Consider the following 63,882-nt stretch of genomic DNA (forward strand, 5'->3'; position numbering starts at 1 on the left):
GGGCGGCATACAAATAATACAATATAATACAATACTATCAAAATGTTTATGCCACCTAATTGTTAGATTCTTCTAAATCTGTATTTGAAAGAGAGTCCTTATTCGTATCTATTCCAATTGTTTATAGTTTTTAGTCCCATCCTGAGAGGCAATGCAAAGTTAATCCTTACATTTTTTTCATTCTTTCACAAAAAACGAAACTGCCGAGTTTTGAAAAGTCCTGATTTGTGATCATTTGCAAGCTGCAGCATTCAGGATGCTGGAAATTGTCAGTCGATTTCAACACCTGGATGTTCCATATGAGTGATTCATGACAAGTAGTTGGGATTGTCCTGTAGGAAACAGAGCTATAGGTGGTGCTCTTCCATCAAAAAATCAAATGAATAGCTTAACTTGCAGGGAGAAGGATTGCTCATTTCTATGAAGGATTCTCAATAACGTGGAGTTGAAAAGGAAAAATAGACAAATTGCAAATTTGGAATTGTGTAAAAGAGATTGAGAATAAACCATTGTGCCTATACCAGGAGTATGAGACTGGCGGCCTGCGGGCCAGATGTTCACATGCAGATCACACCCAACCCAGCTCCGGGGAGGTGGGAAACATCACGATATGTCACGTGATGGCAACATGACGCTATGAGTTTGACACCTATGTGCCACATGGATTAGGGTCTGATGCCATATTTGAAACGTACTGTTATCTTAAAGAGGCTATATAGAAAAGACAGTTGAGATTATTGGAAAGGGGTACATAGGAAGGATCATATCGTATAAATAAAACCTGCATTAAGGGAATATTGGTTTAAGGGGAATAATGGATTAATAAAATAAAAGGTAGTAAAATCATACTAAGTGGAGTACTGGGAGAGTGAAGTGTTTTCCTTTTAGGAGAATTTGATCATCCTTCAATAAAGGTTATTGGCAGTAGATTCAGGGCAAACTAAAGGGTTTTTTAGGTATGTATGCACACACACATGTAAATGTATAAAATATACTTTCAACTGGGTCTGCCATCTTCAGGGGCACACTGCAGTTTAGTGTTACATGGACATCTTTTTTAAAAAAAATTAAAAATAGCTGAAATGATCATCAGATATCAGGGATAGACACAAATCATGCTGACCTTGGCTGCCAAGATATTTTGGTAATCATTACATTTAAAAAAAATAATTTTGGAGAGGTGAATGATATGCATCCAGCCCATATCTGAATTATTAATGGGTGTACAGGGTAGTGTGCACAGGTAGTCCTCAACTGATAACCACAATTGAGCCCAAAATTTCTGTTAAGTGAGACATTTGTTAACTGAATTTTGCCCCATCTTACGACTGCCACGGTGGTTAAGTGAATCACTGCAGTTGATAAGTTAGTAACCAGGTTATTAAGTGAATCTGGCTTCCCCATTGACTTTGCTGGTCAAAAGGTTGCAAAAAGTGATCACATGATCTTGGGACACAGCAATGGTCATAAGTATGAACCAATTGCCAAGCATTGGTTACATGATCACGGAGATGCTACAAAGGTGGTAACTGAACATGGTCATAAGTCACTTTTTTTTAGCACCTTTGTAACTGGTCACTAAATGAACTGTAAGTTGAAGACCACCTGTACTGACTCTTGGTGACTGGCTGGATAAGCCCCTTAAGTTTTCTTGGCAAGATTTCAGGAGCGACTTGTCATTGCCGTCTTTTTAGGGCTAAGAGTGTGTGTCTGGCCCAAGGTCACGCAGCTGACTTTATGCTTGAGGGAGAACTAGAACTCCCAGTCTTCTGGTTTCTAGCCTTAACCATTACACTAAATTAACTCTCATTGATCGTGTAAAATGGAGTTTCCATATTCAAAGATTATCTCTGAATGTCAGCTTTTAGGTTGGTTGTTTGGCACTGAAGAAATGATAATTATTTTTATGTTATTTGGCCTCTGTGAAAAGAGAAAACTATTTTAAATGGCTCCTTGATCCATGATCACTGACAATCACAGGAAAGGATAGAAAATGACACGAAATTGATGCTTCACAGAAATTTGTCTCAAACCTAACTGGACTACGTGCTTTCCTTGAAGACATTCCACTTCTCATCCAAGTTCATGGACTTCTCGGATAAGAAGGGTCTTCTCCCTCAAGGAAAACAACAGTGCAGTTGCCTTTTGGAAAGGCACTTTCGAGACAACCATGACCTGGATGACTGAGAAGCTCCATAGGCATTCACAGAAGTTGCGTCTGAAAGCAGGACAAAAAGCAATGGATAGAAATTAATCAAGAAGAGACCTCGCCTAAAACTAAGGAGAAATTTCCTGGCAGAATAAGCAGTCGAATGACTTGCCTCCAGAAGTTGTGAATGCTCCTATGGCATGTGGGCCGCAGTTGATACACAGAGCCCTCTCTGCGTGCACACCAGCAGTCGCCCCAGCCCAGCTCCACCACGCATGCACATGCACGCCTCCCGCCAGCCAGCTGGTCTTTGGGTCTGCACGGGGGGCAGGATACATGCAGGGGATGTACGTGCATATGCACGAGGGCATTGCAGCAACAGGGGTTCACCTTTGTTGGTGCAACTGGGCATGACTCCGCTCCGAGACACTGGCCTGCCACCTCTGCCTCTTTGCCAGCGTGAACAGCCTGCCGCCGCAACCTCTTTGCCAGCATGAGTCCCCCCCCCACCCCATTTTGGCTTTCAGGTTGTTGCAGAAGGGTTTCCAGGCCCAAAACGGGGTGCGGGAAGGCACCGCACCAGCAATGGGATGCGGACAAATGCGCGAGGATGGGGTGCATGCATGGGGTGGGGGGCAGGGGCAGGGGCAGGGCGCATGTACAAGGTGCTCTCATTGCAATTTGGAGGTTCGGGCATGTGTGCATGCATTTGCACACACATGCACTTTGGGCACTCGGCACCAAAAAGTTTAACCATCCTTGGTATAGAGTCTCCTGCTGGAGCAGGGGGTTAGACAAGAAGACCTCCCAGTCCTTTTCCAACTTTGTTATTCTGTTTTAAAAGTTGCTTTTTCAGGGCTGTGGCTGCATTGCAGGTACAGTGGTCTAACCATTTTACCAAATGCATGTACAGACAATGATTGATGTGTCGTCTCCTGAACAGATTGGTTCCCTCAGAGTGTAAGTTTGGCCACTGAAGGCTGCCTTGTCTAGACAGTGGACAAGATCATGATCAGGAAAATAGCATGTCTCCTAATTGGAGTGATGGTCCATCCTTTTAAAAGCTTCATGGTGCCTTGTCAAATGTGATTCATGCCTCTGGCTTGCTGAGCATGGAGCTTTCATCTAGCTCCAGACAGTATTATCAGCTGCTGTTGGGTGCTATTCAGTTGCCACTCCTCATTCTTTAAATAACTGGTGCCAGAAACTGCATTCCTTGTATTTTTATGACCAGGAAGATTTTTTTCTCCTTTTCTCATTAATTTAAAATTTTTACCAAATGAAATTGATAGATAGTTGAAAAGGCTACATCAGTAACTACTCTCACTGATGCCTTGCCTCAGTTGCTGCTTAATAACATAGACCATCCAGATGCTAAAAAAAAAAACCTATGTATTGTGATGTGCCAATCGCAAGGACATCCAGTATACTTCAAAAGCTAATTTAAAGTGGACTTAATCTTTAAAAGTCCTGAACAGTTTGGGACCTGCATAACTAAAAGTCACTGTATTCCTTTACAGGCAATGTGGTATAATATTTAAGGTGCTGGATATGTTCCTAGCCTCAGGCACTTAAGCCAACTAGATGACTTTTGGCCTGTCACTTCCTCTTAACCCCTAAAACAACAACAAGCTGTGTAACAAACCAGTTCAAGAGTGAGAGCAAGCGCTTTGCCCCACTGCATCAATGGCTTTGATGTGGGAATGCAGTGAAAACTAGAGGATCTTGCAACAAGCAAGATAAAACACTCGGAAGAATTACATACTGAGAGAGGAGCTGACGTCGTAACAGTACGACGTGCGATCTTGGAGCTCTGAGATCGCAGTCGATACTTTTGCCGCTGGATGGTCCTTTTGGACCTAAACTGTCCCAAAGAGATGGTGATAGAGAAGAGTACGTCTTGCTGATCTCAGGGACATCACAAAGTCCCTGATTGATCCAAGAGAATCTCTTCTTGCCGGCGACAGAAGCGCAGCCAAAAGCTGCTGAAATTGGGACAGCTCCACAACGGGAGGAAAGCGGAAAGAGAAAGTGTGTCCATCTGGTGAGGAAATTTTATTGTTATAAAAGAGACTGCCCCCAAAAAATCAAAACTAAATTAAACTTGCAAAGAAAAGAAAATAAGCAGCGAAATTAAGCTATATTGGACAGTGTGTTATCCTTTTTTTTCATTTTCTTATATGGGTGGAAGTTTTGCAAATATTTCCTATTTTTTAAAGTGAAAGTATTGGTTTTTCTTCTTCTATTTCTTTTTTTACCTATGGATTAAATCTTTTTCTTTATTTTTATAATATTGGTTTGGATGGGTTTTTTCTCTTTATTTTGCTCTATTTAAGAATTTTGTTTCTTTTAAGCCTGGAATATAAAGAAGATATAAAAGGAATATAAAGAGAGTAGTAACATCAGAGGGAAAAGAAGTTACACTGCCACTTGGAGGTTGGAGGTTGAGTCCTGGAAATATTGCTTTCTCTTTTTTCTCTTTGATCATTTTGACTTTGCACTTCAAAGGCTTCAGCTTGTTTACAAAAGAGATAAGGAGAGGAGCATGGGTTGTTTATACAGGTGCTCTTTGGATGCTTCTTTGGCAGCTGGAGAGAAGTGAAAACAAAACCTTGTTTTGAAACTACAGTGGCAGTGTTTACTAGTTGGAAGAATGGCACAACACCAAAAAGAAACCATAACATTACAACAGATAATGTTTGAAATTCAAAAATTATTAGAAACAACAGAGAGAATTGAGAAGAGATTGGAAAATATAGATTATAATGCAGTAAAATTCGATGGAAAAATTGAAGATATCCAGCAAATGGAAAAAGTGGAGGTTAGAGTCCTAAAAACCCAAGAGAAAAATGAATAGAGGCAAGATAATTGTGGATACTGACAGTGAACTGAGTGTGGTCGGAGATGGAAAGAGTCGAACATGGAAAGGGAAGATAGATGGAAAGGAGATTACCCCAGATTTCAAGGTATAGAAGAAGAAGAAAAAGAAGAATTGATGGAGAGAAACTTTGACAAAAGCACTACCGATAACCAAAGATAAGCTGATTAAAGAAGCTGGTGGAGGGTCTCGAGATTTTACAAAATATGTAAAAAGCAACAAGTTGCGAAGTTAATTAAATTTAGTTAAACTAAGACCCCAAAAAAATGAAATGATGATGGATATTGTTAAATAAATGATTGATAATGATAATAATGTAATATTTGTATTGACAAGATAAAAGGGAAATTGGATATAAATTGTAAACAGTGATTAAGAAAGAAGGTCTAGAAACTTTGTTATTAAACGTAATTAATTTTTATTTAGAAAGTGCTATAAAGATGTAATGTTGCTGGATGATATTGAAAATAGATAACGGAATGCCACCATGTGGTTTTGCTTTAAATTTTGGAATATTTTATATAAAGGGACATAAAAACAATTACAGTCATATGAAGATTAAGGTATGATGATAGTAATATATATAAATATATTTGATTTAAAATATATACTTGATATAAATTGTAGATAATGACGGTGGAAGGGATGCATGAAAGGTCTTTGTAATCAATTGACACACTCTTTCCAATTTGTAATGGAAGATATTTTTGTGGTGTTTGTTGTGTTTTGTCTGTGTTTATTAAAAAATTATATATATATATATAATATCCCTATTATATATATATAATTTATTAGATTTTTACAACCCCTGGTAAGCCCCAATTATGGGAGGAAGCCGACTGCTTCCATCATCTGTCAATCGGCTCATCACAAGAGTCCATCACGACAGAAACCCAATATTTTTACTGTTGCCTTTGTTAAAAAAAGGCAACATATATATGTTGTATATGTTGTATTATATATATATAAAAAAAACCACACACACATATATATATATATATATATGTATGTATGTATGTGTGTGTGTGTATATATGTATGTATGTATGTATGTATGTATGTATGTATGTATGTATAGTCACAACCCCTGGTAAGCCCCAATTATGGGAGGAAGCTAACTGCTTCCATCATCTGTCAATCGGCTTGTCACAAGAGTCCATCACGACAGAAACCCAATATTTTTACTGTTGCCTTTGTTAAAATAAAACACACACACACACACACATACACACACACACATATATAAAGAATTACATACTTTGATTTCTGCATATTAGAAGCCCCAAAGTTATGTAATGCCTTAAAATCACAACCTTTAAACATACAGGTAGTCCTCCACTTGCAGCAGTTCACTCAGTGACTGTTTGAAGTTACAACAGTCGCAGTGCCCTGGGATCATGTGATCCTCTTTTGTGACCTTCCGACAAGCAAAGTCACTGGGGAAACCAGATTCACTTAACAACCGTGTTACTAATTTAACAACTATGGTGATTCACTGAACAAATGTGGCAAGAAAAGTTGTAAAATGGGACAAGCTCACTTAGCAAATGTTTCATTTAGCAACATAAATTTTGGGCTCAATTGTGGTCATAACCCGAGGACTACCCGTATTGCAAGAAGTGCAAATGCATCGCAGCAACCCAGAACACCAGAAAAAAGAAACAAAATGTAAATACAACACCCAACAAAATGGATACCCATGAAACTTCATCAAAAAGTGCCTGACCACTCAGCCCACTATACAGCACAGCCAACAAGTTCTATGAAAAGGAGGACACTGCCCTACATCAAAAACATCTCAGAAACAACCAGTAGACTATTACAGCTGCATGACATCAGTACAGCAAACCATCTAAAACAGAGGTATCAAACTCAATTTAATTTGAGGGTTAAACACATCAGGGTTGTGTTTAACTAGGGGTGGGCGTGGCCAGCTTGACATCACTCATCGAGGCTCTGTTTTCAGCTATGACAGCCTCCTGCAGACATCTGCCAGTGAAAATGGAGTCCCCAAGCTGCCGAGCTCTTTTCGATGGCTGAGGCAGTCCTTCATTGTTTCTAGGGCGACCCCGCGGGCCACATCTAAGCACCCCGTGGGCCAAATCCGGCCCACAAGCCTTGAGTTGGACACACCTGACTTAATACAACTTAAATAAACCCAAGACACAGTAACCCAAAAAGCAGAAAACAGAGATCATCAATCTACAGTGTAAGGATTGTAATAGCCATTGTAAGACAGACAAGGAGAAGACTAGCAAAGCACATCCCTGTATGTCAACTAGCAATTGAGACAAAAATTTCTCTGTCTCAGAAATCTCACAACACGTGGACAGACTCTACCATAGTTTTTAACTGGAAACTGTGCATCCTAGACAAAGCTAAATTTAAAAAGGCTAGGGAATTCCTGGAAACTTGACATTCAGACAATTCAGCCATCAATACCCTATAGAATTAAACCATATTCACACACCCTTCAAAAGTGACAATAAAGAAAGCTAAAAAGGAAACAAAATTCAGAACACATCCTCTCTAGAGCCAACACCCAGATAATTAGGGATTAACATTAAGTAAACAATCAAACAGAAAACAATGCCCTAATTAAATCACAGCCCCACCAAAATGTGCAGTGCAACTTACAGAAAATAAAAGTGAGCAAACCCCATCCTCCCTTGCATTAATGATGTTACCTACAGTTTGGTGGTTTGAATACCTACCGCCGTGTAATGGAGTGAGCACCTGTTACTTGTCCCAGCTTCTGCCAACCAAGCAGTTTGAAAGCATGTAAAAATGAAAGTAGAAAAATAGGGACCACCTTTGGTGGGAAGGTAACAGCGTTCCGTGCACCTTCGGCGTTTAATCATGCCGACCACATGAGCACGGAGACATCTTTGGACAGCGCTGGCTCTTCGGCTTTGAAACGGAGATGAGCACTGTCCCCTAGAGTTGGGACTGACTAGCACATATGTGCGAGGAGAACCTTTATCTTTACCTTATAGGCAAGGCTTCCTATGACCAGGTCTGCTCCAGGGTTAGAATTAGAATTAGAATAAGTTTATTTATAGGCCGCCCTTTTCCCTGAGGGGACTCAGGGCGGCTAACAACTTATATGGGAGGGGATACATACAATAACATATAACATAACACGTAATTAAAAGAATAAACAACATTCATTCAGCATTCGGGTGGGGGCGAATTATAATCTTTACCCCCAGGCCTGACGGGATAGCCAGCTCTTGAGGGCTGCGCGGAAGGTCTGAAGGGTGGTGAGGGTACGAATCTCCATGGGAGATCGTTCCAAAGGGTCGGAGCTGCTACTGAAAAGGCTCTCCTCCGCGTAGTGGCCAGCCGGCACTGACTGGCGGATGGCACTCGGAAGAGGCCTAATCTGTTGTCAAACTCCAGCCCGCGGGCAGACTGTGTCACACACTGGCCAAGCCCACACCCGATTTAGCAAAGTGGGAAAAAGTCCCAATACATCACATAACACCGCCGTGACAACGTACGTTTGACATCCCTGCTCTATACCCACTTTCCCTAACTACTTTTTTTTATCATTCCAGCTTAAACTGACTTTGCCCTGGGCAGGTATACATACTTTCAAACAAAGAACTGGGCTGCAACAATGCATCATTATCAGAGGGGGGTTCCTATTGGTTCGGACCGGTTCAGCCGAGTAGGTAGTAACTCGGCTTGCCACACCCCCAAAACGATTCTATGGCGCCACCATCTTGTTTTTTGCTCCTGCGCATGCGCAGAAGCATTTTTAGAAGTACTGTGCATGCTCATGTAGCACACATCAAGCATGCATGTTCACAGCGCACGCACATACACAGCGCATCCCTGAGCGAACCAGCAGTAGCAGCAGCCGGAACCCACCCCTGATCATTGTTATATTTCACAAATCCTAAGGGACTTATTGATGCAGATTACTGCTCACCTGGGCTTCGATCAATCAAGGTTTTTACATACTACAGGTAGCCCTTGACTTACAACAGTTTGTTTAGTGACTCTTTTAAACTTACAATGGCACTGAAAAACGAGGCTTATGACTGTTTTTCACATTTATGACAGTTGCAGCATCCCCCGTTGTCATCTGATCAAAATCCAGACCCTTGGCAACTGACTTATATTTATGACGGTTGCGGTGCCCCGGGGTCATATATTCATCTTTTACTACCTGACAAGCAAAGTCAATGGGGAAGCCAGAGTCACTAAACAACCATATTGTTAACTTAACAACTGCAGTGATTCCCTTAACAACGGTGGCAAAGAAGGTCGTAAAATGGGATAAAATTCACTTAGCAAATGTCTCACTTGGCAATAGAAATTTGGGGCTCAACTGTGGCCATAAGTTGAAGACTACCTGTACTCTTTGATAAGAAAGGGTTTAAACTAGGTCAATGTTTCTCAACCTTGGCAACTTGAAGATGTCTGGACTTCAAGTCCCAGAATTCCCCAGCCAGCGAATGCTGGCTGGGGAATTCTGGGACTTGAAGTCCAGACATCTTCAAGTTGCCAAGGTTGAGAAACACTGAACTAGGTTACCAGCCTGTATCACAACTTTGCTATGTGCAGGATTTTCTCCTGACAGGACAGTTCTTGGTCACTATGGGCATATTTTGGCTAGTGCAGCCAAAGTCCAAATCAATTTCAAACAGGGTCACACTGTTGTGTGTGCACTTAAGGTTTCTCATCTGGCGGTCACTTTGCAAGCCAACCTCCTGCTGTACACATCCTCTCCCACTCTAGCTAGCTGCGGGTCCAGGGGTGGGTTCTTGCCAGTTCTAACCTCTTCTATAGAAGAGGTTCCACAAATCTACAGTGCTGTTTAGAACCGGTTCCAGCTCCCTCCCCCCGCCCTTCTGTAAATCATCAAGATGAAAAGCGAGAGGAGGAATTCTGGGAGTTGAAGTCCACAAGTCTAAAAGCTGTTAAGTTTGAACACCCCTGTTTTTTTCCTAAAGGGTTATGGGTGCAAGGGTCTTGTAACTTGACAGCTTTAAGACTTGTGTGCTTCAAATGCCAGAGTTTCTGAGCCAACATTTTGGTTGCTAAGCAAGAACACTGTTAAGTGAGTTTCACCACATTTTACAAGTTGACCACTCCCACCCAGTCACATGGCCGGCAAGCCACTCCCACAAAGCAGGCCACACCTACAGAAGAGGTTCTAATAAAATTTGAAACCCACCACTGTGTGGGTCACAAAAGTGCCAAAAAACCCCAAAGAAACCATAAAATTGACTTTTTTCTTCTGGAGTATATAAAAAACAACAACAATCAGGAATGATAGGTACCAGTCAGAGGTGGGTTGCTCCTGGTTCGGCCCAGTTCGGCCGAACCGGTAGTGAAATTCAGGCCTGAGTCACAGAAACGGCAGCGACCCAGGCTTGCCATGCCCCCGAACCGGTTCCCTCACTGCTGCAGGGCTGCTGCCATTTTGGTTTTTAGTGACTGCACATGCGCAGTTCACTGTAAATTGTTCTGTGCATGCTCAAAGAACATTTTACATTGAACAGTGCATGCATGTGCAACATGCATTTGGCGCATGGGCATTGCACGTGGGTTGCCAAATGGTAGTAAAACCAGCAGCAACCCACCCCTGGTGCCAGTCCTGGCCTGATTATTTACTTAGATAGACCGAATAACCAAAGACTGGGGTTTGGCCATAATCGTACCATTTTCAGGAAGGGAAAGGAAAATTTCCCTGAAAATTTTCACCTACAATAACTAATTTACTTAGTACAATAATGAAGATGCACACAAAATATTTATGCTAGAAATTCCCAGACTGGATGGAGACAGAAAATATTCTTTCTTTGGAACAGAAAGTTTTCACAAGAAAAAAAAAAGTCTACATCAGTGTTTCCCAAACTTAACAACATTAAGTTATGTGGACTTCAACTTTCAGTATACCCCACCCATGAATTCCCCAGCCAGTATTCCTCAGCCAGCCATGAATTCCCCAGCGAGTCATTCTGGAAGCCATCCCGGGAGTTGACATTCATATATTTTAAAGTTGTCATGGTTGACAAAGTATATCTGTCTGAACTTCTTTATGGAGTGGAATTTGGGCTCCATCATTCCTGCCGGGTGAGTCTATCCCCGTGATGGCTAAACTTTTTTTTTCTCATGTGCCGAATGCACATGTGTGCACCCATAATGCAATGTGTGTGTCCCCTGCGTGCCCCACCCCCATGCATGTACATGCGACTGCCCATGTGCCGTGCATGCATGCCAACCTCCGTGGTGCCTTACCCCCTGCACATGCATGCATACTCACCCGCATGCGCCCCTCCCCCATGCATGAGTGGCAGAGACCTAAAAACCAGCTGGCTGGTGGGAGGCAGGGTGGACCTAAGCTGGGGCGATAGCTCAAGTACCCACAGAGAGGGCTCTGTGTGCCACCTGCGGCACGTATGCCATTGGTTTGCCATCACGGTTCAATCCGATCCAGGTTTGTAAGGAAAATCAAGTGGGAGGTTGTACTTAATACAATCTTATCTCCAAGTCTGTTTGTTACCAGTCTGGGTGAGAATATGTAATGTCTGGCTAAGTAGAATTCCTGACCTGGCCCCTAGTGATATTGATGGGATCCTTCCATGCAGCCTGGAAAGATAGGTTGGGGCAGAAGATAATGTGCAATGGGGCTTTCCCCAGGATTTAAGAACGGGGTAGGGCCATGCCAAATACATCCTGGAATGGAGACTAAGAAATGGGCAGGTAGAAAGATTAAGCAAAACTTCCACAAATGTGTAGTTAGTCACTTTGTACATATTTCATAAGCAACGTAATATCTTAGTTCATTTTCTGAAAATATTGGAGAGTTTTCAACTTCACTTGTTTTGATATTCTCCCATCAGCAAATCTTGAAGGGAGATATAAGAGTGAAATTTCTTAGAATGTTGAATGTATTTTAAAGATTCGTATTATTCCCTTAAAATTAAGAGAGAGGTTTTTGTAATGTTATTATCTCTATGCTAAAACAAATGAGAGCCTAATGCTGGGAAAGTTTGAGGGCAAAAGAAAAAAGGGAGGACAGAGAATGAGGTGGCTGGATGGAGTCACCGAAGCAGTCCATGTGAGCTTAAATGGACTCCAGGGGATGGTAGAGGACAGGAAGGCCTGGAAGAACGTTATCCATGGGGCCGCGATGAGTCGGACACAACTTCACAACTAACAACAACAACAACATAGCAAACTGCCCAAAATGTGTCAAAGCTAACTTTGCTGAGACTTTCTTTATCTTGCCAAAACCACTATTGAGAAAGTCTCAGCTAACCAAAGCCATGAGAAGTAACAGAAGTGCATTTTCAGGGGGGTTAAGGACCAGTGTGATTAAAGATTGAACACATGCCTGTTCTACTTCCTTTGGCTTAGCATGTGTATTCTGGAGATGGGTAGCTGTGCACGTTCTGAAATCCACAGGGAGCACTAGCTAAAAATCTCCCTGGGATTTTGTTCCAACGATGTCATTGGCCAGCTTGTGCGGGGAATCGATGGCTCTGGTTTTTGCTGTGGCAAGTGAACGGGGCAACACCCAGGTTTACTTTTCTGACTGCTGTTTGCAACACATTCATTTACCGGATGCAACCAACCAACTGATCTAGATAGTCAAACTGTTCTCCAAAGCACCCAAGGATAGAACAAAAAGCAATGGGTGGAAGCTAATCAAGGAGAGAAGCAACTTAGAACTAAGGAGAAATTTCCTGACAATTAGAACAATTAATTAATTAAACAATTAATCATTGCCTCCAGAAGTTGTGAATGCTCCAACACTGGAAGTTTTTAAGAAGATGTTGGATAACCATTTGTCTGAAGTGGTGTAAGGTTTCCTGCCTAAGCAGGGGGTTGGACTAGAAGACCTCCAAGGTCCCTTCCAACTCTCTTATTCCATATTCTAGTTCATTCCCCAGGCGTGTCTTTCCTTCCTTTCCCCTGGCAAGTCCCACTTCCACGTAGCGTTTTTACTTTCCTGTTGGAAAACACCGGCTCCCATAGAAAGTATTAGGAAGGGGATCCTTCTGTTCAGAAGCAGCGGGAACTGCAAAGTAAGGGGTGAGGATTAAAAAAAACCTCCATCGAAAGTGCTGGCCCCAAGAAAAAAAGGAACCGGGATTTGGGGGAAACGGATTTGGCTCTTCCCACGTTCAGAGGCGCTCAGGGCGAGAAAATCCTCCCCAAGGCTGCACTTTAGTAGTCCTTGTCTTCCCCGGTTGGGCTCCTGCCCACCCCGAAGTCCCAGGAGGCGCGGCCGAGTTACGCGGCGGGGCGAGGCGAAGCTACCTTCTCGGAGGGCTTCCAACCGGCGCCCTGCCCGCGCACCGGGGCGTGCTCAGTCAGCCCTGCCGGATGGGAGGAGAGACCGGAGCCCAAGGGGCTGAACGTGGCTAAACTTCCCGGCTCCATCGATCGGCTCCTTCGGCGGGACGGGAGACGGAACGATGGCCGCGGCTGCTGCTCTGATCGCGGCGCTGCTCGGGCTCCTGCCCGCCCGGACGAGCACCGGCGCCTCCGGAGGGAGAAGCCAACCCGGAACGGCCCAGGTGAAGGCAGGCGGGCGGGAGGGAGGGAGGCCGGAGCAGGTCTTAGTCAGCCGGGAAGGGAGAGAGAGAGCGAGAGAGAGAGAGCGCTCTGTACATGCCCAGAGACACGATCCGCATTAGATCTCGGCCTACAGTCCCTTAAGAAGAAGGGGACTAGATAAGAGGTAACTTTCATCATAAAACTTACTTGAACGAGGCTGTGGTTCTAAAGGTTAACGGTGCCATTCATACTACAGGGAAGTTTTCCTGATGTGTAGGTCTAAAATTCCTCCTTTCCCCCTTCAATATATTTTGTATTATTATTTTTAAAATTATACATTTATATTGTATAATATAAACAGAGTTGGTTCTGGGTATCATTCATATTAATTCAATTCACAATAACAATATTAATAACCTATATCACATTTCTCAAATTTAAGTAATCATCATTATATTGTTCAAACATACATATTCAAAAAATGCTTAACTCCTCATCTTCGTCTCTACCTTCATCTATATCTTTCTTGTTCTATCTAAACATTTCTCTCTTATATAGGAACAAATTTAACTAAGTTTCATTTATATTGATCCAATTCATGCTAACATTGCTGATAATCACATTGATCAAATCTATATATTTAGACATCTCTTCAGTACTTCAATTCTTATCCATAAAACTCCTCCTTAGAGCAGTGTTTCCCAACCTTGGCAACTTGAAGATGTCCGGACTTCAACTCCCAGAATTCCCCAGCCAGCGAATGCTGGCTGGGGGATTCTGGGAGTTGAAGTCCGGACATCTTCAAGTTGCCAAGGTTGGGAAACACTGCCTTAGAGAATATGGAAATTAAGCTGCTTGGAACCCCCCCCCCCCCCAGACTGGCATTCCCCATTCCTGTGTTCCTGATCTCTGACAATGCTTCCTTTGTGTAGAGAGGCTCTGTTAACTCTCTACCTTAATAATAACTCTTAGTAAGAGTGAATGTCCATAGAGATTCTCAGTCATCCAGGCCATGGTTGTCCCAAAGGTGCTTTTTTCTCCCAAGAAGCAACTGGACTTTCTGGTTTTTCTTTGAAGACGTTTCGCTTCTCATCCAAGAAGCTTCTTCAGCTCTGTCTGTTAGTAGGACTGTTCTTTGTCACTACTTTCCTCATTCCTTTTAAAGCCATTTAAACTAAGGGTCACCAACCTTTCAGACCTCAGGGACAACTAAATTCATAGTTTTAAATCCCTTGGACCACTAATACGAATTTTTAAAAAAAGATAAATAGTATTTCGTGCAATATAAAAATGCAAATAATTTTTCGGCGGACCACCACAATTTTCTCACACACAACCAGTGGTCCCCGGATCACCGGTTGAGGACCGTTGATTTACACTGATACCCATGCTGCAAGCCAGTTTGATGAAGTGGTTAAGGATCCAGGCTAGAAAACGGGAGACTGAGAGTTCTAGTCCCACCTTAATATACAGCTGAGCGGCCTTGAGCCAATCACTCTCAACCCTAGAAGAAGACAAGGGTAAACCATTTCTGGAAAAACCTGGCAGAATAAACTGCTGGGATTTATCCAGACAGTTGCCAGGAGTCAGTGCTGACTCAAAGGTGCCCCCCTCTACTGTGGTCGAAGCCAGAACTGCAAAGAGGAACCTGTGGAAAGGGCGATGTTTAAAAAAAAAAGATGGCAACCACAACCATGAAACTGAAGATATGTTCCAGTGGTGGGTTCCGGATCCCGTTGCAACTGGTATGGTGCAACAGGGCCGGGCGTTCACCACATGAACGCATGCAGAATTCTGGACCCCAGAAAGGGCTTTGGCTAAATCCTGATTAAAATGAAGGCATTCATTGGGCAGAAGGTATAAGCATCTGGACTATGAGGTTAAGCATCAGCACTGCAATCACCTGCCGTATCTGTCTGGCTAGACCAGTGGCTATGAAAGTCATTCCATGGGCTAGCAAACAGGATTAAGCTAGAAAAAAGTTGGAAAACCAGTGAAAATAGGAGAGGTTAAGGCAGGGGTGGCAAACTCGATTTCATTGAGGGCTGCATTAGGATTCTGTTTGATTTGGGGGGGGGGGCAGGTGGGCATGCATCCCAGCTCAACATCCCTCTTGTCCTGCAGCCCTCTGCCAGAGAAAACGGAGTCTGCAGGAGGCCGTTGCGGCTGAAAATGGAGTTCCCCTGAGCTCCATTTTCACTGGCAAAGGCACAGTGGGCTGGTCCTTTGCTGTTTCCAGGGTAGTCCTGCAGGCCACATCTAAGCACCCCATGGGTGGGATCCGGCCCATGGGCCTTGAGTTTGGCACCCCTGGTTTAAGGGGTCCAAGTGTTACTCAAACAGCTCCATGTTCCCACTCATTGCCAGTCTTCTCTGTTCAGCATCAGTGTCACATTGTAGTTGGTTCCCAGACTGATAAGGATTTAGGAGACTATTATATAAACAACCAGCTGCCAGATTTCCTGTTACCAGCAAAGACACCTGCTGTAGAAAAGCTGTTTGACAGAAAATCAGAAAGCCTCCATCCTGTAACCACATGGGGACGTACTGGCTGTAAAGTCAGCTGCAAGTCAGCAGTAATTCTTGCAGCTCCATTAGAAAAGAAGCTCTGAGGAAATTGTGCTCGAAAAAGATGTGGCCCTTGGCTTTGAGACAGTTGCCAAAGAACTTGACGATCTGCCACCTGCAGCAGCTCATCTACCAGTGGGATAGATCCTGTGCAAGTGTGCACAGGACCTGAGGCTTTCGTTGAAATGACAAAACAAGCCACATGCCAAAGCGATGCAGACTTCCTTTCTTCTGTGTATGCTTGCAACATTACTTATGCTTGCAAAGAGCTATGGTAGCGCAGTGGTTAGAATGCAGTACTGCAGGCTCTTCTGCCGGTTGCCTGCAATTTGGCAGTTGGAATCTCAACAAGCTCAAGGTTGACTCAGCCTTCCATCCTTCTCATATGGGTAAAATGAAGACCCAGAGTGTTGGGGGCGATAGGCTGACTCTGTAAACCACTTAGAAAGAGCTGGAAAGCATTGTGAAGCAGTATATAAGTCTAAATGCTAGTGCTAAGTGCTATTATGACACAGGTGAAAGAGGAGTGGACCTTGTATCCTAACGGTGCAATGATAGTTTTGTCATTTGTCAACCTCTTGACCCCCTTTCCCACTCCTTAAATCTCTGGAGTAACCCTCCTAATTTGCAGAAAGCATCTGCTTAGAAATGCTTTTCCCAGCCTCTTTCTTTGGCATTACTACTTCATGTCCTAACAAGAACACACAGTTTAATTCTTGCTTTCTCCGCTGTCTTGTAGGAACAAAGAGCTTCTCTCCCGCCCTCTCTAAAATTCTGGTCCTTGTGGGGCTACTTGTCATCCAAGCAGCAGTCAGTCTTGACAGGCCTGGATTTGTGGTTTCTGGGGGCAGCCTCTGGTCTTAAGCCCGGAGAGAAATTAATGAGGCGAGTGGGTTGTCTGCATCTATGCGTCTTTCCTTTTCTTTTGCCGCCCCGTTTCACAGAACAAAAGGGAGAGCTATCTCTTCAGTTTAGGGCATGCTTTGCAGTGTGTTTTCCCATGATGCTCACTTCTTTATTTCCTGCTGCTTCAGAGTATTCTATAGAAAATGGAATTTCCTCCTTGGGGAAATTAGGGGGTGGGGGGGAAGAGATCCAGATGTACTTATGGCTCCAGAATCAAGAACAGAGCTGTTAAAAAGCTGTTTTGAAGAAGAGTTGAGAGCCCTAATTGGAGTTGACTCATGAAGCAACTTTTAATCCTGATGTTATCTGGCCAGTTTATAGCATTAGGTTTTCTCTGCCAAGTGTCAATTTGGAACTAGTGTGCAGAGAAGGGAACTCAATGTTTATTTTTTATAAACACATTTTATCTCTTGCTCAGCCTTACAAAACTTACCAAATTAGACATTCTCCCCAATTAAAACTGGATCAGTTTCACTCCTTGAAATGTTGACTGTACAAGTTAATTATCACACATTTAAATTCTTTTCATGATTGCTTTGAAATCTTCTGCTGACTTCTGTTAAATAAGATTCCTTGGCAAACCTTTTCAGCACCAAGTGCCAAAACAGAAGCCTGCGCTCCATGTCCGGGGCTGCGGAACTGGGTTGTTGATGGGGATGTCCGCTACCCCGATGGGATCAGGGAGGTGCGAGCCCCCCCCCCAAAAGGCCAGATGAAGCTGGTGCATGTGCACCAGCCAGCTGGTCTTCATGCACCCATTCGCGCCAGAAACCAGAAGACCAGGTGGCCACCACACATGCACATCAGAATTGGAAGATCATCTGCCTGGTGCAAGCATGCACACCAGGCAGCTGCTGTTCCGGTTCCTGGCGCTCCCGCACACGTAAAGACCAACTTTACGAACTTTACCAACTTCAGCGAGCTGAAACCGGGAAGGCGGTTATAGGTTGTCTGAAGAGGAACAATACCACATTCTTTCTACTGTGACTTTGACATTTTCTGTTGCTCAATCTCGGTCTACGCAGCTGAATTTCCTCCTGCTCCCGATTAATCTGACTACTGCGGCCACATAAAACAATTATTTTATTTGTATTTCTGTCAATATGCACATACAACCTTTCACCTCTGCTTCCAAGGCACTTTACAAAATCTTACAAGAACAGGCATTTTGTACTGTGGGAGAGTGAGGGAAGCGATAAAAATAAGAGAATAAATAATATATAATACCATAGGTATGTATATAATTACATATTATCCACATACACGCACTAATATAAAAATAATAATCATCAGCTAAACTCATTGCAGGATGAGGACTTTTTAATGGAAAGATCTTACTAAGCTAGTCCAATAAAGTTGGCATAATAGATCTTTTTTGACTATTCAATCCAAGGCCTAAAGTCACCCAGTCAGTTTCTGTGTCTAAGAAAGGATTAAAATCTGAGTTTCCCTCTCAGCAATATTTTAACTATTACATTATATTGTCTCTTGCACATGTGTGCACGATTAAAAAACAACAACAATACTTTGATTTTCTACAAGGATTTTTCCCTCCCCATTACAACTGAAGCTATGGAAGTCTGCTAATTACCGGTCAGGAAAATGGCTTCCTTGCACTGTTTATAGTTTCCCATAATGATACAAATCTGGTAGCGGTCACCCATTGTTATGAGGGCATTTCTCAACATCATTACAATTGTATCCATGGTGATCTTGTCACAGCAATTTCCTGAAATGCTGATGAATATGCATAACTAGTTTTCTCGGCAGAAAGCATTCTCGTTAATTGTTTTCACATGGTAGAGACTAGGGAAATTCTCTCGGTTATACATTTGCTGTTGCACCCCAATCTGGGTGATCACTAGGGTCAACTCAAAGGCACGCATACCCATCCACCCACAACTCCATACACAAACATATCTTTTGACAAACTCTACACAAGCATACCAACTGACTGGCCTTATATGATGCATCTATCCTGTCCATCTGTCCACCCACCCACCTATCAATCCATCCATCCATCCATCCATCCACCCAACCCACCCAACCCATCCATCCATCCATCCATCCATCTATCCATCCATCCATCCATCCATCCAACCCATCCATCCATCCATCCATCCATCTATCCATCCACCCAACCCATCCATCCATCCATCCATCCATCCCACCCACCCACACATCCATCCATCCATCCATCCACACAACCCATCCATCCACCCACCCACCCAACCCATCCATCCATCCATCTGTTCGCCAGTAAGCCCTCCATTTTGTCTATTGTAACATGCCAGGAAGGAAAACAAAAAGTGGAAGGGAAACATAATTGTGTGTGTGTTATTTGCCTCTGATCTCTTCCCATTGCCCAGGGATATTGACATAGTGGTAAAAAGCCTTGTCAATTTCACTTTGAAACTGATCGGAATAAAGGGTCAGTAACAATTAATTCTTCTCCCCATTGGAGGATTGATGAAAATGACATTCCCCTGCCCCCCTCTCTCCACACAGTGTTTTTCGGGCCCTTCCTGAACCCTAACCCTTCCATTCTGCTATTGTTTCCATTCTAGAAATGTTTGATTATGTTTTTTGTTGTTTTCATTTCGTTTCTAAAAAAAACCTCTGACAAATATGGAACAAATGTCGCTCCCTTCCCAAACATTCCGTTTCTGCATCAGTAAAAATTCGCCTTCATTCCACACAAGAGAATTAAAAGAAAGTGTAGATGGAGGAATCACCTGTAATTTGGCACTTTCTGCTGCGCTAAAGCATAAACATTAACAATTAAGGGTCCCCCCCCCTCCTTATTAATCTCTTTCAGATTTCCTCCTTTTTCAGGCTTCTCCTTTTTCCCCCCCAAGAAAAATGTAGTCATGGTACATATTGCAGATATTGCATTATCAGGTCTTCTGTTGTGGGGATGTCTCTGTTGATTATCTGGTCTTTGGAGAATAATAGGGCTGGAAAAGGAAGTTCTCTTCCTTTTGCTCTGCTCAGTCTGGAATTAATTTGTTTTAGGAATCAAAAGCTGATAAAGAAAGGGAGTGCTGGGAAAAACAGAGCTGATAGAGACAAAGACTTTAGAATAAAGATGTTTCTCTGGCAGATACAATAACTACAAGAAATCTGGCAACTCAGAATTGAAACTGGCTCCTCAGCAGGCACAAACAGGGTTTGAAGTGGGAGGCATGCAGCTACAAATGGATATTCTTTGAGCTGAGTATTTTAAAGAGGGAACTAACTATAATTTCTAAAACAGACCAAGAATATTCAGCATACGAAGTATGTAAATACTTTCACAACCATTGCGTAGAAAGATTGTGGGTTTTGTTACAAGGAAATAATAAAAGAATGCCAGGGGTTGGTTTGTTAGTTTTTCGTATAAAGCCTAGTGTCTTATCTATTATTATTTATTTTGATTTGATTTTAGAAGTTTCTGGAGAAATATGGCTATTTTGAGTCTGTGCATCAAGTCCCGGACTTAGCAGGATTCCCCGATGCCATAAAGTAAGCCTGTGATTCTCATTCTTCTCTTGCTGGTTTTAGTTATTGACTTCCATCTCTGTTTAATATCTAACTAATCCCTAAATCCCAGGCCTTCCTATGCAGTCTGTTGTTAGCTTAGACCATGCAGCTGGCCAGCTTTCATTGACATCGGGTTCTGCTTATTGGTTTCCCTTGTATGGGCTTAGTTTCTTTTGTAGTATGACCAGTGCAGCAGTTTTGACCCAGCTGGTAGATTCCTCAAATGCCAATGCTGCCTCCTGGACTCACGCCATCTTCCACTGCTCCCTCTTTCTTTCTTAAATCTTTTATTTCCTTTCCCTGCTACCAGCTTCATGTTTTGTAGGGTTATAGTGGCAAATGCTTAAAAACGGCATGGTGGCCTAGTGGTAAAGACACTCGCCTCACATTTGGATGGTTGAGGGTTCAATTCTAGGTAGCGGCAGACATTTCTCTCCTAGGGCGCAAAGAAAAAATATCTGTTCTGAATTCTGCCTAGGTGTCAGGAAGAGTATCCGGCCAGTAAATGCTCAGCTCTATCCAGTTGTGACTCTATCCAGATAGGGACTAAAAGGCCATAAAAAGGGGAATTTGTGTGTTTAAAAACCAAGGGCTAAATTAGTATTTCTCAATTTATTTATTTAAAACATTTACCGTATTTTTCGGACAATACACCAGTGTATAAGACATACCAAGATTTCAAAGTAGGTAAGTAGGAAAAAAAGGTTTTTGTCTTCCTCAGCCCCCAGGAGCACTCTGCAGGCTTCAGCAGGGCTGGGAGAAGGCAAAAACACCTTCATTTTGTGAAAAACAGCCCGTTTTTCGGGGTCAGGGCTTCGGGAGGCCAAAAATGGCTATACTCAATGTATAAGACACACCAACATTTCCACGCTATTTAGGGTGGGAAATGTGCATCTTATACTCTGAAAAATACGGTATATAGCCACCCATCTTTCAACCAAATCTGGATGTCTCCAAATCAATGCTGTCCACTTTAAGATGTGTGGACTTTAATTCCTCAGCCAGCCATGAAGTCTGCGAATCTTCAAGTTGCTGAGGTTGAGAAATACTGGCTTAAACGAAGGAGCGTCGTGTGACTTCCATCCCACTTCTTGAACTCTTACAGGGAATTTCAATGGATTTCTCACCTGCCCCTCAGTGGCGCCCTGGATGCCATCACTCTCCATCACATGAGTCTCCCTCGCTGTGGTGTCAAGGATGCAGAGAGCCACACGGCATGGAAGAAGCGCATGGATGCCCTGTTTTCAGGAGGCAAAGCCAGGAAGAGTCGCAGGAAACGATACTGGCATCAGAGTAAGTCTGCTTGAGTTTGGAAATATGTATCCTTCTCCTGGGGCAGGTTGTAATTTCCAACTGTTGTTTTAAAGTGGGAGCTCCAAGACTCCAAGGCAGAGGTCTTCAAACTTGGCAACTTTAAGACTTGTGGACTTCAACTCCCAGAAGTCATAGTTGGCTGGAAAATTCTGGGTGTTGAAGTCCACAAGTCTTAAAAGTTGCCAAGTTTGGGAACCCCAGCTCCAAGGAGATGTCCAGCAGCCCCACGGAGTTTCTGAGCATCTACTCTATGTCTAGTACAGATCCAAGCACAAGAGACCTTTGGAAACTCTCTATTCAATTTCTGGGAAGAATAATTGGATGGGTAATTTCTCCAAGGGAAAGTGACGTTATCTGATGGTCTTTGAAGGAGAAAGCTCCGTAGCAGCATTACTCCTGAAGAAGTCCAGTGTAAAGATTTCCGTCCTGAGGTCTTCTCTTGATGTTGAGTGGAAATGTGGGATCCCTGGGAGAGTTGCAGACCAAAGAAGAGTTGAGTGTAGCAATAGCAATAACATCAGCATTTAGACATATACAGCACCCTGTGGGCAGTCTGCAATGTAGAAGTGTTTGCATACTGCCCCCAACAATCTGGGTCCTCATTTTACCGACCTTGGAAGGATGGAAGACTGAGTTAACCTTGAGCCTCATCAGGACCAAACTCCAGGCTGTGGGCAGAATTTGCCTGCAATACTGCACTTAACCACTGCACCACATCAGTGTACAATGAGAGATGGTCCTATGCCCGTGCGTACATTCATAAACAATACAGTTCTTGGCTACTTCCTAATTAAGTGTGCCATGCATTCAAAATTCTTTTCTTTATGAGGAAAAGTTCTTTCGTCACTATGTATAAAAATGAATAGAGGAAAATACAATAGATGTTCTCTATCTGCACTTTACAATGGACATACTTTTCTAAGTATGGAGGCCAGTTTCCCAGACACCACCGTAATTCAGGAAGAGCATCGGCAAAAGACCCGGTCAGCTAGCCTTCCAAAGCACAGCCACTTGGAGAAAAGACCTTTAAGAGGGATAGTTAGGACAACTTTCAGTTCCTTTTTCCTTTTCATTTATTCATTTATTTACTTACTAGCCAATAACCTGCCATTGCCCGGGTATTTATTTATAGGGGGAAAATGTCTAGACCAAACATAATTTCTAATGTTGGATTTTCCCTCTTACCAGAGGGAGCCCCCTTGTGGATTACTAGGAAGCCATTACCATGGCAACTCCACTGTGCTGCAGAGTAGAAGGCATTTTACGGCAGTACGGTAGAATCTATTTGAAGGCACAACAGGCTGTATCTTAACAGAACACACACACCAAGGGGTTTAGGGCTGTCTTACCCCCACGGTATTTGTTTCCAGAGAGTACGTCATCTGTGTACCAAGTTTCATTGAAATTGCTCTAGGAATTCCAGAGTTATGCTGGAACATACAAACACACAGCCGTTTCTATATACCATATTTTTCAGAGTATAGGATGCATCTTTCCCCCCCAAAAAAGAGGGTGAAAATCTGGATGCGTCTTATACACCGAATACAGCATTTTTGCTTCCTGAAACCCCACTCCCTTTGCAAAAATGGACATGCAGAGGGTTTGGGAGGCTTGCAAAGTGCTCCTGTGGTCTGGGGAGGGAAAAAATGGGGGGAAAAAACAGACCGTTTTTGTTCATTTCCCTCCCCCCCATCCCCCAGGAGCACTCTACAAGCCTCCCAAACCCTCTGCATGCCCCCCTTTTTTGAAAATAATGAGGTGTGCAGAGGGTTTGGGAGGCCTGCAGAGTGCAAAAACTTTTTTTTTAAATCTACCTACCTGTTCGAAATCATGGGTGCTTCTTATGCTCCGGTGCGTCTTATAGTCCGAAAAATACGGTAGATAGATAAAAATGATATAGCTGCCCATCTCACAATAAGTGACTCCAGGTGGCATACAGGGGGAAAAAAGTGCAAAAACAATAAACATGTCAAACACGTTTATATTAAAAAAAGAAAACAACCGCATAGAGCAGTGTTTCTCAACCTTGGCGACTTGAAGTCCTGTGGACTTCAACTCCCAGAACCCCCCAGCCAGCAGAGCTGGCTGGGGAATTCTGGGAGTTGAAGTCCATAGGACTTAAAAGTCGCGAAGGTCGAGAAACACTGGCATAGAGAGATTTAATCAGCAACGAATGTGTCCTCCTCGCTGGACTCATTCCAGAAAATTTAAAAAAGAAGAAGTGCTGACTAAATAAGCCCTGAACCGCTTATTCTCGTTGGGAATTTCAAGTGCCAGGCATTAGGCTCTTTGCCTACTTACCAGCTCTGTTGGCTTAATAGCTTTCCTAGACAGCAGAAGTCAGAGAAGCTGAGAGAGCAGCTGTTTCGGAGACAACCCCCCCTCCCCCGCCAGGAAACATTTGAGTGGAAGGATTAGGTAAATTGCCCGTGCAGGCTTCAAATTGGGTCTGACAAGGCTGCATCTGGGTAGGAGGCCAGAAAACACCGGGTTGCCGACCCCCCACTTGCAAAGTTTTCATGGTTGTCTTCTCTAGCGTGAAACAGGCCTGCTCTTTGTCACAACTGCCTGGCCTTCTTCCCCTCCCTGCATTTGTGCCTGAGGATACAATACAATACAATACAATAGCAAGAGTTGGAAGGGACCTTGAAGGTCTTCTAGTCCAACCCCCTGCCTATAAACTATACCACTTCAGACAAATGGCTATTCAACATCTTCTTAAAAACATCCAGCGTTGGGGCATTCACAACTTCTGGAGGCAAGGTGTTGCAACAGCTGCCAAAAAAGCCAACACAGTTCTAGGCTGCATAAACAAAGGGATAGAATCAAGATCACATGAAGTGTTAATACCACTTCATGATGCCTTGGTAAGGCCACAATCTGAATACTTCATTCAGTTTTGGTTGCCATGATGTAAAAAAGATGTGGAGACTCTAGAAAGAGGGCAGAGAACAGCAGCAAAGATGATTAGGGGACTGGGCACTAAAACATATGAAGAACGGTTGCAGGAACTGGGTATGTCTAGTTTAATGAAAAGAAGGACTAGGGGAGACATGATAGCAGTGTTCCAATATCTCAGGGGTTGCCACAAAGAAGAGGGAGTCAAACTATTCTCCAAAGCACCTGATGGCAGGACAAGAAGCGATGGGTGGAAACTAATCAAGGAGAGAAGCAACTTAGAACTAAGAAGAAACTTCCTGACAGTTAGAACAATTAATCAGTGGAACAACTTGACTCCAGAAGTTGTGAATGCTCCAACACTGGAAGTTTTTAAGATGTTGGATAACCATTTGTCTGAAGTGGTATAGGTTTTCCTGCCTGGGCAGAGGGGTTGGACTAGAAGACCTCCAAGGTCCCTTCCAACTCTGCTATTCTATTCTATTCTATTCATTATTGTCATAACTCAAGGACAGTAAGGCTAAGAAGAACCAGATTGGGAGCAAAGTACTGAATAATCAATTTTTAAAAATGATGTCGGAAGCTTTAGAAAGGTTTTACAAACAAATGGTGGCAGTTGGAATTGGGCCTTGCTCTAAGCAAGGGGGAAAAACCCCACACACAGTGAGTGCTTTTTTGCCATAAAAACTAATACTGCAAGAAAACCTTTCCCCTTTGTAAATGATTTTTGCCTTCCTGCCAGGAACACACCTACAATTTGAGTCTGAGATCCCTGCGGCTCATTTTACAAGGTTTGAGTCATGGTTCCCCCCCCCCCCACTTAAAAATCTTAACCGCAGCTGTCATTTGTAGCTATCACTTTGTGGGGAAATAAACAGTTTGCACCCATCCCAAATGCAGGTGTGCTTCTTAGAGCCTGTTGAAACTGGGCTGTGTGTTTCACTTCCAGAAGATGAACATTGGAAGTGAGGCCCTTACAAAATGGTTGATCCTGTTATCAGTTGATGCCTGTTAGGACAGACAAGACTTTTGTTATGGTTTTTAAAACTTGTGTACTTGAGCCTCTGGCGATAGAAAGAATAGCTCTATTCACAAATCATAAACCTGTCAATCCCATTTTAGCCTAATATTTTCTCTGTGCTTTGATTGTTTGTTTGTGCTTCAGTGAATTCTGTAGATCTAGAAAACTGGAATAAAGTAAAACCGGGTTTAAATTAACCAAGCCTGAATTCCCACTCAACCTGAGGGGGCCAAAATAATCGATTTCCTGCATTTGCACAATTCAAGCTTGGTTTTGAAACACACTAAGCCAGAAATAAGTTATCATGCTTAGCCTTAATCATATTAAGCCTGCTCTTGAATACATGTTTTCTTCCAGGGTTCAGAAGATTTTATGAGAACGCAGTCTAAAAGTGCCGGGGGGGGGGGGGGAATTGGTGGATGCCTCAGAGCAAATCTGGCTGTCGGGTTTTGGAGACTGTCCAGCTTTGGCAAGTCTAGGCCCAGAATTAAACAGCAATGGCTGCGGGGCAGCTGTGTATCCCTATTTACAGAGAGTGATTACAGAGAGATAGAAGAGAATAATTGTAGCTCAAGGTTATACTGTGGCATCCTTTATGCTGTCTGAGCTTGGCTGTTTTCTTGCAGACATTTCATCACCATACTAGACAACACGATCAATGCTAGAGGAGAATGGGGTTTACTCTCTTTTTGTATGCTAGTGGCTCGCCTTATAAGTGTTAGCGGTGTATTGGTGGTGGTTCCTTGTTTAGTCTGTTGTTTATTGTTAGCTTGTTTGTCTGACTTGGTAGTTCCTTGATTGAGGTATTGCTTACTTCTTGATTATCTAGCACTAACCTTGGTGTTAATCCCTGCTCATCTTGGTGTTGATTTGCTGGTGAGATGTTTTGGTCTTTTTGTTTCCTTTTTGGGATTTCTGATTGTCTCATTGGAATAGTATGTAGATGTTGTTTATCTCTATGTGCCTGTTGATGGCTGATTTGTCTGAGGGCCAGTCTTCCTCTGTGATAATCTTCTGTTTGAAAGCTTGTCAGAGTAATCCTTTGACTGATGGTATCCTTTAAGGGAAGGCTTACAATAGCAAATCCAGTTCTTAAAATTAATTATAAGGAAGGAGAGTAGGAGCTTTGAAGTTGTTCATCTATGGCAGAAGTGGGGAACTATGGCTCTTTTATGACTTGTGGACTTCAGCTCCCAGAATTGAAGTTCACAAGTAATAAAAGGACCATAGTTCCCCATCCTTAATCTTTGGTAAGCATGTGAACACAGGAGGAATCTCTCTCAAATCATCCCCCCTCAAAAATTGAAATAACCAGATTTTGATTGCTTTTCTCAACCAGTTGGATGGAAAGGAATCTTTCAGGGGAGGGATGCCATTCCGGTGATTTTGTGTGTGTGTGCCATTCCGGTGATTTTGTGTGTGTGTGTGTGTGTGTGTGTGTAAACAATGGAGAAAGAGAACCCTGTAGATGACATTCGTTAAAAGAGGGCACCCACAAGAAGTCTGCCATTCTCAATTTAATCGGGTAGGAACCTATGGTCCCAAAGAGATATTAGTTGAACAAGAATGGTTGAAGCTTAGTCTATAGCCCCCGTGGTACCTGAATGCTGACGATGGATAATAGGGGTTGTTGTACACCCAAACCTCTAATCAGTGTTTTAATAGGCATACAGGCAGAATCTAAAACACGGCATTTGTTAACGATTTCTTACAACCAAGCTCTGCTTTTTTTACCCCAATCAAAATTTATGCACCAAGCCATTTTGCAGTTCATAGAGTCTTTAATCTTCTCCACAGGGCTTGTTATGTTTGGCCGATATAGGGCTGGATGATCTATTAGAGTAATTGGAGGGAGGAAGATTGACATCTTGGCCCCCAAATGATGGTCTGTGAGGCTCCCTTGATCCCTAGGATGAGCTCATTTGTTTTTCCTATGCCCAAAGCAGGAAAGAGGGGGATGGAACTGCCTTTTCTCTTAGAAAGGAAATGTTTTCAAGGATGTCTGAAGGAAGCAGTCCATGTCCTTTCGCTTACCGTGAGAATCACAGCAGGCTGCTGAATGTGGAGCTGTTTCTGACTGATAGAGACTATCAGTCTGATGTCGACTCACTCTCCCAGAGGTCTAGAATCACGCTACATCCAAATTCCTGGGAACAAGCAAACTACTTCTATATTCTCATTTCCTCTAAACTGAGGAAATGGGGTTTTTAAGGGCTACATACATGGCACTTCTGGATGGGAGGTATGCCCACATTTGTGTAGCCCATTGTGGGAATAATTGCAGCTTATTTTGTAAGAGAATAAAACCCATTTCCACTGCCCCAAAGCCACCCATTAGCCAAAAAGGCAAGAAACAACATAGCTAAAGATTGCTAAAAGTGCACTGGTCCAAAACAAAAGAACTGAAAGGCAAAGGAAATTAAAAAGACAAAAAAAACATGCCCATATTTCCCTTCACTCACAAAAGGGATAACTAGACTTCATATACAGGTGACACTCGAAAAATTAGAATATTGTGCAAAAGTTCATTTATTTCAGTAATGCAACTTAAAAGTTGAAACTAATATATGAGATAGACACATTACATGCAAAGCAAGGTAGTTCAAGCCGTGATTTGTTATAATTATGATGATTATGGCATACAGCTCATGAAAACCCCAAATCCACCATCTCAGAAAATTAGAATATCACATGCAATCAATAAAACAAGGATTGTACATAGAACAATATCAGACCTCTGAAAAGTATAAGCATGCATATGTACTCAGTACTTGTTTCGGCCCCTTTTGCAGCAATTACTGCCGCAATACGGCGTGGCATGGAAGCTATTAGCCTGTGGCACTGCTGAGGTGTTATGGAAGACCAGGATGCTTCAATAGTGGCCTTCAGCTCTTCTGCATTGTTCGGTCTCATGTCTCTCATCTTTCTCTTGGCAATGCCCCATAGATTCTCTATGGGGTTCAGGTCTGGCGAGTTTGCTGGCCAATCAAGCACAGTAATCCAACAGTCATTGAACCAGGTTTTAGTGCTTTTGGCAGTGTGGGCAGCTGGAAAATGAAATCAGCATCCCTATAAATCTCGTCTGCAGAAGGAAGCATGAAGTGCTCCAAAATCTCCTGGTAGACGGCTGTGTTAACCCTGATCTTAATGAAGCACAGTGGTCCAAAGTCCTGTTGCTCAGTGGTCCAAAGTCCTCTTTTCTGATGAGAGCAACTTTTGCATCTCATTTGGAAACCAAGGATCCAGAGTATGGAGGAAGAATGGAGAGGCCAATCAAGCGCAGTAATCCCACGGTCATTGAACCAGTTTTTGGTGCTTTTGGCAAAAGTTGCTCTCATCAGAAAAGAGGGTACATATGCATGCTTATACTTTTCAGAGGTCCGATATTATTCTATGTACAATCCTTGTTTTATTGATTGCATGTAATATTCTAATTTTCTGAGATGGTGGATTTGGGGTTTTCATGAGCTGTACACCATAATCATCACAATTATGATAAATCACGGTTTGAAATATCTTGCTTTGCATGTAATGAGTCTTATCTCATATATTAGTTTCACCTTTTAAGTTGCATTACTGAAATAAATGAACTTTTGCATGATATTCTAATTTTTCGAGTTTCACCTGTACACAACAAAGAAAGAAGCCCACAGTTATAGAAAAGATGCTGGGAAAAATTGAGGGCAAAAGAAGAAGGGGACCGCAGAGAATGGGTAGAGGACAGGAAGGCCTGGAGGAATGTTGTCCATGGGGTCTCAATGGGTCAGACACAACTTTGCAACTAACAACATCAAATAGAAAAGAACAAATAGAATTGTCCTCTGGCTATAAAGCACCAGAAGGCAACACAAGAAAACAATGGATGGAAAGTAACCAAGGAGAGAAGCAACCTAGAACTAAGGAGAAATTTCCTGACAGAACAATTAATCAGTAGAACAACTTTCCTCCAGAAGTTGTGAATGCTCCAACACTGGAGGCTTTTAAGAAGATGTTGGACAGCATTCATCTGGAATGGTATAGGGCCTCCTACTTGAGCAGAGTCCTAGAGGAGATCAACCCTGACTGCTCTTTAGAAGGCCAGATCCTGAGGATGAAACTCAAGTAGTTTGACCACCTAATGAGAAGGAAGGACTCACTGGAGAAGAGCCTAATGCTGGGAAAGACTGAGGGCAAAAGAAGAATGAGATAACAGAGATTGAGGTGGCTGGAAGCAGTAGCCGTTAAATGGACTCCAGAGGATGGTAGAGGACAGGAAGGCCTGGAGGAACGTTGTCCATGGGGTCGTGATGGGTCGGACACAACTTTGCAACTAACAGCAACACTTGTCCAGAGGGTCAGACTAGAAGACCTCCAAGGCATCTTTTTGTTATTCTGTTAAATTAGCATGACTCGGGATTTGAGGAGGAAATAACCAAGCCCATTTTAGCCTGACATTTGGATTGTGTCATATGTGGTAAAAATGTTGATGTGCATCCTGCTAAAGAGAGGGAAGGGTTACTGATGTTAGAGAATAAATTTCTTCAGCTATAGGGGATTGGGGTGGTAGGAATTTTATGAGGAAATTACAATTGGAGAGACAAAATTTGGATGTTGGTGTCCTTGACTTTTCAAAGCATAATTTATGCCCTTAGTCCCTTATGATTTCATCTTATTTGTAAATGAATGTGGGCTCTAATTAACAACGCTTTCATTTTCACTTGAATTTCATTTAGTGGTTTCCTGCAGAAAATCACAGGATTTCAGAATCAATACACACAGACACAAGTTACCGTTGTGGGACAAATGAATTCTAGTTGTATTTCTTAAATTTCTGCTCTCCTGTAACTCTGAGGATGTTTGCACGTTTCTTTAGAACATTCATTTTGAAGATGCTGAGAACGTGCTCTTGTTGTTGTTATTGTTGATGTGCCTTTAACAAGGAACAGGTTGCTGGAATTAATCGCCTTATGTCTGATTCATTTTTTCTGATCTTCCCTCCCCTGATTTCTCTCCCTCCTCCATCCCAACCTTGTAGGTGGCAAGTGGTACAAACGACACTTGACTTACCGGCTAATCAACTGGCCTTGGTACCTGCCAGAACAGCAGGTCCATCTGGCAGTGAAAGCAGCTTTTGAGCTCTGGAGCAACGTCTCTTCCTTGGTTTTTTGGGAAGTAGCAGAAGAGCCTGCAGATATTCGCCTGACGTTCTTCTATGGGGATCACAATGATGGAGTTGAGAATGCCTTTGATGGTCCAGGTGCTGATTTGTTATGTCTTCCCTCATAAGCTTCTTTTGGTTATAAGGCCATATTGGTCCAGAGCAGCGATGGGTTTCAAATTTTTTTAGAACCTCTTCTGTAGGTGTGGCAAGCTTTGTACGTGTGGCTTGCTGGCCATGTGACCGGGTGGGAGTGGCTTGCCAACCATTTGACCGGGTGGGAGTGGCTTGGCAGTCATGTGACTGGGTGGGCGTGGCCAACTTGTAAAATGTGGTGAAACTCACTTGAGTATTTGAGTATTTGAGTAATTTATTTATATGCCGCCCTTTTCCTTGGGGGGACTCAGGGCAGCTTACAACTCGAAAGGGAGGGAAAACAAACATTTAACACATGAGACAGTACATCATTAAAAGCGCAACATTCATACTATTCGGGTGGGTTACAGTCTTTAACCCCAGGCCTGACGGGATAGCCAGATTTTAAGGGCTGTGCGGAAGGTCTGGAGGGTGGTGAGGGTACGAATCTCCACGGGGAGATCATTCCATAGGGTCGGAGCTGCCACCGAGAAGGCTCTCCTCCGCATGGTTGCCAGTTGACATTGACCGGCAGATGGAACTCAGAGGAGGCCTAATCTATGGGATCTAATTGGTCAAGTGGAGGTGATTGGCTCTTGCTTAGCAACCAAAATGTTGGCTCAGAAACTCTGGCATTTGAAGCACGCAAGTCTTAAAGCTGTCAAGTTACAAGACCCTTGTACCCCTAACCTTTAGGGAAAAAAATCCTAGGGGTTCAAACCTGACAGCTTTAAGACTTGTGGACTTCAACTCAAAGAATTCCTCCTCTCGCTCTTCATCTTGATGATATGCGGACGGCGGGGGGAGGGAGGTGGAACTGGTTCTAAATGGCACTGTAGATTTGTGGAACCTCTTCTATAGAAGAGGTTAGAATTGGCAGGAACCCACCCCTGGTCCAGAGTCTTTTTTTATATATTATTCATAAACATTTTAAATACAGTGTATTGTCAGAACATATGATTTACAAAAAAGCAAAGAAAGAACAAAAAGAAATATTAACACATATATTAATAACGATAATAATAGTGTAACATAATAATTTTAATTAGATTTCTCTTTATATTAGCTTATTTGTAATTCTGTTAATTATATTACCATATCTATAATTATAAACCATCTTTATATTTAATTCATACATAGCAATAATCTTTCTTCAGCTAATTTCTACCTCTTATCTCTAACCACTCATAAAGTCTGTTCCATGCTAAGTAATATTCTGTGTCCTCTTTGTCTTTTATATTTAATATCAATCTATCCATTTCTGCACAGTCTAATATTTTCCAAATTACATCCACATCTAATGGAGTGTTCTCATTTTTCCAATATTGTGTAAATACAGTCCTTGCTGCTGTCAACACATGCAAAATTAAATATATAGTCCCTTTATCATAGCCCTCTGGCATTATACCCAACAAAAATATTTCTGGTTTCAGATCTAGATGCTGCTTGGTCATCTTTTCCAACCAAGTATGTATTTTTGTCCAATATTTTCTTGCTTTCATACAAGTCTACCACATATGATAATAAGTACCTGGAGTCCAATTACACTTCCAACATTTGGCGGATATATTGCTAAACATTTTTTGCCAATCTTGCCGGTGGCATATTGGCCCAGAGTTCTGATTTCATGCATCTTCTGTCATAAGTTTCCTACTGTTTCTGAAGTTACCTCCAAAAGGTCAGGACTTATAAAGAAATATGCAATCAAGAGCCTTGGGCTTAGAGAGAGGCAGAGAGAAAGGTGGTAGGGCAGAAATTAGCTTTACCCATCCTGAAGTTTTTCAAATGTATAGAAAACACCATTTCCTTGATACTGTAATCTGCTTTTGCTCTGCACTGTCAAGACATGCTGTAAATAAAATAAATATTGATAGTCAGCCTGGCTGAAGACTTGGGGTTCTGATCCTAAATTTGAGGAGCCTCATAGTTTCTGACATTCTTCTATGTGGAATCTATGCAACCTTCAAAATGAGTTTCGCACCTGTATGCAGAATTCATCATCATCATCATCTGGCAACTAAGCAAATTAATTTCTCAGAAATTATCTTGGTTTTTAAAAACATTTTCAGTGCTGAAGTCTTGCAAAAGGTCTTTTCCCTGAAGAGTGGTTTTTAAGAACCTATCTTTCTTCCAGACCTTCAATCAGCTCAAGCAGGTCTTTTAAGGGGAAAGGTGACTTGGTGGGTTTTACTTTCCTCCCCATAGGAATCACTTAGTTATTTCCCAATACAATTCAAAAAAGCACACAGTATTAAGTCGGACTATGACAGCAAATTATTTTATGTCTCTTTGGCCTGGAATTAGGATGAAGGCTTTTTGTTTCTCCACTGCAGCCAGGCACTTATTCTTCTGCTCCTAAAATTGGGAAGTTGGCAGCAATAAAGATGATCATAGAAGCAGCATCAGCAGTATGGAATTCTCTGATGGATGGAGTTGACTGACTTTCATAGCTAAATGTAAATAGTGTTCAAATTGATCTGATTTCTTTTTCTCTTTCCTTAGGGGGTGCTCTGGCACATGCCTTCTTCCCACGCCGTGGCGAGGCCCATTTTGACAATGACGAGAGATGGTCCCTGGATGGTGGGAAAGGCCGTAACCTCTTTGTGGTGATGGCACATGAAATTGGACATACGCTGGGACTGGAACACTCCCCCGTGTCTAATGCTCTTATGTCCCCCTACTACAAGAAGCTGGGCAAGGGATTTGTCTTGAACTGGGATGATGTTCTTGCCATTCAGAATTTATATGGTAAATAGAACTTAATTTTTCAAGAGTAAAATATTCTCAACAGTCTGCATGACTGTAGCTTTGGAACCAATTGGAGTGAATAAGACTCTAGGAAGAGCGCAGACAAGAACAAAAAGGATAATTAGGCGACTGTATGCTAAAACAATGATGAACGGTTGCAGGAATTGGGTATGTAACCTAACGAAGAGAAGGACTAGGGATGAAATGATAGAGTCGTCCTATATTTGAGGGGCTGTCATAGTGAAGATGGGGTCAACCTATTCTCCAAAGCACCTGAGGGCAAGACAAGAAGTTACAGATAGAAGTTTATCAAAGACAGATCCAACCTAAAATTAAGGAAAAAATTCCTTTCAGTGAGAACAATTAATCAGTGGAATGGAGACCAATTAATCAGAAGATATGGGTGCGCTTGAAGAGATTGGACAGCCATTTGTCCAAAATGGCATAGGGTCTTCTGCTCAAGCAGGGGTTGGACTCACTAGAAGACCTCCAAGGTGCCTTCTAACTCCATTATTCTCTAACTTTGGAGTAGCCCTTTCAGAATGGCTGATGTTCCAGTTGAAATTGCTGTTGCAATTTCACTTTCTGCTTTACAAATGTTATCTTTCCATCCAACCACCCAATATTCAGAGATGTGTGACTCTTATATAAGGCTGTGCTACCTGGTCATTATGCTTATGACACTGGGAAGTTAGGAAATTTTAGGTATCAACATTTTTAATTACACCATGCCATTCTTCAAAGAGCCACAAAAAGCTTGTGATTTTTCCTTTTCTACCTGTGCCTCCTTTTATTTATGCAGTAAGAAAATGACTGGCCCAAAATTACTCTATTACCCTGTCTGCAGTTCTTGCTCATTCTCCCAAGATCATTCTCACATACTAACATATTACAGCCATTGACTGATCTTACAGTAGAACTTTTGTCTTACAAGAATTCTAATAACCACCAGATGGCAGCAAAAAGACCTTTCTCTTACTTCCCAGTTTGGGAACTCTACATTGAAGGATCTGGTTGCTTATCTCACTAAGTGGAATGGTAATGTCAAGAGCTGTTTTGATGGCAAAGCAGCTACTTGGGATTTTTCAAAGTTTAAATTTGTTTTGGAAGGGTTGCCACATTTATCTTAAAAGTAGAAAACAAACCTAAGTCAGAAAAAGAAAATGAATGTCAATATATTTTATTTAAAGCATCCAAATAAGCCTGCTTCCATAATATGTTCATAATATGTTCAAATAGCTGTGGTGGCACAGTGGTTATAATGCAGTATTGCAGCGTAACTCACTGCTCACTGCCAGGAGTTCAATTCAGACCCGGCTCAAGGTTGACTCAGCCTTCCATCCTTCTTTTTTAAAAAAACAAACAAACACAGACAAACATAAAACATAAAACCATCTTCCAGTTTGGTACAGTGTGTCGATTGGTTACAAAACCTTTGTGCATCCTCACCATAGTCTTCACTTACAATGTATATGGAATCTCGTATTATCAATCTGATATATATGTATACAATTATTATCATTGTTAAACATTTATTTGACTATAACTATTGTTACTTCATTTTATGTGAGATATTCTAAATTTTGAATAAATTTATATTATGGCATTTCATTACATCATCCTAAATCCATCTAGTAGTAATACATCTTTATAAAGTTCTCTAGCATATTTCACTTCCATATTTTTTGTCTAACCATTGATAAGTCCCATGTTTTATAAAATGCAGTATTGCAGCGTAACTCACTGCTCACTGCCAGGAGTTCAGTTCAGACCCGGCTCAAGGTTGACTCAGCCTTCCATCCTTCTGAGGTCAGTAAAACAAGGACCCAGATTGTTGGAGGCAATATACTGACTCTGTAAACTGCTTAGAAAGGACTGTAAAGCACTATGAAGAAGTATATAAGTCTAAGTGTTATTGCTAGTGCTAAACTGCTGAATTAGGGTGTTGTTTTTTATGAGAGGCAAGATTTCACTGTTTCCCCCAAAATAAGATCCAACCAGAAAATAAGCCCTAGCATGATTTTTCAGGATGCTTGTAATTTAAGCCCTACTTCCAAAATAAGCCCCAGTTAAGATTGTGAACCAGACGGACAAATTTAATACTGTATTTCCCCCTGCTCCAAAAGATGCCCTAATGCATCTTTTGGAGCAAAAATTAATATAAGACCTTGTCTTATTTTCGGGAACAACATGGGTAGCTAAATTTTTCATTATATATAGTCTATGTAACTATATAAATATGTTGATTGAACTCTCCTGCTCAGTTAACACCAACACTACATACAGATCTTGGTTTGAGCTTTTGATTGTTACCTTTTCTTTTGAACAGGAAAACCATCCCGAGGCCCAATAGTCCAGCTTCCAGGAAAATCATTTGCTCGTTTCCAGAATGGGCAGCAGTACCTTGAAAACAGAGAGCAGAATCAAGAGACAAATTTCAGGTTCCATTACTGCATGTCATTTTTTGATGCCTTAACTGTAGGTAAGAATGAATTGACTTGGGTATTGTAGCACAGTTTCTCTAGAGAGATTTGCTGCGAATGCCACATAGGCGTCAGGAAGGGGCATCCGGCCAGTAAACGCTCAGCTGTATTGACTCCACCTTAATGCAAAGGATTACAGGGTCATTAAAAGAAAAAATATATAGCAATAGTTAAACAAATTTCATGATCATTGTTTGCTATGGGCAGTTTTTGCAGAAAAAACTTTTGCAGATGTATACGCCAGTTTTGGGCTAATACTTCATCAATTGCAATTATATGACCATGGGACACTGCAAATGTCTGTCAATGCAGGTTGGATGCCAAGCACCCAAAATACAGTCATATGACAGCTAGGGGAGACTCAGCAGTTGGAACTTCAAAAACTAGCCTGCTTGTAAATACATTGTAACTGGGTCCATTGTAACTTCAATCAGCTGCTAAGTGACTGGTCATAAGTCAAGGGCTACTTGGGCACAGTCACATATGCTCTCATTATCTTGCAGCTGGACTACTGTAATTAGCTCTACAAGGGCCTATCCTTGAAGGCTATTTTGATGTTTCAGCTGGTACAGCATGCAATTGCCCAAGTAGTTATGGGGACATTGAAATTTGTCCATGTAACACCACTGTTTTAGGAGCTGTGTTAGTTACCAGTCAACTTTCAGGTGCAATTCAAGTTGTAAGTTATCTAAAGCCAGAGTCTGTATAACTTGGGACTTATGGCTCTGCCTTTTGCAGACTGAATCTGATCATGAGATCCAGACAGAAAACTTACAAAGTCTTCCTTCTTTGAAGAATAGAGTAGAGTAGAGTAGAGTAGCGTAGTGTAGCATAGCATTCAATTCTTCATTGGCCAAGTGTGATTGGACACACAAGGAATTTGTCTTTGGTGCATATGTTCTCAGTGTACATAAAAGAAAAGATACATTCGTCATGAATCATAAAGTACAACACTTAATGATAGTCATAGGGTACAAATAAGCAATCAGGAAACAATATCAATATAAATCGTAAGAATACAAGCAACAAAGTTACAGTCCTGTAGTTATAAGTGGGAGGAGGTGGGTGATAGGAACGATGAGAAGATTAATAGCAATAGTAATGCAGAATGCCACTTACAGGGACTCTGGGGAGGTAGGGGCTTTTCAGTGATGAAGCCCAAGTATGGGACTGCTTATTCCTAGTTATCTGACCCCCTCTTCCACCTTTCTGGTTTTCTAAAGGGCTTTATAAAAATTTGAGCCCTTAGGGAAAATTTGGAGATATGGAGGCTTACCCAGCCCCTGTGAGCAATTCTATCACAGCAAGTTAGTAGAAGCATTTTACATATTAGATGCAGTTAGAATTTTTATGTGCTATCAGCCTCTCAGAATCCACATCAATGGACAACATAGAAGCCCAGTAAAAGCATACGTGATTTTTACACTTCTCCTGAGCCGTTTTATAGTTTTTCCAGGTGAAAAGGCTGCTATGCTCTTAACACTGTACTATTGAACACTAACATGGTTATTATGGAACAATAGTTCTTTAGTGAAGTTTTAATGGATTTTATTTATTCAAACATTTGGTTTTATCTTTCTTCTCTCTCAGAAGCTCGCAGTTGAGCTTCTGAGGGGAGGGGTTAAATTGAAAACCTCCTATTATCTAGTCAGCTGGGGGGAAGGGAATATAAACCTGAATTTCTTCAGCTATGGTTCAATGTTGATTTTGAATGTTGGTTTTGCTATAATCTTGATTTCATTATAATTATAATTTTGTTGTGTCTTTATTATTATGTTATTGTTACTTACCTTGAATGCTATTCTAGGGAGATATGGCAAGTTGTACATTTAAATAAAATAATAATAAACTATAGCAGAATTCTAATCAATACACATGTGTATCGATCAACAGCAGCAGTGGGATTTACTTACCTTCGCTAGCGGTTTGCAAATGTGAGTGCTTGCACAGTCACACATGCGCATCTGCATGGGTGCATTTGCGCATGCACACCACCTGTGCATGCACAGTGCTCACGCATTATGTTGGTGCTGCCGGTTCGCCCAAAGTGGAGAGAACCGTCTGAATACCACCTCTGATCAATAGATCAATAATTATTATGTTTGATTAAAATATTCAAGGCATTTACATTTTATTTTATATAGATATGGAAGATAATCTGTACATCTTTAAAGGCAAGTATTACTGGATGGTATCCAAAGGTGAATCCGCTGCTGGTCCATACCTCCTCCAAGCCAAATGGCCAGGTCTTCCTTCTGCCATTGATGCTACAGCCTTCTCCGAGAAGGACAGGAAATTCTACTTTTTTAAAGGTAGTTTCATTTGATTGTGGATAACAAATTAGATCTTATTTCGGCTGCATCGTTGCCCAGAAGCTATAGATAAAATATAATCTTTTACCCTCCACCTTTCCATTTACAATTTGGCTGTAAAAATTAGAGCACGCCTTTTCAAATTGTCCTCAGAATTGCTGAGATACAGCCATTCTCTATCAATGGAGAAACTGCCTGCAAAAGTTGATGGGGTTAGCAGAAATGGCTAAATTGACTGCTTTGACCAACCCCCCCCCCCAAAAAAAACAACCCCACACTACAACCCACCATAAGTACTTTTGTTTCTACTTGGAACCCGCTTCTGGACTTTGTGCTTGAGGTGGAAAAAACCGAAACTTTGATTTTTGGTTTTACCGATTAGATAGATCTGTTGTTATAGAAATGGCTACATAAAAGTAAAAAGTTGAAGTTGGATGTTAGTATCTTATTATATTGCACCAAAGGGAGTCAGAAGTCAATGCCTTTTCTTTCTTTTTCCCTTCTTTTCTGCAGTCTTCCCTTCCCCTTTTTCTTTGCCTATTTTTCCTACTATTTGTTTCTATATTTTTGTATTTTATATTATAAAGAAATAAAAAAATGCAACAGCAACAACAAACAGGCAGAAACTTTTTTATAGGTCTTCCTCCCTGTGACCTGCTTTTATTCTCCAGTTAGAAAAAAAAACACCACATAAGCATTGGTGCCATCTGCTGGTTCTCTGTGAAAAACATGCTTGCCTATTCTACTTTAATTCTGTCTCCGATTTAAATTAGTTCTCAGCTTAGCTGTGATGACCCATTTTTCAGGGTTGAAATGCTGCCAGGAATAATTATATTGTTGGAACACTATTCCATTGTTGCCTACAGAGAAAATTGCTGCATTAATATCAAGATTTACCCACATGTAGAATATGGGCCTTGCCACAGCTATCACTCAATCATGAAGGGCAGCCCCTTGCAGCTCATTTCAATAAAGGTAACAATCCCCTTGCACTTAAAAAAAAATTAAGTTGGAAGAGATATTAGGAACTTGTGAAGAGTCCAGCCAGGCCTCTCTCTCTCAATCCAGCTTTCTGTGTAATCTCTTGACTAGCCAGGTGCATTTAGGAAGGTGAGAACGCTCATGTTACAGGTAGTCAGGGGTGAGATTCAGCTGGTTCGGACTGGTTTGGGTGAACCGGATGTTAATTTTAATCTGGTTTGCCAAGCCAATAGCTACAAGGACGGGCTGGCTCTGCCTCTCTTACCCTGACCCTCCCAGGAGTCTCCACGTGGCCTTCATCATGCCAGGTAAGCGAAGGGCCTGCACAGAGGCTCTAGGAGGGCGAAAAATGGGCCTACCGGAAGTCCGAAAATGGGTCTGTTTCTGGCTTCTGGAGGGTCTTCAGAGCCTCAGGGGGCCATTTTCACCCTTCTGGAGGCTCGAGAAAAGCCTCTGGAGCCTGGGGAAGGTGAAAACGTCCCCTCTCCTGCTATGGTGCAGGAAGCCGACTAGGCCACACCCCCATGGCCACGCCCACCCAGCAACCAGAGAACTGATTGCTAAAAAATTTCAATCCCATCCCTGCAGGTAGTGCTCAATTTATGAGCCGTCGCTTAGTGACACTTCAAAATTGTGATGGACCTCCCCAGAGCGAGTTATGACCCAGTTTCAAAGTTCTGACAGCGGCCTCCCCTCATGGTCATTTAATCACATTTTGGGTGCTTGGCAACTGGCCCGCATTGCTGTTTGCAATGACCCATTTTCATGTGATTGTGATTTGGAGCTCTTTTGGCCGAAAACCAACTTGTACTTCTGGTTTCCTGCAAAAATAAAAATGCCCACTGGGTAGAACAGGTTTGTTTAACAATTGTGGCATTTGCTTAACGACTGCTGCAAGAAAGGCAAGAAAGCCGGGCGCAGTCACATGGCGACCCCCTTAATGACTGCCACAATTGATGGAATTACAATCATAATTCCAGGCTCAGTTATAGAAGTAAGCCAGGACTCTCTTTACTGGTTTAAGCCATCTCTGGCTCACACGTCAGAGTACATCCATTAGCATAAGTCATTGCTTTATTACTTGTGACAATTATAGCAACAGCAATAGCATTTAGACTTATATACAACCCCTTAGTGCTTTACAATGGGGAGTTTACAATATCAGCATATTATTACCCCCAACAATCTGAATCCTCATTTTACCAAGCTCGGAAAGATGGAAAGCTGAGTCAACCTTGAGCTGCTGAGACTCGAACTGCCGGAATGCTGGCAATTGGCAGTCAGCAGGATTGAACTACAGGCTGTGGGCAGAATTAGCCTGCAATGTGGCATTCTAGCCACCAGGACTCCTTGCACTTTAATGGAAGCAATCAGGAAAATTCTCTTATCAAATTATACAATGAAATACTTAGGAACCTCAGTCTGTAAACAATGTACTAGCCCTTATTGCACAGTCAATGAAAGTGGGCCAGCCTTGCTTGCTGTAATTGCAGATGCCAGAGAGTTGGAACTGATTTAGGGTTTTTGGTGCTGGGCTGTGGAACAGCAAAAACAGTAGCTATAGAATGCCTTTCAAGTATTATCTCTTCAGAGAAGGAGAAAGCAAGGGGCAGGCAGGAGATCTTTGTTTCCGCAGCAGGATTTAGATGGCAGTGGCTCTTGCTTGGACGTGGCTCTCTCCCAGCTTAGACCTTGAGAGTCAACGGGAGTGACATCCAGGTAGCGGCCCCTGTAAAAGAAACTTGAAATCATGAATCCTGTTTTGCAGTTCTGGATATTCTGAACATCTCTGTGGAAACAAGAGAAGGAATTGAGTCCCTCAGGAATAGGGCGGCATACAAATTGAATAAACATACATACATCTATCTGGATACTATTAACAGGGACACGGTGGTTCAGTGGTTGAGCTTGTCACTCAGAAAAGTTGGCAGTTTGGCGGTTCGAATCCCTAGCGTTGTGTAACAGAGTGAGCTCCCGTTACTAGTCCCAGCTTCTGCCAACCTATCAGTTCAAAATCATATAAAAATGCAAATAGAAAAATAGGAACCACCTTTGGTAGGAAGGTAGCAGTGTTCCATGTGCCTTCGGTGTTTAGTCATACCAGCTACCTGACTACGGAGATGTCTTTGGACAGCGCTGGCTCTTCGGCTTTGAAACAGAGATGAGCACAGCCCCCTAGAGTTGGGAACGACTAGTACATATGTGCGAGGGGAACCAGAGGTGGGTAGTGGTGGGAGGCTCTGCCCACCTGCCCGGACGCTTCTGCGCATGCACAGAAGCGTTGCACGAGCGCACACGCATGAGCAAGCCAGTAGCAAAATAAATTGAAACCCACCACTGAGGGTTACCTTTACCTGGATACTTTGCAGCTGCTGCTCTGGCTTATTCTCCTGACATACTGTATATCCCACAAGGAATCTAACACGCCAAGCAAGTTATATACCAGGCATGCTATATAAATAATGAGCTGTGTCCTTTAGGGTGTGTACTTGCTCTTGAGTCTTTTTGGGTCCCAGCAGAGTCTCTTTGTGGAATTGAGAGGAAGGAAGGAAGGAAGGAAGGAAGGAAGGAGAGGGAGGGAGGGAGGGAGGGAGGGAGGGAGGGAGGGAGGAAGGAAGGAAGGAAGGAAATATTTATACTTAGCTGGTTAGTTACAGAACAAATGACTTCATTCACACACTATACTAAGCATAACAGGTTACAAAAATACATAAAAATCCTACTAATAAGACCAATGTAAAACAGAATAAGATGAAGAATATTCATCATACTATAACTCACCTACCAGTAGGAATATTGATCTCCACCAATGTTCTTGCCCAATGGTGAGGAAAAAGCCTGGTGTTTGTGGACTTCTGAAAAGCAAATAGGATCAGGGCCATCTGGATCTTGAGGCTGTTCCACAGTCCAGTCCTATGACAAGGAAATAATGTCTTGTGAGTTCTATAGGATGACATAATTTTAGAGGGCATCTGGTGCATGCTCAGCCTGTACAATGATACAAGAATGAATGTATGTTTTCTTAACTTAAATGACTGTGATTTTCAACTACAGGTATGGTTTTATGATTTAGGAGTCCTGGTGGCACAGTGGTTATAATGCAATATTGTAACAGCATTGTAACTCTGCCCACTGTCAAGAGTTTGATCCTGACCGACTCAAGATTAACTCAGCTTTCCATCCTTCCAAGATTGGTAAAATGAGGACTCAGATTGTTGGGGGCAATATGATAACATTGTAAATCACTCAGAGAGTGCTGTAAAACACTATGGAGTGGTGTATAAGTCTAAATTCTATTGCTATTTAATGATTGACAGGCTTTGTCACAACTGTGATTGGGGATGTTACTTGGAATCCTGACTACAACTTTCTTTTCCTTTGTTGCTTTCTACAGGTGGCCGATGCTGGCGCTACAAAGGATCTTCCCTAGAAGTTGGTTTTCCCCAAAAGTGCAGCCTTACGGGTGATCTCCCGCGCCATCCTGACACTGCCTTGTTCTTCCAGCCACTCCATCAGCTGGTGCTTTTCAAAGGACCTAAATATTATGTAGTCAATGAGGAGACCCTCCAAGTGGAACCTTATTATCCCCGAAGCTTGAAAGACTGGGGAGGGGTTCCAGCTCTCACAAATGGTGCCATCACACATCAGGATGGCTCTGTCTACTTCTTTCGAAATGACCAATTTTGGAAATTCAACCCAGAGAAGTTAGAAGTGGTAGAAACTGGAAAATGGGCTGTTCAGCTGAGGTGGCTGGGCTGTCAGGATGTCAATCTAAATCAAGCTGGGACCTGATATTTCTGTTTATCTCTGGATTTGTCACACGTTGTTCCAGTAAAATCTCCAGAAGGCGAGAACTTCGTGTTCTAACCGAGGCTTCCCAAGAGCACGAAGCAAATTCCTTGTCCCAATGAAAACCCCTTTTATTAATTTGCTGTGAATTCTGCTCATTCACATCCAACAAAATCTTTCAAGGGAGGATTTACAGTCACAGAATTTATCTGGCTTGGAGAGCTGACAGGCCGGTATCTGCAAAACTTGGCAAGGAGTCTTGGAGAGTCACAAGCCAATTAAGTGAACTAATTGTCTCTTGCAAACTCCACTTTCGCTCCTCTTTTATGTCCTGTGGGAGAGACCATACACCGGCCACCGGTGACCTTACTGCCAAGTCGATTTCTGTTCTTTAGTTCTTCCCTTCATCTGGCAACTCTGCGCATGTGCACACTGGGAACAGGCTCCAGCTGTTCATCTGCCTCACTGATGTCTGACTCTGAAGGCAGGTAATAACTGGCATGTGGCTCTGGCCCCCTCTCTACCTCTGACACAGAGCCCTCATCGGAGCTTTCCCCAGACTCCAGGACTGGCCCATGTTCCTCCTCAACCTCCTCACTGTCCGACTCTGCTGGCAGCTCCGCAGGCTGCTGGCAGGCCACAAGACCTCTTAAACTATTCATTCTGTGTTCATCAGGGTTCCAATTTGCTTTTAATCTGGTCCCAAAGAGATTATCAAAAAAACTCAAAAGCCATACACAAGACCTGAGCTAAAATTGTATTTTCTGGAAGAAAAATGCAAACACTCTGGAAGCCAAACAGTTTGATATGAGGAACCATCAGTCAAGATTTGCACCATCAATGTTGAGTGTTAATTTATTGGGAAGTGGGTGAGACATAGTGGTTCTTGATCTGCAATGATCCTAAGACACTAAAGCGATGTTTCTAGTGCCTTCTAGTCAGTCAGAGGCATTCTAGAAAGGAAAACAGAAGATAAGCATTATTCTCCACTGGCAAATGGTTGCATCTTCATATAGAAACAGGTCTTCTTCTTACAGCTATCAAGTTTAACTTGGACTCTTCCGTATTATTGTCCATTCTTATTATCCAGAAATAACTGCCACGGAGAATGCAAACCAGAAGATCTTTTCAGAAGTAAATTTTCCTCTACAACTGAGCCTCCAATATTGGTGCCTAATCGTGTACCGTCTGCCTACTAAGTTTGTTCCACTTGATACTTCTTCAGTATGGAGCGTTCCCCACCATCCAGTTAGAGCTGAAGAAGCTTTTTGGATGAGAAGCGAAACGTCTTCAAAGAAAAAAACTGGAAAGTCCAGTTGCCTCTTGAAAAGCATCTTTGGGACAACTATGATCTGGAGGCCTGAGAATCTCCATAGACATATGGAGCTAAGGGTGTTCCAAATTACTACCTCTCCTTCCTGTTAGATATTGTAATTTCTCTATGGTGCTTCTAGTTTCTTTCTTACATAGGTAGCCATTTTGTAGGATCATGACGTTATATTATAGCAATCCTTTATTCTTTTTCCATGTATATAGTTTCATTGCGACAAATGTATAAAGAAAAAAATATGGGAGAATGGTACACTCAGAAAGGACTCCACACCATCACAACATATTGAGGCATGAATCTGAGGCTCCCCTTTGGATACCCAATTTCCTTTGAGTGCATTAAATTGCTACAGGATTATTTCTTTACCTAATATCTCCCAGGTCTTCTAACATATTGACAGGAGTGGGATTGAAAAATTTAAGCAACGGGTTCTCTGCCAGTAGCTGGGTGGGCGTGATTATGGTGGGCGTGGCCTAGTCAGCCTCCTGCACCATGGTGGGGTGCCGTTTTCACTCTCCCCCGGGCTCCAGAGGCTCCCTGGAGGCTGGAAATGGACCCATTTCTGGAGCCTCCGGGAAGCTGGTTTTTCGCCCTCCCTGAGCCTCCTGCACTTACCTAGCATCCAAAACAGGCTGCATGGAGACTTCTGGGAAGGGCAGGTGGGGCCAGCCAGGAGTGGGATTTGGAGGTTTGCCGAACTGCACAGAATCTTTGCTAGAGGATCGCCCAAACCCGGCCGAATCCGGAGCAGCCCACCCCCGCATATTGATATTATTTCTGTCAGGCATGAAACATCAGGATCAGATAGAAGATTTATTGCTCAAGCCTGTACATAAGAATCTAGTCAAGTAATGGTTGACACTAAATCGGTGCTATTGTAGATAAGAGTTAATAGGATTCAAAAGGAGCTGGACTTGGAGTGTTTGTGGACACATAATGATTCTAGGCTGAGTCCTCTCTTGATTCTGTCCCCAGACTCTGCCTGCTCTTCTCCTACAATTTTCAGTGGACATGCAGTTCCGAGATAATTCTTCTCAAAGGGATATATTTGAAAGATGGTGCTATTTGTTAATCGAGGTCTCTATTTAGAGATTTGGAATTTTATTTCATCATTGTTCCCAATAACATATAAAGAGACATTCTGATTCAACAGATATGAGATCCATCATGACTAGCATTTGATTTCCCACATTGAAGCCAATAGGCAGAATGTGTAATCCCCTGATGTTCCCAGCAATGGTGATTGAGACAGTTACGTTTCCAAGCTTTGGTCATATCAGTGGCTTGTAAACTGTCTTCTGGGATGCCTAGACCAGTGATGGCTAACCTTTTTGTCCTTGCGTGCCCACACCCATAATGCAATGCATGTGTGACCCCCCCCCTGAGAATGCCTCTCTCCCCCCTACGCATGCGCATGTGACCCCCCCCCCACGGTCCCCCACCCATGCACATGCAACCCCTTGTGCCCTGTATTGGGCCTAGAAGTCCTCTCTGAAGCCTCTTGGGACCAAAAATGAGGCATGGGGAGGTGCCACTCTCCCCCTGCGCTGCCCCCTGACCCCCACATGCACATGCGTCTCCTGCATGTGCAGCAGAGACTTGAAAATCAGCTGGCCAGTGAGAGGTGCATGTGGATATGTAGGGGGGGGCTGAGCTGGGGCGACAGCCCGCAGAGAGGACAGGTGGCACATGTACTATAGATTCACCATCACGGGCCTAGACAGCTGATCTGGCACTCAGAACTTGGTTGTTCTTGAGGACTGAGCTCAGATAGTTTATACTCTTATCAAGCAACCATGTCACCATATCTTGGCCAGAGCACATGAAACAATGGGTGTTGTGCTAAATATACACTTGGATAATGGATATAACCCTGTGTCTGGGCTGTATATATCTTAAACTGGAGGTTCAGGAAGAGCACAACAGTTTGTTTCATTCCAGGAGACACATATATGAGAAAACGTGTGTCAGAAAGAGTTCAGAATATTTTTTTCTTACTTCTAAGACTAGATTTATGGGTTTCTGCGTGGATTGTATGTGTATGGAATCATGCATAGTTTTCAGCCACATGGGGATTTTTCTTAAATGACTGGTATTCAAGCATTTGCCTTTGTTCAGACCCATTTACAATATAATGTCTTGGGGAAAGTAATTTATTTGTTGGAACGTTATAGCAGGAAATCAGCTCCATCATTTTTCTGTCCTTCCAGGGCTTCTAGAATAATGTAGTGCCAGGTTTATGGTTGCTGAATTTTATCTTTCAGGAATTGAATTATTATATATGTATGACAATTATATTTCATGGAAGGGTAGAGGGGATTATAGCCATATTCTGGTTTTATGGTTTCTGTGTTCTCCCCCACTTTAGCTTTCAGGCGTTGACAGTGATCTATCCTGATACTTTTCTGCCAGGTATTAAAGGGAGAGATAACTGAATTGGTGTGTTCGCTTGCAGCAGTTAAAGCATCCTGTAGAGTTTGTGAATTTTCAAATTTATTGGGGGATAAGCATTCATAGGCTCATGGTAAAAAAAAGATGGGAGTTCCAGTTTTGACACCTAACTGATGCTTCCCATGCTGAGGAGTTTCCAGTTAAGTATTGTAGCTATTTTCATGGATTTACCAAAAAGGAATTGCTGAGCATCAAAGAAACCATGGCTTTGCTGCTAGAGATCCCGTTCTACCTCAGACAACTCTCAGGTCAGTCTTAAAAAGCTTTTCTGGCATTTAAAAAAAAATTGTTTTGGGTTAGAGTAGACAAGGCTTAGACAATGAGCCACACCACACCATCACTCATCAGGCTTGGAAGCTGTTTGTAATGGAGGATAAATTCTTTAGAATGTGGTTTATAAGTTGCTTTCTGGAAATGGTTAGGAAGTAAGGGGTGTAGCAGAATGCTTACCCTCAGTTAAAGTATAGGTTTGCTTTGGAGATTGACTGGTGGCATCTTATTTGAACATGGTCATTGTGTCCTTATTTTTGCAATATTTTATCATAATGCTAACACAATCATGTTCTTCTGTTGGTGATCAAGACTACTGTGGAATTGTTTTCATCTTTGATTTCTTGCTGCAATGTGCCATTTGGACTCCTTGCCTGAAGAATGCAAAAGAGAGTTGGCCATTCTTTGTCCTTCATGTTGCAACATGCCAATGTTGACTTTTGTCAACCCCGTATTTACAAACTGCTTAGAGGGCAGCAGTCTGTTTCCAGGATTAGACATTTGTTTACCAGTAAAAAGGTATGCATGACGCATACATATACATTGGGCAATTTTGCAACAGGTGGAAAAACTGGAAGAGGAGAGATAGTCTTTTTTTGGACAGCCAAAATGGCAAAAGGGATACTTTGCAATGGATTCTGAATGGTAAAAAGACTTAACATCTATCAATGTTGTTTCACCTGCTTGATCACCTACATTTCTTTGCTACCTGTCCTTGAGCAAACAGCTCTTTGTTAGAATTGTTAGAATTAACATTTCTTCCGATTCTCAGAAACATTGCATTTCAGGTTAAGGACTTTATGTTTTCACAACATGCTAAACCCGTGACGGCATGTGTGCCAGAGGTGGCAGGCAGAGCCCTTTCTATGGGCATGTGCACTGTTGCCAGCTGCTCTTCTGGTTTCCAGCATGCACATGTGCACCACCCAGCTGGTCTTTCCCGGCGCCGGAGCACTGGAAAATGGCATGAGAACGGCCAAAGCCCAGGCCGTTTCCGGGCCTTTTCAGGCTGTTTTCCAGTGCTCTTGCCCCCGCAAAGATCAGTTTGCACCCCCATGTGTGCGCCAGTCAACTGGTCTTCAGGTTTCAGGTTCTCCGGTGCGTGCGCATGCACCCACATGCACACATGTTCCGCTTTGGGCTCTTGGTGCCGAAAAGGTTCGCCCTCACTGTGTTAAATCTAACTCTTGGGTTAACAAGCTACTGGAGATAGGCAAAATACTGTGTTCCTCATTGAAAACAGCCTGTCTCTGTATTCCCAGGGCTGGTTCAGGTTTTCCCAGAAGTGGATTGTCCAGAAGAGGAAGTAAAAGTCTTAAAATAATTTGAGTCAGGAATACCACAGAATACCACTTCCAGAAATGTATGAATTACTCCTGGAACACCTGGATTGACCCATTGTGATTGAAAATGGCCCACGATTCACATACTGAAGACACAGCTGCTGTGAATAGAACAATGCACTGTCCAAACATATCATATTGTTTAACATAACATTATGGTTCATATTATGCTGAGATGACACACTGAACGACTGTATCAGACCAGGAAAAGGAAATCTAGAAACCGGGATGTAGAAACAAACAAAGGCCCATCTATGGGATGCAGGCAGCATGCGAAACCATATCCCCTCTGGTCCATGGAAAAACCTCTCTCCATGGAACTGGACTCTGGTGCCCAAAAGGTTGGGGGCCACTGCTCTAGGCAGTTTAGCAGACATGCAGATCTCATGGAGTCCATTCACTACTTGCACAGGGCAGATGGAATGGCCTTGAAGAGCTGCCACCAAGGGAACGGTCAGATAAACGGGGCTTGAGCCCACACCAACACAACAACCTGAGAAAATGTCTCTGACAGGCCCCTTCCTAGTTCACATAAAATGAGGGAAGGGGAAGCATGTTCAGGCCTGAAAGATTCTGTCACTATAGCTGTTCAATAAAATATAGCGTTAATTTCTTAGTCTGGTTTGCCTTATTGGGCTAACAGTTTCTGGCAAAACAGTTACTGTTTTGCTTTCAGTCATTCATTTCCTACCAATAACGGGATTTTAAGTTGACTTCCAGATGAACTTTTCATTCTAAATGACACAACCAAACTCATTGGCTGATGACAATAACTTTAGGAGAATTCCCTCGCACTATACACACAAAATACCCAACCCAAAATAGCTTGGGAGAAAAATAAATGTTTTTCTTACTGATCCCAAACCTGCTAATTTCAAGGAAACTTAGGAAACCACATATGATGGTCATAAGAGGTTCTGAAGAGAACATTGTTGGGATTCAGCCAGTTAGCACCTATTCAGGAGAACTGGTTGTTAACTTTCTAAACAGTTCAGAAGAAATTTCATTTTGTGTTTTTCCACTTTACAGGGCTAATCCTGTAAGGAAGGCAGGAAGGAAACATTCTGGTGTTGTTTCTAGCCTAATCTTTATTGCCCTGCTTACAGAAACTGCCTCTCCGGTTAACCCTTATTACATTGGAACAGCTAAGGCGAAGTGCCCATCGACGTGAGTGATGTTGAGTTGACCACGCCCACCCGGTCACATGATCACCAAGCCACGCCTTCCCAGCTGGTCATTAGGGCAGAGAACTGGTTGTTAAATTATTTGAATCCCACCACGTAGGAGAGGTTACCAACATGGAGGTCACAGGTTGGAGAACATTGATATAAATAAAAATATGAAATGGACTAGGTCATAGTCAAAATCTAGGCGTTGAATACGCAGAGTAGAAATTAGAACCATTTTAAGCCTTAGGATGCAATACTCAAGATTCTTCTAGTATCGTTCCAACTTTGTTTTTACTCCATGTTTTTGGAAATCCTCAAAGCCAAATAGATTTTATTTACAACTAAACAATCCTATCACCATACATATATAAGTAGTTATGGTGAACTTGGGCAAACTTCCACTCTTTTAGGTTAATAAATTAAGCAGATGGCTGGTGATGTGGGTGGACCATCAAGAAATAAATCCATTGTTCCCTCTTTATGGCCACTTTGTCTCTCTGCCTTCTGCTTCCGCTGGAGCACCAACTACGTCTATGGAACCTGGAATAAAAACAGTTAAATCAGACCAACGTTTATCCAGCCCAGCATTGTTTCCACTGGTGATAAGTTAAACATCTTGTTCAGGAGGCAGACTAGGCCACGCCCACCATGGCCACGCCCACTCAGCAACTGGATAGAGAACCTAAAGTTTTTGAAGCCCACCCTGGTTGTTTCCATATGTTGAATGCTGAGAGGCAGGTGGTTTTTGAATACTAAGCCCGATACAATTTCTGTAGAACTCTGGGATAAAACCAGTGTGGAATTGTAGTTAAGAAGTTATGCTAGGATTGGAAAATCCACATTCAAACTCACATCTGTCTTCAGCCACGGAAACACATTGACTGTGGGCTAAGCTGAGCCTACTCACACATTTGAAGTCCTGTAACAACTTGAGTTCTTGATTCAGAGTCTGGGAAAAGGGTGGGATAAGAAGCTGACAAACCGGAGCCAAAAAGAGATGTTTATCCCTTGTTTATTTTTAGTCAGCGCAAAACATCCATACAAACAGGAACTCAGTGAGATGGGTGGGTTTGAGAGACTGTGGCTTGTTCAAAGTCACCCGGCTGGCTTTCACACCTAAGGCAGGACTAGAATTCCCAGTCTCCTGATTTCTAGGCCAGCACCCAAGCCATTACGTCAAAGTAACCAAAGTTCTTAAATTATCCCTTTTTGGAGCTATTTTAGGGTCTGTCCTCTCAAGGGAGCGAATCCGATGCTGCTGGGAATTTCATAAGCTATTTTACATTTACCATCACCAGAAAAGAAATGAAACAGCCGTTCTTTCCATATCATTAGCACCATTCCTGGTCTCGGAAGATTTTCTCAGCTTTACCAACTTGCTAAATAAATAAACCCAGACACTGGTGGCTGAGTCTACAAATTTTACAATATAGAAACCCAGAAATGTGTCTTGCCTGTGCTCAAGGTGGGACTCAGAGCCTCTGGCAAGCTCTCTGTGCTGTGACCCAAGAGCCCATGTTCAATGAAGACCCGGCTGTAATGTAACGTCTCACATTTTTTGCAGAACATAATCTCACATGCTGGGCACATATTACTGGATGTTTTTTTCCTCTGGACTTGGCAGCAAACTGGCTCCTGAAGAGGCTTGTTTCTGCAGCAAAGAAAGAATTAAGCCACTTGTTAGAATGGAATAGAATAGAATAGAATAACAGAGTTGGAAGGGACCTTGGAGGTCTTCTAGTCCAACCCTCTGCTTAGGCAGGAAACCCTACACCACCTCAGATAAATATTATCCAGCATCTTAAAAACTTCCAGTGTTGGAGCATTCACAACTTCTGAAGGCAAGTTGTTCCACTGATTAATTGTTCTAACTGTCAGGAAATTCTCCTTAGTTCTAGATTGCTTATTTCCTTGATTAGTTTCCACCCATTGCTTCTTGTTCTACCCTCGGGTGCTTTGGAGAACAGCTTGACTCCCTCTTCTTTGTGGCAGCCCCTGAGATACTGGAATACTGCTATCATGTCTCCCCTAGTCCTTCTTTTCACTAAACTAGACATACGCAATTTATGCAACTGTTCTTCATTTGTTTTAGCCTCCAGTCCCCTAATCATCTTTGTTGCTCTTCTCTGCACTCTTTCTAAAATCTCCACATCTTTTTTACATCATGGCAACCAAAACTGGATGCAGTATTCCAAGTGTGGCCTTACCAAGGCCTTATAAAGTGGTATTAACACTTCACGTGATCTTGATTCTATCCCTCTGTTTATGCAGCCTAGAACTGTGTTGGCTTTTTTGGCAGCTGCTGCACACAGCTGGCTCATATTTTAAGTGATTGTCCACGAGGACTCCAAGATCACAGTTACTACTATTAAACAAGGTACCACATATAATGTACCTGTGCTGCTTAAGGCTGTGATTACAGGTAATCCTCGACTTAGAACCTTTTATTAGTTCCTGTTCAAAGTTACAATGTCACTTTGTACATTGTACAAAGTGACATTGAGAGGGAACTGTGTTACTAACTTAACAATTGCAATGATTCCCTTAACATGTGGCACAAAAGGTCATAAAATGGAGCAGAACTCACTTAATGAATGTCTCACTTAGCAACATACATTTTGGACTAAATTGTGGTCATAAGTTGAGGACTACCTTGTATTTGCAAATAATCAAACGAGCGGATAGCTCCAGATGTTCATTTTTACAAACAGTTTTTTTAAAAAAATTCCCTAGGGGAAGGGGCAAAACAAACTTTTTCTTTCTAACTGTGATGGAAACTTCCAAAGCTGATTCTTCCTCTGAACTCAACCACAGAGCTAGGGTGTCAAACTCAAGATCTGGCTTGCAGGGTGCTTAAATCTGGCGCACGGGGCTGCCCTGGAAACAGCGAAGGACTGGCCCGCATTGCCTCTGCCAGTGAAGCCCTCTTGAGCTGCATTTTCTCTGGCAGAGGATTGCAGGAGGCTGTTGCAGCCAGAAACGGACCTTGGGAGCCCGTTTCCTCTGGCAGAGCACTCAAGCCACCACAGATGCCCCCAATATGAGTGATGTTGGGCTGGCTACACCCACCCTAGCCACATCCTCCTGAGATCAAACACAACTCTGATGTGGCCCTCAATGAAATTGAGTTTGACACTCCAGTCCTATTGCATTCATCAATGATGACAGAAGGTGGGAGCAGCAAAAATGCTGATATGATTGCCTTTGAGCCGTTCAGCAATTTACAGCTTTCTCTAAAATGTAGGTGGTATAAGTTCTATTCAGTTACCATATTTTTCAGAGAATGACACATCTTCCCCCCCCCCTAAAAGAGCGTGGAAATGTTGGTGCATCTTATACACTGAATACAACCATTTTTGGCCTCCCAAAGCCCCACCCCTACATCCCATTTTTGGGGAAAAAAACAGGCAAAATATGGCCAATTATTCGCATAATCAGAGGCATCTTTGCCTTCCCCCAGCCCTCAGAAGCACTCTGCTGGCTTTAGCAGGGCTGAAGGAAGGCAAAAATGCCCTCATTTTTGTGAAAAATTGGCTGTTTTCTGTCTTTTGCAAAAGTGGGACATTTTGGCCTCCTGCCCAGCCCTGCTCCTGCAGAGTGCTCCTGGGGGCCAGAGAGGACAAAGGCTTTTTTTAAACTTATCTCTTTGAAATCTCAGTGCGTCTTATACACCGGTGCATCTTATAGTCTGAAAAATATGGTACATTGACTAGGAGCTTGATTGAACCCAGTAAGACTTACTGTAACTCCCGAGTAAACATTTTAAGACAGTAGGGCAAGAGAGGGACAATCTGTTTAATAAAATGAACAGTCCAGCACCCTTTGGAAAATATGAACAGAAAAAAGTTATATTTTCCCTTGGATGATATGAAACTTAGAGTTGCCCTTTGAAAATAAACACGGGAAGATGCAGGGTTTAGAAACAGAAGAATTGCTTTACAAATGATGGTTTTCATTGCTATGAGACACAGGCCTTGTTCACATGGCCACTGGTTTTGCTCCTTGCCAAAGAGGATTTTAATGTGAAAATTACAGGGCGGGGCATAACCTTTTCCTAGGGGGTCACAGCAACACTTGTAATAACAACACAAATAATTCATACACCATTCGAAAGCCCATCAAAAACTGAGTTTATTGACACGATTTAATAGTCAGTATGACCACCATTAGCCCTTCGAACAGCATTCAAACGAGGTGCCTCTCGAAAGGCAATGCATTTTATTCTGTCAATGATCCTTTGTTCTTCCGAATCGAATTTTCCAGCCATTCTTAAAGCAAATTTAACATTTAATAGCTCATTCAATTCAGTTTTTTATGGGCTTTAAAATGAGGTGTCGCGGAAGTTGTAAACTGCTGTCGATCTTGCTGTGACCCCCTAGGAAAAGGTTATGCCCCGCCCTAGAATTGCAAAATAATGACTGTTTGAAGATTTGTTGTGTTCTTATCCACCTCGTTTGAATGCTGTTCGAAGGGCTAATGGTGGTCATACTGACTATTAAATCGTGTCAATAAACTCAGTTTTTGATGGGCTTTCGAATGGTGTATGAATTATTTGTGTTGTTATTACAAGTGTTGCTGTGACCCCCTAGGAAAAGGTTATGCCCCGCCCTGTACTTAATTGCATGGTGTCCAGTTGGGAAAAAGAGGCAGGACTTATCATAATATGAGAGTTTCAATTGATGGGTAGTTTAAAGACTTGGGCTGCTTCTTGCTTCAAGAACCATATTTTCAACTGTCCCTAACATGGTGTCAATTCATAAAGTTGCCATGGTGAGGAAAGGGGGGGAGCACATTCCACACATACTTACAGATAGAGTCGGATCTCAGATTACTACAGCAGGCTTGGAAGGGGTGCACCTCATTGGGGAATGTGATTTATGACACAGTCTGAGGGGAGGGAAGGAACCGGGATAAAGTTCAGCTATAATTCAAATGAGGCTCAGATCTGACTGCAATGAGGTATTGCAAAACGGTGCTCCCAATAAATGACTGGTTTTCTTTTGAAACTTGGCTCAAGGCTCATGAATCAATTAGGGCCTCTTTCAGAAACCTGACACATGGTACTCAGCAACACCTTAATTGAATTTCAGCCCCCCGCAATCCATGGGGAATCCAGAGCTTAAAGGATGCCATCAGAGAAATTGCAGATCTGTAGTACTGAGTACAGAGATGCAGTCAATAGCCTCCAAAGATCTCCCCAGTGTTAGGATTCCACATTTCCACCCTCTGTTAATTTTAAATGGAGCCTTTCAAGTCTGACCACTATGAAGGAGAAGACACCTGGTTTAAAGCATTGACCAATACCTGTCTCCCAACCAGGTCAGCCCAGAGAGAAGGGGGAAGGGAAACCATCCCCAAAGCCAACTCTCAGGCTTCAGTGTTTGTTCCGCGGTTGAAGTCTGAGGACCATCTAGCAGGCTAAAATCTGTTACGTCTGCATTGGCTTCCAACTCCTTTTCTGCTGCTTCTAACTCTTGGTGGCCTTTTTCATCTGACTGGTTGTCTTCCTGTTCTTGTCTGTTTTGGGACATTGGAAATCATTTGAAACCTATTCCCCCTCTCCTGAGAAAGAAGGGAAGACAAAACGATAACATTAGGTAGCAATAGCAATAGCACTTAGACTTACAGTATATACCACTTGACAATGCTTTACAGCCCTCTTTAAGCGGTTTACAGAGTCAGCCTATGGCCCCCAACAATCTGGGTCCTCATTTCACTGACCTCGGAAGGATGGAAAGCTGAGTCAAACGTGAGCCAGGTGGGATTCAAACAGCTGAAATGCTGGCAGTTGGCAGTCAGCAGAATTAACCTGCAATGCTGCATTCTAACCACTGCGCCACCGTAGCTCTTTGTAGTAAAAAATAAGTCAAATGAAAAGTCAACTAGGCCAAAGGTGTCTAAAGGGCGAATCACGACAACTGGACCACATTTTGTTAATCTGAGACATTTCTCTGCTCATCTAATCAACTTCATCAGTCAGAACAAAATTCGTTAGGCAGAGAGTCAGAAAGTCGTTGGAATGTACCAACTCTTGACATGCCAACTTCAGGAGTTCCTCCCCAAATGTGTTGTAATATGTCAGTGAAGACTCAATCATGTAGGCCAAAGGTATTTAAAGGTGAAGATTAGTAAATAGTAAAGAACAAGAGACACAGATCCCAATCTCTTTGACCTGGAGACATGCTGGGCATTTGAGAATATGTTTTGGATGTTCAAGGACATTGGTTGCCATGGGGAGGGGCCTTACCTATTTACTATACAAAATAGCTGCAGCAGTGGTTGCCTCTAGCTGCTCTCAAAACACCCCAGAAGATTGCTCCTTCCTGTCCTCTCTAGCCACCCTTCCCATCCAAAACATTTATTGACAATTCCCAATTTATTATTCTCTTGTGTCTGAGCAGATGAGTACAAGCAAAGCAATGGATCTGCCTTTTTTTCTTTTCTTTTCTGTTCCTTTCCTTTCCATTCTTTTATTTCTTCCTAGCAAGTGCAGGATTGGCTTTTTTGGATCAATCCAGTATTCAGGTCAATCCTAAAGGAGATCAACCCTTACTGCTCTTTAGAAGGCCAGATCCTGAAGATGAAACTCAAGTGCTTTGGCCACCTAATGAGAAGAAAGGACTCACTGGAGAAGAGCCTAATGCTGGGAAAGATGGGCGAGGGCAAAAGAAGAAGGGGATGACAGAGAATGAGGTGGCTGGATGGAGTCCAGAGGATGGTAAAGGACAGGAAGGCCTGGAGAAATGTTGTCCATGGGGTCGTGATCAATGGTGAAATTAAAAGTTTTTACTACCGGTTCTGAGGATGTGGCTTGGTGGGCATGACAGGGGAAGGATATTGCAAAATCCTCATTCCCTCCTTCACTTTGGAACCAGCCAGAGGTGGTATTTCCTGGTTCTCTGAACTACTCAAAATTTCTGATACCGGTTCTCCAGAACCTGTTGGAACCTGCTGAATTTCAACCCTGGTTGTAATGGATCACACACAACTTTGCAACTAACAACAACAACAAAGTATTCATCCACTGATTCCAACAGGAATTGACCAACTGACTTGTCTAAGCCTGACATCATAAGCTGAGAGCAAGCAAGTGGCCCAAAGTCACCCAGTTGGCTTTCATGCACGGGACAGGACTAGAACTCACAGTGTCCTGGTGATTGTCCCAAAGTCACCTAGTTGGCTTTGATGCCTTGGGGGATGGGACTAGAACTCACAGTGTCCTGATGATCGTCTCAAAGTCACCTAATCAGCTTTCATGCCTAGGATAGAACTAGAACTCACATTCTCCTGGTTTCTATCCTAGTGCCTTAACCACTAACCAAGATGGTTCCCAAATGGTCTTGCCATCATTCTGATGTTTTATTTATTAAAAATGGGCCTTTATGGAATTCAAGGTTTTTTTTCACAACTTGTCTTGAGCTTTGCAGTAAACCAGATCCATTGTAACTCGTGTTTAAGATTAATCTTTAATTTAAAATAAATGATCCCAACGACCTTCCAATATTTGCATTTTAAAAAAACAAACACTCTCATTATGAATACCATCATAAAACACAGAAACTCCAAATCAATCAACATACCATTCTTAAAAATCTCACAATGAAGTTTATGGAGGGTGACTACAAATATACAGGCCGCTGACAGATCTGCTAACTGGACGGTATTTTTTAGCTTTGATTAGAAAAAACAAGCAAAGTTGTGAAGAATAATTGGTAACACAAACCAGGACCTTTAATCAAAGGAAGATTCAGCTCTTACTGGATTTTGTTGTAATTCTCCCATTTTGCTAATTTGCCAAAACAGTAATAATAGTATTTCCTGAAAGGCCCTCAAGGATTCTGATATTCCAACAGATGTTGTCATAATTTCTGTGTTAATCATTGCCAGCAATTAAAAGTACAATTCTGCATTTATTTTGCTTTCCATTACTGTGAACGGAAAGGAAAACTGTTTTTTTTTCCAGGCAGCCAAAATGCTCAATTCCCACAATTTGGAGTCTCTTGAAGTTCCATGGAGATATCATTATAAGGGTCAATGCTGGACTTTTAAAAATATAAATAAAACACATAAGGTAAAGGTTCCCCTAGTCCTTCCTGACTCTAGGGGGCAGTGCTCATCTCCATTTCAAAGTCGAAGAGCCTGTGCTGTCTGAAAATGTCTCCGTGGCATGATTAAACACCAAAGGCACACGGAACGCTGTTACCTTCCCACTAAAGGTGGTCCCTATTCTTCTACTTGCATTTTTACATGCTTTCAAACTGCTAGGTTGGCAGAAGCTGGGATAAGTAATGGGAGTTCACTCTGTTATGTGACACTAGGGATAAAACACATGCATTAAGCCTAATGAATTTCAGTGCTTATTAAAAAGCAGTGCATCTGAAAATTGTAGTTCATGTGCTACATATGGCATGTAAACCACTTAGGCATATGTACAAAAATCATGCATTGCATGATTTAAACTATATTTACACCTCAATTTGCAAATGTGAAAGGGCTGGATCTACCTCATGATGTCAGGATGTACATTTTGTTGTTTTCTTAGTCACTGAAGCAAGCAGTGGCTGCCTGTCGTTTACATGCCATTTGTAGCCCATGAGCTACAATTCTGAGATAGGATCTACGACAACTCACTGTGGCCAACTCGTCACAGCCAACTCACCCTAGGACAAGAGTTACACTAATATCAAAGAAATAATGAAATGGAATCATTAAAGAAAGGATGCCAAAGGAGGGACAAAATGAAATATAAATGACAAAAATTAAAACTTTTAATAGAGTAGAATAGAATAGAATAGAATAGAATTCTTTATTGGCCAAATGTGATTGGACACACAAGGAATTTGTCTTTGGTGCAGATGCTCTCAGTGTACATAAAAAGACAAGATACATTCGTCAAGAATCAGAATGGTACAACACTTAATGATAGTCATAGGGTACAAATAAGCAATCAAATCATACTAGGAAACAATCAGTATAAATCGTTAGAATACAAGCAATAAACTTACAGTCATACAGTCATAGGTGGAAGGTGATGGGTGATAGGAATGATGAGAAGATTAATAGTAGTGCAGCCTTAGTGAATGGTGTGACAGTGTTGAGGGAATTATTGTTTAGCAGAGTGATGGCGTTCAGGGAAAAACTGTCCTTGTGTCCAGTTGTTCTGGTGTGCAGTACTCTATGGTGTTGTTTTGAGGGTTAGAGTTGAAGCAGTTTATGTCCAGGATGTGAGGGGTCTGTAAATATTTTCGCAGCCCTCTTTTTAAATAATTAAATTGAATTGTAACATGGCAAGTTGTCCCATTCCATCACCCAGCACTGATTTAGTAGTAATTTAAAATCTTCTATCCTTGCAATCAGCTTCTTCATTTTATCATCCTTAGCAGGACCACAGGATCCAAAATGGAAACAAGACCTACGATTTCGCAGGGTTTCAACTTCAGATTGGGGGAAAAAAGCACTCTCTTTCCAGTATTAAAGCATAACATTTTTGTTCAGCACAAAAGAAAAAGGAAATAGTATCTTTTATCTCATCAGATGACCTCTCCCATCAGGACAGGACCTAACTAACTAAATGAAAACAAAATTGGCTTCAGCCATTGTGAGGTCATGTGGAATTTCACATATGATGGTCTGTTCTATTGAAACAGCACTGAATCAGCAAGGAGCATTTCCTCTATTCCAGTGTTTTTCAACCTTTTTTGTGCAAAGGCACACTTTTTTCATGAAAAAAATCACGAGGCACACCACCATTAGAAAATGTTAAAAAAATTTAACTCTGTGCCTATATTGACTATATATAAAGTAATTTTCCCACGGCACACCTTACACTATGTCACGGCACACTAGTGTGCCGCGGCACAGTGGTTGAAAAACACTGCTCTATTCAGTTCCTGGTGGGGTTACCCATCAAAGTGAATGAAGCCTTTTCTAACCCCAAAGCAATTTCATCCCCATTTGGGGTTTTTTTTGGGGGGGGGAAATCCACATGAGCACCAAATAAGGACAGTCTTTGGCAAGCATTCATTGAAAGTCAATTGGACCATTCCCTGAGAAAAATGATCTGGCCACACCAAAATATGATTTCATTATGTCTAATTTAGACAGTTGTAACCCATGTAACTGACCTTCGTATGTGTTGGTAACTTCAAATAATGTAAAAGTGCAAAATAGATAGTTGATATCATGTACTTTACAACAGGACTCTCCAACCTTGGCCACTTTAAGACTTGTGGACTTCAACTCCCAGAGTTCCTCAGCCAAAGAGGAACTCTGGGAGTTGAAGTCCACAAGTCCACAAGCAAAGCTGGCTGAGGAACTCTGGGAGTTGAAGTCCACAAGTCTTAAAGTGGCCCAGGTTGGAGACTCCTGCTTTACAATGTATCTCTGATCTTGAAATAGCTATCCCAGCTTTCTATTTTTGTTTCCAACCCCAGTTCTAGTGCTGGGTTTTGACCTCTTAAAGCCTTAAATAGTTTTGAATTCTTGAGCGTTCTTCTCCCTTAATCTACTTTGTAGAATTTTAGATATGTAAATCAGTTTTTCTCAACCCCAGTAATATTAAGGAACAGTTTGGCTAGGGTATTCTGGGAGTTGAAGTCCACACATTTTAAAGTTGCTGAAGTTGAGAAACACCAACTTATACCTTAAATTGACTGGCAAATCAGTTCAACTCTAGTAGAACGAGGTAATATGCAAACTTCTTCTGAGCCACCACACGTTGCTCCATCTGTGAATGCCATACCTTCTTCAAGGACAGTCCAAAAAAGAATGCATTACAGTAACTCAGTTGAGGGTTTAGTTAGTAGCACTACTGAGATACTGATTTATTGTTGTTAGTTGCGAAGTCATGTCCAACCCATCGCAACCCCATGGACAATGTTCCTCCAGGCCTTCCTGTCCTCTACCATCCTCTGGAGTACATTTAAGCTCACACCTACTGCTTCGGGGACTCCATCCAGTCACCTCATTCTCTGTCGTCCCCTTCTTCTTTTGCCCTCAATTTTTCCCAGCATTAGGTTCTTCTCCAGGGAGTCCTTCCTTCTCATTAGGTAGCCAAAATATTTGAGTTTCCTCTTCAGGATCTGGCCTTCTAAAGAGCAGTCAGGGTTGATCTCCTCCAGGACTGACCAGTTTGATCACTTTGCAGTCCAAGGGACTCTCAGGAGTCTTCTCCAGCAACATAGTTCAAAGGCCTCATGTCAGGCCTGCAATTCTATTCCTTTTAGAATTTTGGCCTGCCACACTTTCTCTTATTTCATTATGCTGTTTCATTAGTATAGTTTATGGGAGGGGGGAATAGAAAGGAGTAGGATTGTGGAATGTATTGTTGTCATTCTTTTCTAGAAGACCAAGGTCATCTTTTGTCTCTGCACCTTTGCACCTGACCGGAAGCAACTGGGTGTAGATGCCAGCATGGAAGAAGAAGATTGGACTATGTGATGGATTGTGGGTATGGGGACAAGATCATGAACTTTAAACTGGGTGGGATTCTGATGTAATTTTCACAATTGGGATTACACAGATGTGCTAAAATGTCTGATTTATTAAATTGGAACTTTAAGGATCGTTTTGCCTTGGACTCTGATTTAATTCTATGTGATACTTGGAACACCGACACTTCAATTCTTTGGTGCTCAGCCTTTCTTATGGTCTAACCTTCACAGCCATACATTACAAACTGGGAAAACCATAGCGTGGGAAACCATGGGGATACTGATTATCTCCATACAAAAACTGGTGAAGATGACTCACTAGACAAAGTGATGCCTAGATCACCAAGCTTACATACATCTCCAACTGTAATTTTGCATCCAAGAGCACACAGGGAAGAAGGTGTCAATTTATTCTCCATAGCATCTGACAGCAGGACAAGAAGCAATGGGAGGGAGATTCTCAGAGGGAGATCCTACCTGAGCAATTAGTCAGTGGAATAGCTTGCCTCCCAGAATTGTGGGTACTTCATCACTATAGGTTTTCAATAAAAGATTGAACAACCTTCTGTGGGGAATGGAATAAGGACTCCTTTTATTAATATATTTTTTTTATTATTACATAGACAACACATACACACAACAAACAAAAAACAAAAAAAACACAAAAAAACCCATCATCACATACAGCATGTCGTTTGGTTACAGGTGTTTTAACATTTATCATTTTTATACATTTATTATTTCATTTAATAGGTTATAATATACAGTTTGGGTTGCTTTGTTTACCATCCCTTCCTCCTGTTGTAACACCACCTTATTTTCCCTTTCTTTTCTCCCTCCCTCCCTTCTGTACTTCCTCCTCTCCTTTCCCTTCCTTCTTCCTGTACCTTTCTCCTACTCCTGCTCTTCCTCTTCCCCTTCCTACCCTCTCTCCTCCTCTTTCTCTCCTTTCCATCCTCCTCTCCTTACCTCTTTCTTTTCACCCTCTCTCCCTTCTCCACTTTCTTCCTTTCTCCTCTCCTTCCCCTTTCTTCTTCCCTTACCTCTCCCTTACTCCTGCTCTTCCTCTTTCCCTTTCTACCCTCTCTCCTTCCTTTTCTCTCCCTTCCATCCTCCTTTCCTTTCCCTTTCCTTTCTCCCTCCCTCCCTTCTCTACTTTCCTCCTTCCTCCTCTCCTTCCCCTTCCTTCTTTAGGCAGGGGTTTGGACTAGAAAACCTCCAAAGTCCCTTCCAGCCCTATGATTCGATGATTCCCTTAATTCTCAAGCCTGAGGTTGTGGAAGAAGTGCCATCATATTCAGCACTGAGATTCAGGACAGTTCCTGAATTTGAGAACTACCTATACAGAATTTTTGTCAGTTCCAAGAAGCATTTGTCTACTCTACCCTAATGAAGGATGGAGATCTAGAGAGAAATTACTTCAGCAAATACTTGGGCTTAAGAATAGGTGCCTATGTATCTGTGTCGACTTCCTCAGGTCTCAGGAGCTCAAACTTATCCTGAATTAATTAATCAGATGGTACATGGACAGCTACTGCTTCAACTTTTGGCAGCCATATGAGTGTAAATGTGAAGCTATCTCATTTGGTATGCAGTCTTTTTTAACCTAGTAACCCATGGTTCTGGGACTGCTACTCTTAGAGTGGCTTGAGAAACTGAACAATGGGGTAGAGCCTTCCTTCCTTCCTTCCTTCCTTCCTTCCTTCCTTCCTTCCTTCCTTCCTTCCTTCCTTCCTTCCTTCTATATAAAATCAGAAGTTTCCATGCATAGGGATGGAAAATGGGTTAGGAATTGGGAATTATTAAATTTAGCTATCAGAACTGCTTTGTTTGAGTTTAGTAGTTTATACTTCGACCCTTCATACAAGCTATTACTACCATTAACCCATTTGCTGGATGCGCACAATATCTTCTTGACCCATAAGCTAATCAGATGGATGAAGTTTATACAAAACAAGTACTGTTGTTGTTTTGTTAATGTTTAATGAACATTAACCAAGCTTAATGGTTTGTGTGAATGTACCTTCCCTGGAAAACAGAATATAACAATTAATCAGTGGAACAACTTGCCCCCAGAAGTTGTGAATGCTCCAACACTGGAAGTCTTTAAGAAGATGTTGGATAATCATCTGTCTGAAGTGGTGTAGGGTTTCCTGCCTAAGCAAGGGGTTGGACTAGAACAATGGTCACCAACTCCATGAAAAAAATGCTGTGGTCCACAGAAAAATTATTCACATTTTTAAATATTGCATTAAATACTATTTATTTTTTAAAAAAATCATATTAGTGGTCTGTGGGATTTAAAATTATGAATTTGGTGGTCCCTGAGGTCCAAAAGGTTGGTGACCCATGGACTAGAAGACCTCCAAGGTCCCTTCCAACTCTGTTATTCTATGATTCTATCTATGCTGACTGATATAGTATTTATTTATTTAGATTTCATATTTGTTAACCAACAACCTCCCTCTTTCTAAGGCTTTCAGAAGGCATGCCAGGATTTGAAGCTGGCCTTTCTACATAAAGA

The 63,882-nt window shown here is 42.2% G+C and overlaps 1 protein-coding gene across 1 annotated transcript; it reads left to right on the forward strand.

Annotated features, from left to right (window-relative positions):
• Positions 1-13,296: 13,296 nt before the first annotated feature.
• Positions 13,297-49,657, forward strand: MMP28 (matrix metallopeptidase 28). Its single transcript, XM_014058922.2, has 8 exons — positions 13,297-13,569; positions 20,451-20,527; positions 21,651-21,838; positions 30,793-31,014; positions 33,553-33,798; positions 36,128-36,280; positions 38,426-38,593; positions 42,969-49,657. The coding sequence occupies exons 1-8, from the start codon at positions 13,468-13,470 to the stop codon at positions 43,364-43,366; spliced, it is 1,554 nt and encodes a 517-aa protein (XP_013914397.2). The 5' UTR covers positions 13,297-13,467; the 3' UTR covers positions 43,367-49,657.
• Positions 49,658-63,882: the final 14,225 nt, after the last annotated feature.

Source organism: Thamnophis sirtalis, unplaced genomic scaffold, assembly GCF_051295495.1.
Source record: "Thamnophis sirtalis isolate CommonGarterSnake01/CBP01778 unplaced genomic scaffold, rThaSir2_p1.2 scaffold_6, whole genome shotgun sequence".
Classification (NCBI taxonomy): domain Eukaryota; kingdom Metazoa; phylum Chordata; class Lepidosauria; order Squamata; family Natricidae; genus Thamnophis; species Thamnophis sirtalis.

Excerpts from the sequence above, each read along its gene's own strand:
- MMP28 (XM_014058922.2), top strand. The coding sequence starts at position 13,468 with ATGGCCGCGGCTGCTGCTCTGATCGCGGCGCTGCTCGGGCTCCTGCCC. Across the intron at positions 20,528-21,650 it reads GGATTCCCCGATGCCATAAA|GGAATTTCAATGGATTTCTC; the intron begins GTAAGCCTGTGA and ends GAACTCTTACAG. Across the intron at positions 36,281-38,425 it reads TTTTGATGCCTTAACTGTAG|ATATGGAAGATAATCTGTAC; the intron begins GTAAGAATGAAT and ends TATTTTATATAG.